The sequence below is a fragment of the Balaenoptera acutorostrata genome, chromosome 12 (assembly GCF_949987535.1).
Source record: "Balaenoptera acutorostrata chromosome 12, mBalAcu1.1, whole genome shotgun sequence".
NCBI lineage: Eukaryota > Metazoa > Chordata > Mammalia > Artiodactyla > Balaenopteridae > Balaenoptera > Balaenoptera acutorostrata.
In genome coordinates this window covers 89,871,184-89,943,024 of record NC_080075.1, presented here as the reverse complement: position 1 = coordinate 89,943,024, position 71,841 = coordinate 89,871,184, and the positions used below count along the sequence as shown (strand labels likewise).

The following is a 71,841-nucleotide window of genomic DNA, read 5'->3' as shown; positions in this document are numbered from 1 at the left end:
ATATATTTTGGTTGATTTAGTAAGTGCACTGGGAAGGCTCTAGGGACACAGGCAGTAGAGAAGTCAGTTCCCGTTTCTTGGTGCTTTCCTGGTCCTGGAGTCATGATCCTATACCAGGTCACGTGACTAAACTGGTCCCTGTCTCTCAGCAAGTCTAATAGCAGCTGCTTATTAAGTGCCTCCTCTGCCTAATGCACTTTACATGAGTTCTTCTGTTTAATCGTCACCACCTTGGGAGGCAAGTGGGAATAAAATCATCCCCATTTTACAGATGAGCAAACTCTGGCTTGAAATGATGCATTTGCCCAAAGTCTCAACATAAGGAATTTCCTGAGGCATTTGAACAAGAAAACTACCTCACTTCCACTTTAGTTTGCAGATCACAGCATCTCATACAATCCTCAGGGTGGCCTCATGAAGCAGTGACTATTATCCCTGTGCACAGATGGGGAGAAGGCACTGAGGGACCCCTTGTAGATGGTAGAGCTGGAATTGACACCCAGGTCTTTTCACTTCAAAACCCAGAATTGTGCCACATCAGTGAGCTCCCCGCTGGGTTACACGTGCTCCTTAAATGGGGTTTTGTGGATGGGAAATGCCCTTTTAAAGGCACTAGGCACCAAGAAAGAAGAGCCACAAACACCCTATCTAGGATAGGGCCTTTTTGAACTGTCAGCACCACCAAGAAGAGTGGGGAGCTTGGGGACGTGAGCTCTGACATGTGGTCAACACTCCATGAAGTGCTTTACCTGTGATCTCCCTTAATTCTTCAATTAGAATTTTATATTTTAACTTCTCTCCTATGAATTTTGTTTATACCTATGAAATCAATTCAGCAAACTTTATACACAGGAATATGTGTCAGGCAAATTGCTGCTGTCCTGGTAAACCCAAAGTTGAAACACAGCCATTGCATTCTCCCAATCTTGCTCTGATTTTTCATCCCCTTCCACACAACTCTACCACCAGTGTGCACAAGTGCACATGCGTGCACACACACACACACGCTCATTCATCACAGTGCCCTTGTTTTACATGTAGGTTCATCTTGCAAACTTGACCTCATCTCTTTCTCTAAGGCTGTACTTTGTACACCAGCCATCTGCAAGCCCAGTTCCCCACTGTCAAACTTTTTTCTTTTCCAAAAATCCAATCCCTAGAGAATACTTGTCAAGTCCAGATCAAGAGTACATTCATAATATGTATAAAATAGATAACTAATAAGAAACTGCTGTATAAAAAAATAAATAAAATTAAATTTAAAAATTTAAAAAGAAAAAGAAGAGTACATGCAGAAGACGTGTCAACTATTTCTGCCAGATTAAGAAACGGGAATGTGGGGCTTCCCTGGTGGCGCAGTGGTTGAGAATCTGCCTGCCAATGCAGGGGACACGGGTTCGAGCCCTGGTCTGGGAAGATCCCACATGCTGTGGAGCAACTGGGCCCGTGAGCCACAACTACTGAGCCAGCGCGTCTGGAGCCTGTGCTCCGCAACAAGAGAGGCCACGATAGTGAGAGGCTCGCGCACCGTGATGAAGAGTGGCCCCCGCTTGCCGCAGCTAGAGGAAGCCCTTGCACAGAAACGAAGACCCAACACAGCCAAAAATAAATAAATAAATAAATTTAAAAAAAACAAAAAAAGAAACGGGAATGTCCTGCGGATGCCAAAGCAAAACACCCCCATCCCCAAACAAATGGATTGCATCAAGATGGGCGCCATCGTGCGCTGGTTAAGTAATATCTTATTCTCAAGAGGCGTGATGATGAGCCCTGAATCCTACTAATCAACAGAATACATCTGAACAAATGATAACTAGAAAGCAGATTGAGGGTGTACAAAATCATGGAAAATAACACACATCAACTTATAAAATGATTGATCAAAGCATCCTCATGAAACTTCAAAATAGAAAACAGAGAGATTGGGAGATAGAATGTCGTCTAGACCTGGGGTCCCCAACCCCCAGGTTACGGACCGGTGGCGGTCCACATCCTGTTAGGAACCAGGACTCACAGGAGGAGGTGAGCGGCGGGCGGGCGAGTGAGCGAAGCGTCATCTGCCTCTCCCGTCGCGCCCCATCGCTGGCATTACTGCCTGAACCATCACCCCGACCCCCGCCCGTGGAAAAACTGTCTTCCACGAAACCAGTCCCTGGGGCCAAAAAGGTTGGGGACCGCTGGTTTAGACTCACAGAAGGGAGAAGGCTTTCCTCTTGGCCTCCCTCACTCTTCAAAAATAGAGGTCAGTTTTATTTATGTAGTTTAGTAATAGGCAAGGTAAAGAGATACATATTTCAATATGAGCACTTAGAGGATGGCGGCTGTGACTGAAGCCTTGGCTCCCCTCTCTCTTGCACAGTGTTGATTATGCAGCTGGAGCCCGTAATGCCCATGATAGACAAGGGGGCGGCCCTGTGGTAGATCAGAGTCAGCCCAAGCAACACAGATAGGTCCTCTCAGAGGCACCGGGGCAGACACGCCCTCTGCCTAAGGATGCTGAAAAGGCATCTCAACAGAGGAAGCATTTGTCCAAGGCAAAGGCAGCGGCTTTTTCAAGGGCATAAAGCATACCTTCTGTAAAAATATTAACCTTTCAGGGGAACAGAGAAGTTTGACAAGGCTGTACACCAAGGTGCCAGAGGAGGGGAGGGCAGATGAGGAATGCAAAATGGATGAGAGGAAGGGTCTCAGTGTGTGGAGGGCTTGGGGGTGTGTCCTTCCTAAAAGGCACTAAGAAGTTTGGACTTCATTCTGGACGCAGTGGTGCTTAAGGGGCCACACACACCTTGGAAAGACTGAGAAAAACATGCCGAACTCTCCTCCAGGGGAAAAAATAGCATACAGACACTCTTGCCAAATTTTATATATAACTTCAAGGGGTTTGCAGTCCCTCTGAAGCCCATCCAGGGACCCCTATTCTATAAAAATATGCTATAGATAACATAAGACCAAAAACAATTACTAGCAGGAAACAGACATATCTAAAGAGGAATATTATTTATTCATAACTGTGTACAAAATTCCATTACTGATATACATTTATTAATAAATATTATGATTTGTAATATTATTAGTTCCCACATAAAATGAGACTAAGGAATGATTCTATTCCTAATTATCTGAAGGGAAGCTCAAAAAACTTGATTTTTACCCAATCTTCTTTGTGCCATGATTACAGCTGCGCAAAAATCACAAACCCTGAAAATTGTATGTTTTCTGTGAATACAAAGCAGTGAAAATAGTTGTTATGTGAGGATGGTGAGATTATGGGAGATGTTGAAATTTTTATTTATGATGTGAATTATTAACTATATACATATTAAAAATTTTGTTTTCTCCTTACTCAGAGTGGTCTGCTTTCCTTGATAAAAATTGTGGGAAAACAAAATGAAATATACCTCCTCACACCTTGCCTTCTGTCTTCTCCTCTTCTGTTGAATCTGTCTAGAAAACAATCACAGTATCTCAGAGTTCAAAGTGACATTTGAGGTCATCTTATCCAAACACAACAACCCAGGATATACTTAGGACGCAATAGTCCAGTGATGGTTAACTCATTTCAAAATAGGACTCTCCATCGTTGAATGAAGCTTATAGTGAGCTGAAATTTGTACCCTCCACTGCCCAAAAATAAGATTTAGCTCTTCCCTTTGGAGCCACAAAGAGCATGGGTATTCCCTGAATTTTTCTTAAAATAATAATCTATCAGCTCTTTATAAATAGCTATCAAAATACCTCTACCGCACCATCTAAGAGCTCCCGATCCAGCATATGCCAGGTTTAATTCAAAGCACCAGCCACAACATTCCTCCCTCTTGTCAGGCTATCAGTTTCCACCATATTGATTTTATTATACTAATTATCAAAATGGGTATAAGGAGGCAGGTACTCCCCAGGCAAATATGCTTATCTTATTTACAGCTTGAAATTTCAAGAGGAGAACCTCCAAGCACATTTGACAAACAGCATTGTGTGTTGATATAAATCAAAAGGTCCAGTGGTTCTTTCAATCCATGAGCAATTTTATTGGCATATTCTGAAATAGCTGGTCTTCTCTGCTTCCATTAGGCAAATCACAAAAGCTGGAAGCACTTAAGAGGTCAGATTCGACGTGAGCCATTCATAACGTCACAGGCTATGCCAGGACAGTCAGCCCACGAGGGTTGGTCAAGATACCACAAGCCTCTGACTGGGACAGTGGGTGGCCATGTGCAACAGTGGGTCGAGCAGTCAGTAAAGGCACATCTGTAGCCCAGATGTCCCAGGCTCTGTCCCAGTAAGGGTACAGCTCCCCTTTGATGGCTGCCGGGACGCACTGTGTGACAGACCTCCTCTCCTCTCACTCCGTGGCCAAGCGCATCACCTTGGGGCCTCCGAGCCCAGCTCTAGCCGCTCTGTGTCCACTTTCTCCCTCTTCTAGGTGCCTCTTGGAGGAATCCTACCTCGCACTTGACTGCCCGCTGACATTGCAGGATGGCAGAGAATGCAGACGGGGCAGGGGGTCAAGATGTCCCATGACAGGTTAGGTCCCAGGACTGAGTTGGGTCAGTCGGAGCCAGAGGCCCCCAGGGTGAGCTCAGACCTTCATGCAGGTGGATCAGAGAACATCAGATCAAAGAAAACAAACGTGTCCTCTCGGATAAGAGTAAGAGGGTAAAGCACAAACCCAAAGTCAGGGAAATCTGGAAACGAAACTCAAGATGAGATCCCAAGTTAAAAAGGCAAGAGCAATCAGCAGTCTTGCCATGAAGAGGGCTGATATATCTGAATCTGATTCTTATGGGGTACAGACCGTGTGGTCCTTGGAAGGGATGGCCTGGACCAGAGAAGGGATCAGAATGACTGGATGTGTTCCTGGCACATGGCAGTGTGACAAGATCTGGCTTCGTAACCTGTCTCAACTGGGTTAGAGCTATGTCGGCACCCTTTGCTGGCCGTGTGTGTTTGGGCAAATCACCCCGGGGAGACACAATGTTATCATCTCCACGTGAAGATGATCCTGCCTTTGTTGTGGTTTTATGAAGATCAGGTAACATACACGAGCTCCTCCTACAGCATCTGGCACATAGTGGGATGCTTGCATTTTGTCCATGTCATTGGCATCGTCTGAGGGCTTCCCGTGACCAAGCTCAGCCTGTCTCCCGAACGTGCTTTAACCCATTTCCCTCCCAAGGGCAGAGTTTTCAGCTGCATCACCCCAGATTTCAGGATTTCTCTGGAGACTCCTAATTACAAATTGTCTGTCCCTTCGTCCCATCAGTAAACTTGTTTGCCCGGGTTTCCTGATTGTTTGTTCAGAAAACAACTTGTTCATATTCAAGGAGCCCAGAGGACTTTGTACAGCAGAGGCCTTCAGAGCCTCCAGGACCTGCTAGTATAGACAGTGCAACACCACTGGGGACTGTTGGCAGGCACTGATGCAGAGGGGAGAATCTGTGTAATAGTGGGAAAGAGAGAGAGGAGTCTCGGTTGAACTGAGGGCTGGGAGTGAAGACGATGTAGCTGAGACATATGGCAGAGCGTATCGGCTCCCCAGTGTGGTCAGAGGTAGAGCCAGGGAAAGACAGAGGTCTTTGCTAGAAACCTTGTGAGTCTAGACACAAGCAAAAACTAATTAGAATCCCGGTTAACCAAGGCTGGTGCTGGGTTGGGACAGCGGTCATTCTTTTGCGTTGGGCCAGTTCCAGCGCCTGCCTGCCACACCCTCCTTCTGGTGGCTTGTGCACAGCTGGCTACTGGCATATCTGCACAAACGTTGGACTTCTTTGCACGAGGACTTGATACCAAGACAGCAATAAGGCTCCTTCAGACAGCTCCATGGCAACAGGCATTGACAGTGTGAGGCGAGCAGGTGAGAGGGACACGGTACATGGTCTTCTAGTAGCTGGAGTGGTTTGGTCAGCAATTGGGGCCACTCCAGGGGGCTGAGGCTGCAGTCACAGGCTGATGGAGCTGAAGATGCCAGGGACGAGAATGATTCGGAGGAGGAGGAGGATTGGTGAGGAAGAGCACAGGCTGTCTCAGTGTCACAGAGGGAGGGTCCTTGCCCATCCAGCAGTCACGGGCTCTGGAAAATTTCAGGATTATTTGTTCCACACAGACTAGACTCGAGCCAGTAAGGAGGCTTAAGATGATCCAGTTAATGACATGCAAACAGCATTGTCCATTCAAGCCCACCCGGAACATACATCTCTCCCTTGACAAAGGAGGGAAACTGAGGCACAACATATAGTGAGGACATCGTCCAAACTAAACCCCTGCTCTGCAGTTTCCAGGAGGCCTCAGTGCCCTCCCTGCCCCTGCCCCCCCGGGGAGGGCTGGAGCATGTGCCCATTTAATCAGTGTCTTTCAGAATGCTTAATAGATTTTCTTTCTCTGCTTTCAGAAGACATTATTTCTAGGCTGTGAAAAATCATAGGTAATTTGCATTTAAATATACAGTATTCTTTAGCAACAACATCAAACATCCTGTTCATTCAGGCTAAGACGCCAATCAGTTTTCCCGTTTCTGAATCCACTGGGTCACGCAGCACCCGTTGAAGATTTAGAGGGAAAAACCCCTCCCTCTCCAGCCCAGGGTAAAGCAGTGAGAGGGCGTCCTAGGGCAGGTCATGTGACCTGTTGTTGAGAGCCATTAACCCAAAGCAAGGAAATCATCAAAAATTTAAATAATTTTAAGTGTTCAAAAGAGAGTGAGTGAGAAATGGATAAAATGATAAACTGGCCTGGATTTTAAAGTAAGATAAAGAAACATAAGCCCTGACACAAATTTTCTCTGAATAATGATTTTTTTTTTTTTTGTCCCTTCTCTCCTGACACAACGGAACACAGTAGATGTTTTTCTTGCCCAGCCGAGTCCCTCCGCCGTTCATTATAACGATCCCACCCCGTCTCCACCACTTTCAGGACTCGGCTTCAACTCTGCTCTTCCCTTACACCTCCCATCTCATTCCTTCCCTTGGTTCCTTTGCCCTGACCCTACGAACTTATTCAGATTTCTCCAATCCATGGGTTATTTTTTTTTTAAAAAAAAGGATCTCAGGGGCTTCCCTGGTGGCGCAGTGGTTGAGAATCCACCTGCCAATGCAGGGGACATGGGTTCGAGCCCTGGTCTGGGAAGATCCCACGTGCCGCGGAGCGACTGGGCCCGTGAGCCACAACTACTGAGCCTGAGCGTCTGGAGCCTGTGCTCCGCAACAAGAGAGCCCGCGATAGTGAGAGGCCCGCGCACCGCGATGAAGAGTGGCCCCCGTTCGCCGCAACTAGAGAAAGCCCTCGCACAGAAACGAAGACCCAACACAGCCATAAATAAATAAGTAAATAAATTAAAAAAAAAAAAAAAAAAAGGCGCTCAACCACCTTCCATTCTGCCTTGGTCACCCTCTCCCTCCTTCCTTCTCATTCTAGAAAGATGGTCAGAGGAGGGAAGATCAGGAGCAGCCCAGGCAGCGAGGCCGGAGCGGAGAGCCCAGGCCCCGGGGGCAGGCGGGGCCCCAAAGCCAGCTTCGCCTGCTCTGCGGACAGCTTGTCCTGGTGACCGAGGCCCAGCTGCTCCTCTCGGGGCTTCGTCCACATCTGCAGAGACAGCCAGGTGTGGGGCACGTGGCTGGAAGAAACAGCTGTGAAGAGGGGAGCAGACGCAGTCAGGCCCCGTCAAGGAGGGAAGGAAGTCTGCGTCTACGCGTCTCCTTGCTGAGATAGCACCATGCCCCTCCCTACCCATCTGGTCACAGGTTGGATTTGGCAGGTGCTTTTCAAGCCTGGAGCCAGGGCCGGGGGCTGTGGAACTGGGAAGCAGGGGTTCTCGTGGGGAGACAGACAGACATCCGGCCGGCAAGCCCAGCCCCGCGCTGGGCGGAGCAGGGGGGCAGCCTGAGCCGGGCCTCGGCTCAGTCCCAGGCCACGTGGAGGCTTAGCCAGGAGGAGTAAGGTGAGCAGGGAAGAGAGGAAGCCCCGCCCAAGAGGGAGGGAGGGGACTTCACAGGAGCTGGGGGGACACGCACCGGCTCGCCCCAAACATCCCCATCGCACTCGGCCTGTTCGCTCAGCCCCATTGCCCCACGCCCAGCTGGGCGACACTCTCCTCCCTGTTACGCTGAGTATTTCATACAGCCTCATCTTCTCAAGGCCCTGGGTTAAGCCGACTCTAACACAAGGAGGAAAGGTTAACAAGCACAGACGTGGAAATTCCTCATAGACCTCGCCACACACGCCGTGAGTCAGGAGACAGCAACCAAAACGCACTGAGAGCCGCGCTGCTGAGGCGGCCAGAGCACAGCCAGAGGCAGCCCAGTGGCCGGGCACCTCGGAGCTGGAAATGGAATGCAAAGCGCAAGTGCCTCCAGACACAAGGTGAAGAAGCCAAGCTTCTCTCTGATGACCGTGAGCCACGCTTGAAGAAAAAAGAAAGATCTTAAAGTGAAAAAATAGTATTGAATCTTTAGGAATCAATAAATTTAAAACAAAGCATGGGGGGACTTCCCCAGTGGTCCAGTGGGTAAGACTCTGTGCTCCCCAATGCAGGGGGTCTGGGTTCGATCCTTGGTCAGGGAACTAGACCCCGCGTGCCGCAACTAAGACCTGGCACAGCCTAAATAAATAAATAAATATTTTTTTAAATAAATAAAACAAAACATGGGATGTCTGGTTATCCATTAGATCACTCGGGATTCACATGGAAAGGAAAAAAGTTATTAAAGAACAGAACTTGAGACCTGTCAGGATACAACCTAAAATTATGACAATAAACAAGAATCTGATAAATTTCATCCAGTCAGCCGAGAACCGAATAAGGTATTTCCCAAACCACCTATCATTTGCCCAAAAATATAGGAAACATCATTCCCATTTATCATTTGACTTCACATTGCATCGGGTAATATAATGAATGGGAATTTCTTAGCCAATAAGATGTCCTATATTTCTCAGCAATGCTTTCACATACTGCAAACTAATTAATTCAAAATCTGTTTTGTCTGGTCCCTTGTGTTCTCAGTTAATGAGATTTCATGCAGTCCATCCTGGTAACAGCTTCACGTCCCTTCTTCATTTCCTCCAATGCTTAGAGCCAAAGGGCTTCCAACTAAAAAAATAAAATAGAAAATATTCCTCATTTTTGATAAAATGTTGGATCTACATAATCAAATTTCATCAGAAAGATTCTGAGAAGGGGCCAACCACAAACCATTTCAATTTCAAATATTAAAATATTCAATATTTTAAAATTAAAATATTCTTTTAATTTCTCCATCACAAGTTTTGGAGTTATCAGACCAGGTCTCTGAATTTTAGTGTAGAAGCCCTGGTCTCAGGATGAAGAGGGAGAGAATCGCAGAACTCACCCGGGTTGAATGGACTTCAGAACCATGAAGTCCAATAGGCTGAATTTCCAGAACATGAAAGTGGCCAGTCCAGACCGGAAGTGGTACCCAAAACCAGGCAAGAAATGAATGATGGTTCTGGAGCTCACATTCTGGGGATGCCAGCGCACACTTCTGACTTCTGCTTGATTTGGAAAGGTTTCCTGGAAAGGCTGGAATTTTGGTGGAAAAGGCAATGAGGAAAGATAAGAATTGGAAGGTAGACAACTGCTTTTTCAGACTTAACTAAATCTTTTAACTTTTTCTCCAAATTTGTATTCTTTGACCTTTTCAACAAGCCCAAGAAAGCGACATGCCGGCACAATCCCACATGTGCATGGTGGGTTCCGTCTGCCTAGAAGGAATAGAACACAATACAATCATGATCACAGGGCCACACAGGCAAAGACAGCCATCAGAGCTGGTGTTAACCTGTGTACAATTACAGCTGCCATCTACGGAGCTCATTTTGGAAATATTGGACTAGTCAAGCTCTTTCCTAATAATTCTCAAAATAAATTTGGAAAGTAGATAGTACTATCAGCTTTAGCAATCTAAAGTTAATCTAAATCCTCTTTTAACAGATGTGGAACATGACACTCAGACAGGTTAAGTCATTTGCTAATTTCCCACCAGCTCGAGAAAGACAGAAATGAGGTTCCGTATGGATCTTCCTGAATTCATTTGTTTCCTCTCTCTCTCTCTCTCTCTCTCTCTCTCTCCAATTCTGCTTCTCCTACAAAGTCCAGATCTTTCAAGCTTGTGGGTTTCAGCCTGGCCCCAAGGCAGTGAGAATTCACACTACCATCAAGACGTCTTTCGCAATTTTACTACGGTTGGTGTGGAAACTTTAAGATCCCTGGAGTACTGAAAATCACAGCTCAGAAGAATATAAATGAGAGACAGAGAGAAAGAGAGACAGAGACAGAGAGAGACAGAGACAGAGAAAGAAGGGGGGGGGACTTAGATACGCAGAGAGATGAGTTCATTGATATTTTAACAAAAAGAAAGCTAAAGGTGCCTCTCCCTCTGAAAGTTTCATGTCACCTCAGTTCCTGGATCTGTCTCGTATGCCTTCCCTTTGAGGCTCCTGGTCTGTCCTTCCAGGAATCAGATGTCCCCATGGCCCAGGACAGCTGCCCCTGGCTGTAGTTGGCACTGCCTGAAGCGGGTCAGCTGGGCAGGTGGGTGGGCACTCCACATGTCCTCAGCCCCTGCCAGCCCTGGGAGCTCCTCATGGGGACACAGATGCCCTGACCACCTTCTACTACATTAGCTCCTTTCACAGGGGACCAGATGGCTACTGGTGAGCATTTGCCTACCTGCTCCCATGGGGGCCGAGACTAACCCAGGTTACTTCCACCAGCTTCTCTTTTTTGCCACCCTCCCTGCCTTCTGTTGTGCGCTGGCCGGTGGGAGTTCCTGGGAAGCCACACAGGCAACGTCCTCTGTGCTCGTCATGCCAACCTTCATCAGAGCACGTGCACTGGGGGCTCTTGGAGACGGGAGAGAAGCGGTAAGCTCTCAGAATGTCCTCCCTGGAGCCATTCTGGGGCAGGCTCACTTCCAGCGGTTTGCATGTTGTTCACCACAGAAACCGTAAGTTGGGCAAAGCAGAGAGCTATGGGGCTGAGCGGGAGCAGAGAACTCAGATCCCTCCGGCTCTCGTTTCTTACTTACGATGACCCCAAGTAACCTCGACAGAGCACAGCTTGAAGTGGCAGATCTAACCAAGCTTCTCCATTTTACTTCTGAGAAAATAAGCCTCTGAAGAAGGAAGACTAGCCCAGGAGACACAGTGACTTTGGCTCAGCCTTGCCTCTCCATTGGCCTCTCGAGTCCCAATCCCTGTTCTTCCAGCCATCCTTCCTCATCCAAAAGAGATTTCGTAGAAGGCGGCGGTCCACCAGGTCACCTACTGCCCACTCAGGCACATCCTTCTTCACCCCACTTGCCTCTCACCAAGCTGTTTCTAGTGTGTGTAAATGTGCATTTAGGTGGAGACCATGGTCCATTTGCTACGGTACATTTAGGTAAGTGACAAATTCCAGAATGGCAGTGCATTAGTTACAAGCAATTAGGAGAAAATTATCACTGCAAAGTGCTCATATCCCCTGCACTGGGCCAGAAGCCAACATGTAGCATTTACTAAGTATTACCTCATTGGGCTCAGTAGATGGTAAAGAGGTTTAAATCCAATTCAATAAAATATTTGATGTTAAGACTAAATCTTTAGGACTATAAATTCCAGTTAGTAGACCAGAAAGAGGTTACTCTGTATTTCCATATATCACTCACCTCCTCTCTCCACTGTTGTCGACAGCAATAGGTGTTGGAAAACCTTGGTGTTTTGAAGATACATCAACTTGTGTTCAAGCCCCAGCTTTGCTACTTTTAAGATGTGTGATCTCAAGATCATCCGTTCTCCTATGTATAAAATAGAGACAATAATACATACTTTGCCAGGTTGTTGGATTTAAAATGGGTAAAGTTTATAGAATCTACCTGGCATATAACAACTGCTCGATAAATGGTAGCTATTACTACTATATTAGCAGCCTTTACATGTTAGTGGTACTGCTTAATATTTATTAAAGCAAATATGTATCATTACAGCTAATAAGTATTTAGTGCTATGTACATCCCAAGCATTTTTGTACATCTTAGGTAAATTTCAAAGAAGTGCAAAATGTAACTCTTGCCATCAAAATAACTCAAAAGACAGCTGAAGAGAAACATTAACATATATTCTAACACTAAAATATTTCAAATAGATTATAAAATAGAAGCAAATAGTAAAATCACAAATTAGAAGAAAATTAGGATATTAAATTTTTTTAAAATTTATCTTGGAAATGAGAAAAACTTTCAAAGCAAAACAAGAAAGGCAGAAGCACACAGATGTTTATAGCAGCTTTATTCATAATTGCAAAAACTTGGAAGCAACCAAGATGTCCTGCAGTAAGTGAGTGGAGAAGTAAACTGTGGTGCATCCACACAATGAAATATTCAACACTAAAGAGATATAATCTATCAAGCCATGAAACTACATGAAGGAAACTTAAACGATATTACCAAGTGAAAGAAGCCAATATGAAAAGACTACCTACTGTATGATTCCAACTGTATGACGTTCTAGAAAAGACAAAACTGTGGAGACAGAAAAAAAGATCAGGAGTTGTCAGGAGTCGGGGTAGAAGGGGGTGGGGAGATGAAGAGGTAGAACACAGGATTTTTATGGCAGTGAAACTATTCCGATTGATACTGTGACGGTGTATATGTGTCATCATACATTTGTCCAAACCCATGGAATGTATAACTCCAAGAACGGAGCCTGATGTAAACTATGGACTTGATGTGATCATGAGGGTCGACGGAGGCCCCTTGGTTGTCACAAATGGACCACTCTGGCGGGGGATGCTGATGATGGCGGAGGCTGTGCCTGTGTGGAGGCAGGAGGATTATGTGAGCAGCCTCTGTGCCCACCTCTCAATATCACTGTGAACCAAAAACTTCTCTGAAAATATAATGTCTTTAAGAAAAAAAACAAAGACAGAAGCTATTAAGGAACAGATTTCAAGACACTAAAATCTTAACACATTTTCAGAAAAAAAAAATAGCATAAGACAATACATATAACCTAGGACTAGCACCTAAATATATAAAGAAATCTTACAAATCAATATTCTAAAAAGACAAAGACCCAACAGAGTACTCAGCAGTGTATGCGGACAGAAAAAGAAAGACAAAAGACAGAAATATAAATTGATCCTCAGAATCACTTATATTTAAAAAAATACAAATTAAAACAATGTGATAAGATTGTTTACCTATGCAACTTGAAAAACAAAATGAGGGAATATTAAACATTGTTGGGTGACTAAATTGATGCAACTTTTTTGGATGCCAAATGAATTGATTTTGAGCAAATTAAAAGTGAATTAAATGAATGTATTCTTTGACTCAGTGGTTACTTTGTTATGCATTTATTCCACAGATATACTCACAGAGTTGCACAAATATAGGTAGGTATACACGTATATTCACCTGTACACATACACATGCATACACACTCATGTTCATTTGCAGCATCAATTAATATAGCTAATGACTGGAGGCAACTGCCCATCAATCAAGAATCCATTAAATAAATTATGATTTATGTATACAATAAAACACTATACAGATGTGAAAACGAACCAAGTAGATATCAATGTTCTCATGTGAAAAAATTACAAGATGTATTTTTCACCTTGTGAAAAACAAGGTGTAAAAAACTATGCATCGTAAGCTGCCATGGGTTTTAGCAAAACAAACATAAAACAGAATACATACCCCTGTGTAGCTATTTTATGCATGGAAAAAGAAAAGGGCTTTGACGAGAGCTCTTAACTAGCGAGGCTGTTTTCAGAGAGATTACTCCTGTAACTGGGAAGAGGCTACAGTGGCTTCGTTTTCCCGTGGAAAACACGGGAAAGAGGACAAGGGGACAGAGAGTGAGAGACAGACACGGGGTCACTTCAGAGGAGGAACGTCAGGGACCATAATCACGGACATCCCGGACCGCACGGGCAAAGCATACCGGACTCCAAGGACGGAGGGGCCATTGACCACGTGGACCTGAGTCGACCTGAGAGGAGGTGAGGATGAGATTCAGCTATGTCAGGGCTGCGGGTGAAAGAGGCTGGCAGCACAAAGGAAATTCAAATCTGCAGCTACGGTTCAGGAATAAGATGTATTTTTGTCTGCAAAAAGAAAGAAAGGAACCTTAGAACCCCAGAGGAGGGGTGGAGCTTCCCGTGGGCCCCTCGAGAGGTGAATTGAAGTAGGGGCTGGAAAGGAACCCCCGGCAGGTCCGGCCCCAGTGTGGGTTGCAGACTTACGTGCAGGGGGCTCTACTTCTTTGTGGGGCGCCGTGAGCGGATTCCAGCGTCCAGGGGAGGAGAGCGGGCCAGCGGGGAGCAGGAGAGGAGGTATGCTTGTGGCCCCTCCTTAACCTAACTTACCCTTGACGGGAGTGAGCGCTCACGACACAGCTTGGGGTCATCCCAGCAGGGGTGATTGGAACCGTCAGGGGAGCAGGTGAACTCATGAGAAGGGAGAGGGGGTCCCAGGGCCAGGCACCTCACCTACATCAGCACCTACTGTTTCCTAGTTTAAAACTAGAAATCATTGGTGAGATCAGCGTACACAGAGGCCCTGAGTTCTCACCTCTGTGTAAGTCAGCATCCCGGCCAGCTCACACAGTGGACGTTTCCGGCGGCAACACTGCCTCAAGGGGAGGCTGGGTGATCAGATCAGAGCGTGCAGTTTGATGACACGGATTAGAGCACGCGTTCCCCATATGGGCTGAAATCTCAGCTCATAAAATTACACCCGTCAGAGGGGAGGGCTAGGAGGGAATGTACAGATCTTGCACTGCGAGGCGGCAGAGTGAGAGCTTAAAGCCAGACGATGGAACCAGCCTGCGCGGGTTTGAATTCCGGCTCTGCCAGGCACTAGCTTGCGGCCCTGAGCAAGCTGCTTCACGTTCCTGTGGCTTCCTTTCCCCATCCGTAAAATGCGGATAATAGTATGACCTTCCTCAGGGGGCTGCCTGCAGAATTAAACAAGTTAATGTCTGTAGAGTGCTTTAACCACGACCGGCCGGAAATAAGAGCTAAAGAAATATTACTTAAATAAATGAAACGTTAACTCCTCCCTTTAGAGATGAGAGAAGGGCAGGCTAAAGCAGTAGCGTGATGTCCCCAAGTTTGTTCAGATGCTCAGTGTTCCTCCCGGCCCTGGACCCTGGCCTCCAGATTCTCCATCCACCACCCACGTGGCCCGGGAGCCAACAGGGCCGCACAGAGGGCCTGCAGGTTCCGGAAAGGCCCCCATTGTCCCACCCCACACTGTCACAGCCGGACCTGGCACCGTGTCCCCTTCTGGAGGGGTCTGACCAGGCCACACAGAGGAAGCCACTGAGGTCTCTGGAGTTCCAGCACTTCCCATCATATCAAATACCATTTAACTTTCCATTTCCTTAAGGGAGGGAGGGAGGAAGGGAGGGAAGGAGGATGGGAGGGAACGAGGATGGGAGGGAGGGAGGGAAAGAAAGACGATATAGCTCGTACTCCCCTACTTCACAGTTTTGCTGTGACAATAAAAAGGGATAAGATATTTTACACGGTAAAGAGGGCTACATAAATGTCAAATAGGGAAAAAATGGGATCCATAGTGCTGCCTTCCAGTGGGCACTTATGAATCCGATTAATTAAAAAGACTCGCGTGACTTTGCCCCATTTGACTTCACTCTAGATAATTCATATATGCGGACCCAGAGAACCTGAGCTCTTCTGGGAAATGTGATAAAAACGCGTGGTCTCTGCCAGGAAGGCTTCAATCTGCGGAGAGAGACGGCCGTTTCCTGCTGAGGCTTTTCCTCAAACGCTCGTCACTGGTGCTCATCCCATTGGGCTTCACCGTCCTGCGCAAACGCTCAGCACATTTACGATACAGAATTGGCTCCTTTACGGAGAGGCTGGACATAATCTGTGCCTGAATCACTTTTGATTTCCCGCTACTCCAGGGGCCCTTCTCCACCTGCTGAGGGCGGTTCCCTCCACGTGCCTGTCTGTCAGTACCAAAGCCTCAGATCTGCTGAACTTACCGGTCCTTGCCCTCCACAGCCCTCGGAGTTGTAGACGCAGCCCTCGGAGTTGTAGACTCATCTGCTGCCCAGCTGAAGCAGCTCCCATGGCCTCCTTCCTACTCCTCATACACATCAAGAATCCTCCCGTCACCTCAGGGCCTTGGCACGTGCAGTCGTGTCTGTCTGGAGCAACATCGCTCCTGATAAGCACACGGCTGGCCTTCTCACTTCTCCCAGGTGTTCAAATATCTCTTTAGCGGAGCAATCTCCCCACACCACCCAAGTTAAAACTTCAACCCTCTCCCCAGCCAGGTTCTCCCTATCTACTTCACACATTTTAATTTTGTCTGTGGCACGAACACCACCAGGGCACTAACATCGTATGTATTTATTTGTTTTTTATCTGTGTCTCTCCTCCAGAGAGGAGGGGTAGTGTCTGTGTTTATCTAAGACCTGCGTGCTCACAACAGCTACCGGAGGAACTGACACTTAGAAGATACTCTGTCAATGGGTAACAAGTCTCTAACTATGGAAGAGGAGGTTTTCCCCTAGAAAGTCAAGGAGAGCAGGGCACAGAACAAGGGTCTACAGTCAGAAGGTGGAGTCCAGGCTCTACTGCTTATTACCTGGGGGCATTCAGTGAAGTCGTGTAACCTCTCCTCCTTCATCTATAAAGTGATATAAAGTCTCACCCAATCCTACATAGGATGGACTGAGATGACTTATAAAGGGACCATTTGTAACTAACAAAGAGCTATACAAATACGAAGCTATACAAATCTGGGTATATTTGTTTTTCAGTTTTCATCTTTTGGTTTTGATTTAATTATATATTTAGATTGAACGGTCACTGGGACTGGCTTTGCTTTCACCTGAGGCCTCCAAGTACAGTGCTTAGGGGCCCTCGCTGGTTCCAGGGTCAGGCAAACATAGCATGATTCCTGGCTCCACCGTTAACTAGCCCTGTGACCTCGGGCTGGTTAAGTCACTTCTAAATAGATATAAGATTATAACAGTATTATGATTCATAGATTTAATGTGAACAATATGTGCAATAATGCATGTGAGACTCTTAGCAGATGTTTAGGGTTAATATTTTTATTGACTAAAGTCGTTTCTCTTTCTAAGGGAGATAATTCTCTGTTGGAAACATTTGGTTTTTAAATACAAATGGAAAGAGGCCTTCCTGAAAGTTTTTCATTTTTGAAACATGATCTCTTGTGCTGGGTGATGGGGTAAATGCTTAAGCTCACGTCACCTAGATAGCAAAAGTATAGCTCTTAACTCTTAATTTTTGTCTATTAATAAAATTAAATAATAAGCTGCCATTGTTATTGACTTTATATGCATATATATATTTACCATTGCCATGCTTAAACTCGTGGGCAAATCAGCTCTGTGTTTTGGCAGTCTCTCCTGTGGAAAATAGTGTTTATGTTTATAATCTTCCAGAGCTGGAAAGGCTCAGTTTGCCAGCTCTGGAAATGACTCAGCAGTGAATATTAATAGGTGTGTTTCCCTTTAGGCCCACAGATTTGTGAAAGTCAGAATGTGCTCAACAAGACAGAAGGAGGAAGAAGGGAATTAACCTTAACTTGGTGCCTTTTCTGGGCCAGGACCGGCAGCTCCTCTTTCTTGTATCATCTCATTTCATTCTCACATCAGATCTTTGAGAGAAATGATGATGTCCTTGATGGAGAAATGAGAAAATAAAGTCACACTGAAGTTAAGTCACTTGTCCACAGAGCTAATAAAAGCCAAAACCCAAATCCTGACAAGCGGGAGCTTTGTTCCTCGGTTTGACAAATACTTATTTTGCATCTATTATATGCCAGGCACTGTTCTAGGCACTGGGATTAAAGCAATAAGAAAAAGAAAGCCTCTGCCTTCATAGAGGGCATATTCTAGTGCAGAAGTACGGATAAACACGCACATACTACAGACAGAGATATAGCTATAAGTGTGGACGTGGACATAGATAGAGATATGGTTATGAGTACAGATATATAGTTATGGGTATGGATATAAATGTGATAGGTGTAGACAAACACACAGGCACGGACACAGACATGGAGAGAGACAGGTAGTCATGAGTTAGCGCTAAGCGGAAGAGGATGATGAAAGGTATTTCAGATCAAGTAATGTGGAAGGCCTTTTAGGAGAAATACCAAAAAGAGACTTAAAGGAAGACCCCTGAGTGTGATGAACAAGGTGACTTTTAAGGATCACACTGGGTGCTGCACAAAGAGCAGACTATAGGGGGCAGCAGAGTGTCAGCAGAAACACCAGGGTCGAGGTTACCGCCGCAGTTCTTAGGAGGAAAACAGAGGTTCCACTGAGCGGGAGTGACAGCTGCATCCTCGTTAGTCACACTGTAAGTCACACTAGACTCCCCTAAGGAACTTAAAGGTAATTTTTTACAGAAGACTAATTTACCTAGACGTTTTGTGGGAACCAGCACATAATGTAACACATTGCATACCAACACCAGGCTTTCCCAAGTTATTAAAACAGTAACAAAATGGTATAAAAACAACACACCCTGTGTTACAATCCTGTTAAAAATTATAAGGGATTTAGGGTCATAGGTGAATTCCATTCATTATGCAATTATGAAACTATGGCCACTGGAAGTGGAGGACCCTTGGTCCTCTTCCAGCCTGATGGTTTTGCTTTGCAAACAGAGAGTAACTTTCCCACTGTCACAGATCCACCCAGCTGGGAATGACACCTACGTCCGCTTACAGCCAGAAGTGCTTTCACTCATTACTTCACTTATATTTATGCACATAAAAGTAGAAGATGATACATCTTTTCATTAAAAGAGTGGCCACCATCAGATCTGTGGTTACCAGAGGCGGGGGAGGGGGGAGGGGAATAGGATAAAAGTGGTAAAAAGGTACAAACTCCCAGCTGTAAGATATGTAAGTACTAGGGATGTGACGTACAACACGATAAATATAATTAACACTTCTGTACGCTATAAATGAAAGTTGTCCAGAGAGCAAATCCTAGGAGTTCTCATCACAAGGAAAAACATTTTTCTATTTATTTAATTTTATATCTATAAGAGATGATGGATGGGACTTCCCTGGTGGCGCAGGGGTTAAGAATTTGCCTGCCAATGCAGGGGACACGGGTTCGAGCCCTGGTCCGGGAAGATCCCACATGCCGCGGAGCAACTAAGCCTGTGCATCACAACTACTGAGCCTGTGCTCTAGAGCCCGCGAGCCACAACTACAGAAGCCCATGAGCCACAACTGCTGAAGCCCATGGGCCTAGAGCCCGTGCTCCACAGCAAGAGAAGCCACCGCAATGAGAAGCCCGCGCACCGCAATGAAGAGTAGCCCCCGCTCGCCGCAACTAGAGAAAAGCCCACGCACAGCAATGAAGACCCAACGCAGCCAAAACATAAATAATAAATTAATTAATTTTTTAAAAAGAGAGATAATGGATGTTCACTAAACTTCTTGTGATAATCATTTCATGATGTATTAAGTCAAATCATTATGCTGTATACTTTAAACATACACAGCGCTGTGTGTCAATTATATCTCAATAAAAATGGAAGGGAAAAAAAAGAATGACCACAGTTTTTATACATGCATCTCCACAATCCCCAACACTAAGCCTAACACTCACTTTTAATGAAGCTCTCCTCGGGTAGAAATAGACCAGAACTTCTAGTCAGACTATTCAGAGATAAGGGGAAAACTCCTTATTGAAAGTTCTGACTAGAGAAAATGTTGAAAAATCTTTTATGGCTTCAAAAAGCACTCATTGGTAAATGGCCTTGCTTTGTTTTTGTTTTTGTTTTTTAAAAACTTCAGAATAGAAAATTTGGGTGTGTGTGTTTGTGGTTTTTTTCACTTAAAACTCGGAAAATAATCTTTCCTACCTCAAAGATGAGCACAAAATGCATTATGTTTGTAAGAGCTTACAGACCGGGTTCAGCCAGAAGTGAAATATGAGAGCTCCCTCAAATGCTTTATTATTCTAGAGAAACGGGACACACCCTCAATTATGGCAAAATAAGTACAACCACTAATGTCATGCATGTTAATAAAAATTTTGGAGACTTCACAGGAAAGTTTATAGTGTGTTTTTTAAACCATGGTATTTTGGTGATTGATCAGTAATTACCAGCTCTTGGACCATGCTGAATCCATTAGCCATACCCTACATAAGCACTGCTTTTTGCATCTAGAGTAATACAAGGAGGGGAGTTGGGATGGGGAGGGTTTAAGAGCAAGTAAACGAGGACACATAAAAGCCCCAGAATATTTCTTAATGCCAGACCTCAAATCATAAACGTCAGAGGGAGGAAAATATATGCATACATATATATGTACAAAAACATATATGTAGGTATGTGTCTGTAATATTTATGGCATCAGATATGCTGACCAAATCTGTTGCATTATAAAGAGCTCTAGAAAAAGAACTGGGCAACATTTCTATTTTTGCATCTGCTACTAGCAAATTCTCCAACCCTGGGCAGGGCAGGTCTCTCTCTGGGCCTCATTTTCCAGAACTATTAAAGAAAGAGATGGAGTTCTCTGATCACTAAGGTCTTCTTTTGAAAATGTTTCTGACCCCAGGGCTGTGTTTAGAATTCTTGAAGCAAAAAATTAGCCACTTTTCAATACTTGCTACTTTGACCTAGAAATGTTCCACGGTTTGTCCTTTGTTCTCCCATTAGAGCAGATATTTAAATAAAAATGAAAGGAAAAAAAAAAAAAAAAAGAAAGGAACCACCGTTGTTTTTCCAATCACAGTTTGTGTGTAATGAGGGGAGTGATTATCTCGGCAAAAAGTACAGCTCCACCCTCAATGTTTAAAATTAGCACTTCTCCTCCCTCTAGTGGAAATGCGATGTACTTGCGCTAAACGAAATTGATTTGTTTTCATCAAACAAAACAGAGAAAAAGAACTGGCATGACTGAGTCCTAATATGGGATCAAACCAAACACAATTTGCTACAGTGTCGTCCCACACAAATGTCTTAAATATTTTATTTGTTTTAAAAAAATTCAAGATTAAAAATGAAAGCCTGCAAAGTAGATTTAGACCCACCCAGGGTCTGCAAATGAAATACACAGGTCCAAATTAGATATTCTGTATTTAATTTATGCCCCAAGAATGTTAAAATCAGTTCACTTATGAAAATTACTGAGTCAAAGCAGTCACTGAACAGGACAAGTGAAGCAAGCCCTAAGGCAGGAGAGCTAAAGACAGGGCTTTTGGGCAAGAAATGTCCATTTTGGGGCTTCCCTGGTGGCGCAGTGGTTGAGAATCTGCCTGCCAATGCAGGGGACACGGGTTCGAGCCCTGGTCTGGGAAGATCCCACGTGCCGCGGAGCAACTCTGCCCGTGAGCCACAACTACTGAGCCTGCGCGTCTGGAGCCTGTGCTCCGCAACAAGAGAGGTCACGATAGTGAGAGGCCCGCGCACCGTGATGAAGAGTGACCCCTGCTCGCCGCAACTGGAGAAAGCCCTCGCACAGAAACGAAGACCCAATACAGCCATAAATAAATGATAAATAAATAAATAAATAAAAGAAATGTCCATTTCAATCCAGTTTACGTGTAGGTACTTATTTTATGTGCCTCCTGATTCCATCTCTCTGAAACCTTTCTTGACTCCCTAGGCAAAGTAAATTGTACCCTGATTTGTCATAAACACCTCCTCCAGCCACAGAAAGTACGTCGACAATGGTGTGTGTGCACGTCCACCTCCTCATCCTGACGGTGAGCTCCTTACAGGGAGCTTCTCACCCTCCTTGTGTTTCTCTTCCGGACAGTTGGAGAAGAATCGAGTGACACCGCTGGAGAGACTGTGACTTCAGAGGCACTCACATTCAATTGTCTCAAAATCACTGCACTGAAAAGTTATTTTTTCTTTAAGATAAAATCAGATAACACTGTGCTGGCTCCACTCAGCCTGCTAGCCAATCCAACCAGAGCCCTGGTTGGTCCTCTTTCCCAAGTAAGAGTTGTAATAAGGTCTACACCCTAAAGAGTCAACAAGGTAAAGGACGATCACTAAGGAGGTCGGCTGGGTGTCTACAGCAGTAATTCAGAAGATGAGAGCTTCACTCAATGAGATCTAAATCTACGCACCAATCATGTGTAGCTAATCTTCCACACCAGTCATGAGCCACTGTCAAGCATCACCAGAATCTGAGGGGAGCATCCTACCTGGAAGGTGCAAATAAAACAAACAAAGCAACCTAAATGTCCATCAACAGATGAATGGGTAAAGAAGATGTGGTCTATATAGACAATGGAATATTACTCAGCCATAAGAAAGAATGAAATAATGTCATTTGCAGCAACATGGATGGTCCTAGGGATGACCATTACTAAGGAAAGTAAGTCAGAGAAAGACGAATACCATATGATATCACTTATATGTGGAATCTTTAAAAAATGATACAATGAACTTATTTACAAAACAGAAATAGACTCAAAGACATTGAAGACAAATTTATTGGTACTGAAGGGGAAGGGGGGAAGGATAAATCAGGAGTTTGGGATTAACAGATACACACTACTATATATAAAATAGATAACCAACAAGGATCTACTGTATAGCACAGGGAACTATACTCAATATCTGTAATAACCTATAGTGGAAAATAATCTGAAAAAGAATATATATATACACACACATATACATATATATGACTGAATCACTTTGCTGTACACCCAAAACATTGTAAATCAACTAACCTTTAATTTTAAAAATTCCGAAAAAACAAATAAATAAAAATTCACCTTAGAGGAAATGGAGATTTTGCATGAGGAACTTTAAACAAAGCCATCACTAAAGTCTCAGAATAGTAAGTAAAGACACTGCATCCAATAAAAAAGAAAAGATATTATTTTAAAAAGAATATTTAGGTAACAAGAGAAAGAAAGGAGGAAAGAAAAAATGGGAGAGAGCAGAAGCTTTTAGAACTTAGAAACTTGAGAGCAGAAATGAAAGTCTTCATAAAAGAGTTGAAAAACAAGTTGAAAACACAAAGTTGAAAAAATATAAAATGTAGTAAAGGTATAAAACGGAAATATGTGAGAGAAAAGACAAGAAAATTAGAAAACCAGTCAATACGTCCAACATCTGAATAGCAGACAATACAGAAAGAGAGAAAAGAAAAAGTGAGGAGTGGAATTCATCAAAGAAACAAGCCAAGAAAATTTCCAATAATTCAAGGACTTGAGTTACCAGACTGAAAGGACCCATCAAGGGCCCAACAAAAATGGATGAAAACAGACCCACATCAAAGTACACTGTTGTGAAATTCAGAACCCAGTGGGCAGATGGAAGATTCTACTTGCTTTCTAAGGGGAAAACAATGAAGTGTGAGATGGTGAGGTGCGCGTCCCCCAGTTTCCTGTCTCCAGGCTTTAACACAGAGCCACAACTCAGTGAGGGGGACACGGAGAGCATCCATCTCCGTTTTGAGCTCCTCTGAACCAACCTGGAACAAGGTCAGGTTAAACCAGACTGGGCAGAATGATTAAGCAGAGGAGGTTTTAATATCTACTTTCTTGACTGTTCTCAGTTCCCGGACATTTGACCGCAGAGTATGTGGCCCCGGGGGGCGGAGGTGGGGTGGGTCCAGTGCCCATGAAACTAGAGCTGGAGGGGCACTGTGGGTGGGCCTGCGTGGAAGACAGACACTCAAAAGAGATCCCAGTACCAAGGAGACCCAAGCCGAGGCCAAGTTCGACAGAAACAGCCACAAGAAACAAATTTCAATTGCCTACGTGGGCGGGGCAATCCACGTCCATTTAGAGAGAGGATAATGTGACCATAGACCCATCCTCCCCTCAGCCCCAAGGTTGCCTAAATGACACTTTTGGCCCCGGGCAGATGCCATTCTGGGGAGAGGCCAGCATGGCCTTTGAAGACTGAGAAATCTGAGATCCTGATCTTCTCTCTAAAAAAGAGCATGCATTACCTAAAGGGCCTGTTAAAAGATCAAATGATATTAAGGTTTAAACCTGATAGGACTAAATATTTTTGTGTCTACTGACCAGTTAGGTTGCTCATGAGAAAGACCAGATTATTTATAGGCAATATAAAGGGACAGTGTTTCTTCCTAGTTGTAGATTGCAGCTGTAGGCTGAATGAATTTCATGAAATTCCTATGCTTTTAAAGTGAGAGAAAAAGAAAAAAAAAACCTTCCTGGGGGGAAAAAAAAAGGCCAACATCGATTTCTCCTCTCCCTGTTCATACTAAGAAAATAAGTATATGAACAAAGCTGCATTTACAGAAGCCTGAAGATTAAATGAGTTTGCTAGTGGATATATGTGCCCATGTGAGGCATAGTTTAGTGCCTGACCTCTGCGTTCAAACTTCAAAGAAAAGGAACAGCTTGAATGTGAAACAAACCAAAGGCATAAAAGACCCTGTCTCCCAGCATACCTGAAGCCGTACGTCTGCTCTACTTGGAGTTTCCATTCTGAATCAGCCAAACTTGTGTTGGTTAAAAGGGTTTTAGCTATATCCTCAGTTGTTGCTGAAATTTAAATCACTGGCTATCACTGAGAAAAAGTACTTTTGATAATTTACACCTTCTCAGGTGCATTCTGCTTAGCATTTCATTAAAAGGATTTACCCAAATGTATTTAATTAGTACATATTATACCTAAGCACACATTATGCATACACGCACACCTCGGAGATATTGCAGACTCAAAAAAATGAGTATCACAATAAAGCCAGTCACATAAATTGTTCGGTTTCCCAGTACATATAAAAGTATGTTTACACTATACTGTAGTTTGTTAAGCGTGCAATAGAATTCTGTCTGAAAAAGCAATATACAGACCTTAATTTTAAAGAGCTTTATTGCTAAAAATGCTAACCCTCATCTGAGCCTTCAGCGAGTCTAATTTTTTGCTGGTGGAAGGTTCTACCTCCACGTTGGTGGTGCTGACCGATCAGGGTGGTGTTTGCTGAAGGCTGGGGTGGCTGCAGAAATTTCTTAAAATGAGACAAGAATGAAGTTTGCTGCATGGATTGACTCTTCCTTTCATGAACCATTTCTCTGTAGCATGCAATTCTGTTCAGTAGCATTAGACCCACAATAGAACTTCTTTCAAGATTGGAGTCAATGCTCTCCAAAGCTGCCGCTGCTTTATCAGCTAAGTTCATGTAATATTCTAAATCCTTTGTTGTAGTTTCAACAGTCTTCACAGTATGTTCACCAGGAGTAGAGTCCATCTCAAAAAAACACTTTCTTTGCCCACCAATAGAAGTAGCTCTTCATCCATCCAGGTTCTACCATGAGATTGTAGCAATTCAGTCCCATCCTCAGGCCCCACTTCTAATTCTAGTTCTCTTGCTGTTTCCACCACATCCTAAGATCCTTCCTCCCCTGAAGTCCTAAACCCCTCAAAGTCATCCATGCGGGTTGGAACCAACTTCTTCCAAACCCCTGTGAATGTGGATATTTTGGCCTCTTCCCATTACTCATGAATGTTCTTAATGGCATCTAGAATGGTGAGTTCTTTCCAGAAGGTTTTCAGTTTACTTTGCCCATATCCATCAGAGAAATCACTGTCTATGGCAGCTATAGCCTTATGAAATGTATTCCTTAAATAATAAGACTTGTGCTCTCTTCGGCAGCACATATACTAAAATTGGAACGATACAGAGATTAGCATGGCCCCTGCGCAAGGATGACATGCAAATTCGTGAAGTGCTCCATATTTTTGGTGTGGCACAGATATACAATGGAATATTACTCAGCCATAAAAAGAAACGAAATTGAGTTATTTGTAGTGAGGTGGATGGACCTAGAGTCTGTCATACAGAGTGAAGTAAGTCAGAAAGAGAAAAACAAACACCGTATGCTAACACATTTATGCGGAATCTAAAAAAAAAAAATGGTCATGAAGAACCTAGGGGCAAGACAGGAATAAAGACGCAGACCTACTAGAGAATGGACTTGAGGATACGGGGAGGGGGAAGGGTAAGCTGGGACAAAGTGAGAGAGTGGCATGGACATATATACACTACCAAACGTAAAGTAGATAGCTAGTGGGAAGCAGCTGCATAGCACAGGGAGATCAGCTCGGTGCTTTGTGACCACCTAGAGGGGTGGGATAGGGAGGGTGGGAGGGAGACACGAGAGGGAGGAGATATGGGGACATATGTATATGTATAACTGATTCACTTTGTTATAAAGCAGAAACTAACACACCATTGTAAAGCAATTATACCTCAAAAAGATGTTAATAAATAAATAAATAAATAATAAAACTTGAAAGTCTCCTTGATCCATGGGCTGCAGAATAGATGTTGTGTTAGCAGGCATGACAACAACATTCACCTCATTGCACAGCTCCATCAGAGCTCTTTGGATAACCAGATTTACTGTCAATGAGCAGAAATTTTGTTTTATTTTATTTTATTTTTTTGGCTGAGCCACGTGGCTTATGGGATCGTAGTTCCCCGACCAGGGACTGAACCTGGGCCCACAGCAGTGAAAGCACTGTGTCTTAACCACTGGACTGCCAGGGAATTCCCAGCAGTAGTATTTGGAAAGATTTTTTTTTTTCCTGAGCAGTAGATCTCAACAGTAGGCTTAAAATATTCAGTAAACAGATGATCTGTTATCTAGGCTTTGTTGTTCCATTTACAGAGCACAGGCAGAGTAGATTTAGCATAATTCTTAAGGGCCCTGGGATTTTCAGAATGGTAAATGAATATTGGCTTCAACTTCAAGTCACCAACTGCATTAGCCCCTAAAAAGAGTCAGCCTGCCCTTTGGAGTTTTGAAGCCAGGCATTGACTTCTCCTCTCCAGCGATGAAAGTCCTAGATGGCATCTTCTTTCAATATAAGGCTGTTTCATCTACATTGAAGATCTGTTGTTTCATATAGCCGCTGTCATGAATTATCTTAGTTAGATCTTCTGGATAACTTGCTGCAGCTTCTACATCAGCACTTGCTGCTTCACTTTGCACTTTTATGTTATGGAGACGGCTTCTTCCCTTAAACCTCATGAACCAACCTCTGCTAGCTCCAAAATGTTCTTCTGCACCTTCCTCACCTCTCTCAGCCTTCATGGAATTGAAGAGAGTTAGGGCCTTGCTCTGGATTAGGCTTTGGTTCAAGGGAAGGTTGTGGCTGGTTTGATCTTCCATCCAGACCACTCACACTGTCTCCATATCGGCAAGACAGCTGTTTTGCTTTCTTATCCTTCATGTGTTCACTGGAGTAGCACTTTTAATTTCCTTCAAGAACTTTTCTGTTTTTGCATTCACAACTTGGCTGTTTGGTACAAGAGGCCTAGATTTTGACCTATTTTGGCCTTTTGACATGGCTTCCTCACTAAGCTTAATCCTTTCTAAATTTTGATTTAAAGTGAGAGACATGCAACTCTTCCTTTCACTTGAACACTTAAGAGGCCATTGCAAGGTTATTAACTGGCCTGATTTCAATAATTTTGTGTCTCAGGCAATAGGGAGGCCCAAGGTACGGGAGAGAGATGAGGGAAAGGCCAGTGAGTGGAGTAATCACATCAGACACAACATTTACTGATTAAGTTCACTGTCTTATGTGGGTGTGGTTTGTGGCATCCCAAAACAATGACAATAATAAACTCAAAGATCACTGATTACAGATCACCAAAACAAATATAATAATAATGAAAAAGTTCAACGTACTGTGAGAATTACCAAAACATGACACAGAGACACAAAGTGAGCAAATTCTGTTGGAAAAATGGTGCCGATGGATTTGCTCAACGCAGGGTTGCCTCCGACTTTCAATTTGTAAATAACTGTACTGTGAAGCTCAGTAAGGCAAAGGGCAACAAAACAAGGTGTTATCTGTCTGTACATTATGAAGCACATTATGCAGATATGATAAAACATTTCTATGTGCATCACTGATCATTTCCTCGGTATATATTCCAAAAAGATACCAGGGTCTAAACATTTTTAAGATGCTTCACAATTGCTTCTAGAAAAGAGAGACATTTCACAGAGAGAAGAGTCAGCAAAAAGGGGGATTCTACTGTAGAAAATGGAACAAACAAAATGAGCAAAAAACCCAGACACCTGCCACTGAAAGGGGAAGCAAATGGAGAAGGTGGATATTGAGCTTTGTGCACAGAAGCTGTGTCCCCAGGTGGACACGCCCTCTAGGATGGAACTCCAGACACTTCCATACCCATTCCTTATTGACTTTTCCTAAGTGAAGGTCGTCCCCAATCTCCATCTGCATAGTGCCACCCTCATCACTCGGTCCCCAAATGCCTCACCACCATCGCTGAGTACCAAGCAGGTTAAAAGGAGAGGGGGACACCCTCCCCCTGACATTCCTGATGTCCCTACTGCTCACAGGAAGAACCTGTAGGTGGTCACTTGGCCACTCCAGCTGTAAGGGAGCCTTGGAAATGAACTCATAATTCTTGGCAGCCACGTGTCGGGCTCAAAGTTCTATGGCTGTGGAAAAGATGAAGAATAAATATTTGGGACACTAAAGGTCTATTACAGGAACAGAAACACACCTGGTAATGAAACAAAGCCAAGCAAATGATGCCTTGTCGTCGGTTTCTGGGTAGGAGGCGCTATCTGTTCTCATACTCAGTAATCTTATCCCTATTACAGTGTATAGAAGCAAGTGTACGAAGAATTATTTCTTATTGGATTAGGGAAGAAAATCCCTTTAATACCTGCAATGAGGAAGGAACTGCACTTTCTTGAAATGACATTTAAAACAAAACAAAAATGCCCTCCTCTTCCTCTGAAAGCACTTTGACCACAAATTCACACCTTTTCACTTCTTTAACCCCAAATCCCCTCCTGTACAAAAGCCTCATTGGGGAGCCCCTTCAGAAAAACCAACACACACTGTGACAACAGCATAGGTTAGAAAATCACAGCAAGTTTATTCATTGGCAAGAGACATAAAGAAAGCATTAAATGTTTGTGTTTCTAGGCTGCCAGCATAAACTTTTCAAAATGTTTAAAGTGAATAACACCAATAGCATAATTAGATATCACATCTTAAAGAACCCAAATGCAATTTATCAGCTTTAAAAAATATTTTCAACTGAAATTACATCTTTACATATGTACATATATTATGTATAAACTACCTATAGTTGTTTTGAAAAATAATATAACAGAGTCAATATAAACTTTATTATAATTTAAGAGTCCATGTGATAAACCTGTTAATGCCATAAATTTAATTATTTGGGGGAAATGTCTTCTTGAGACATTCCCCTAAAATAATTCACAGATTCAATCTATCTTAGAACTGGAAGGAATTTTAAGTAATCACCTGGTTCAGTCAACGCCTTAAGACAAATGAAGAATCGCTATCACTTTTTAGATCAAATTACATGATGTTCAATGACTCATCCAAGGCCCCATAACTATTGTTTCCTCTTTTCTCAGCTTTTTTTTTTTCTAGTCAAACAGATCTCAATGCTGATTTCATGTGTAATCATAAGACATTCAAGTGCAAGATAATTCACTGAGAAATCCCATTCCAAGATCCACTGTGCTTCCTCAGTAAGACAAATTAAATCTGTCTGATGAAAACACACAACAAGCATTGCGTCCAGCTTCTTGGCTTCAATTCTGATCAGTAAAGCACAGCCCCTACACCGAGGACAAACAAGACGTAAACAGCAGTATAAGTACGTTGCTGGATTCGCTAACTTTAATGCATCTACTTCAGTGCAAAACACTCATTCTATCCAAAGCCATGTTTTCAGAGGAAAGAAGAGGAAAGTAAATAAGCAGAACAGAATCCAAGGACTGTTGTTGGTGTGTTTGTATTCAGAGCATCTTGGGTTGGCCTCTCAGGGGCTGTAAGCCTCAGACACAAGTCAGATGCCTTCTTGGTCAGTGTCCCCCACGCACAAGATGGGTCTGTGGGAGGGTCTTCCAACAGCCGGGACACACGGACACGTTCTTCGGGAGTGGTCGGCTCTAAGAATCAGGGCTGAGCTCACAAAGACGGAGTGTGGCTGGACTGGGAGGAAACCAGCTCCGAGCACATCCTCAAGATCTCACCCGGGAGCCGGCAGTGCAGGCGTGGGAGAGGCTGGAGGAGCTTCTGTTGATCTGGAAGGTCTTCTTGGTTGCTTCTGTCCACCTCATGCTTTCTAGGGGAGACACACCTTGGAAGGATTTGGTAGGGGTGCAGTTAAAAATCTGTTCCAAGAAAACGTTTGTTATACTTGGCAGAAAGCGATCACCGTCTCTCACTGGAATGTGCCCCATCTCAGTCCCGATGGGTCCATCGGGTAGAAGTGAGAACAGTGGTTTAGGTAAAATCGAAATGTCCCACCTTCTGCCACACGACAAGCTCATGCAGCTGAAATCTGGGAAAACTGCATAACCAGTCGTGGGCTTAGATGTATCAAACAACATCAAATCTAGTAAAATGTGTCTCCTGGCCCAGAGGAACTACAATTAATTACAATTATTTTGGATCTCGCTTAACACCATCTGGAGGACCTTTTCTCTTGAAGGGCTGGCATCAACCACGTGGCAGCCAGGGTTCTCCATCCGCTGGTAGGACACTTCTACCCTGGAGACAGGCAGAATGAAAAGTGTTGGCCCATTTGTTAACTCGGCTCTTTACGCAAATGTTATTTTCCTACCATAATACAGACAGCTTGAAGCCAGGTCCCCATCTGGTTTATCGCACTTCCGCCCCCCAGGCAACTCGCTTTGCATACAGGAGACATTCGATACATTTAGTTTAACAAATGAGAAATTAATAATAATGTTTAATAGCTTGCATTTACTCAAAACCTTTTATCTGCCAAGCATTAGCGTCCTGCATGGTCTTCTCATTTCATATTCAGAGTAACTTCAGGAGGAGAATCAATGTCACCCACCCCCATTTTGCAGAGAAAGGAGCAAAGGCTCAAAGAGATTAACCAAGTTGCCCAATGGCAAATTTCTCAAGAGTCTGCGCCCTGAAGGATTTCACACAAGCCAGAGGTCCTTGGCATATACATTGTTTTCACTTAGGAGTCTTCTACAATTGCACTAGAATTCTCTCTCTCTTTCCAGTGTTAGCTAGCCTTGGTGTGTACAGAATAGCTGGGGTTGACTTGAAACAGGAGGGAATTGGGCAGGGCACAGCCTCTGAAAGAATGACATAGCCCGAGGACATGACATAAACTGAGTAGAACCAAATGGGCCCAAGATGGCGGACAAGTCAACTTCCACTAGACCTCAGTATACGCTCACTGTGACAAATCAGCAAGCTAAATGACACACCCACAGGCGCCATGACAGTTCCAAAGTCTACCATAAGGATCAAAAAGTGGGTGGTGGCCCAGTTCCTGGAAATCCCCGCCCCCTCCTGAAATAGGTGGAATAATCCTCCCACTCAGCCTATGAAATTACCCAGCCCTATAAAAACTGACAACCCCATATCCTGGTGCCTTTCTCACCTTCTGAGATGGCCCACAGTTTGACTGTGGAGTGCACTTCTCTCTAAATAAATCCACTTCTTACCCATCACTTTGTCTCTCACTGAATTCTTTCTGTGATGAGACATCAAGAACCTGAGCTTCATTAACTACTGAAACCAGGTGTGTGATCTCAGTTGGAAAACTGTGGGTTTTGGCTGGGTTCGCGTCCCGGCCTCTTGGGTTCAAATCCCAATCTGCGGCGCACGGTTTCAGATTATATGACCAAAGCTCTAGAGCTTTGTGGTTAAAACAAGCACCCGGACTCAGCCATATAAAAGAACGAAACAATGCCATTTGCAGCGACATGGATGGACCTAGAGATTGTCACACTGAGTGCAGTAAGTCAGACAGAGAGAGACAAATACCATATGATATCGCTTCTATGTGGAATCTAAAAATAATGGTACAAATGAACCTACTTACAAAACAGAAATAGACTCACAGATGTAGAAAAGAAACTTAGAGTTACCAGTGGGTAAGGGGTGGGAGGGATAAACTGGGAGATTGGGATTGACATATATACACTACTATATATAAAACAGATAATTAATAAGAGCCTACTGTATAGCACAGGGAACTCTACTCAATGCTCTGTAATGACCTATATGGGAACAGAATCTAAAAAAAGAGTGGATATATGTATATGTATAACTGATTCAGTTTGCTGTACAGCAGAAACTAAGACAACATTGTAAATCAACCATACTCCAATAAAAATTATTAAAAAAAAAAAAAGTGCTCAGAGTAGATGGTGAGAAATGGAATATTTCCTGCCATTATCAGTAAACAAAGGATGTCACAGCCATCAGCGATTGCAGCCACCACGGATGGTGAGCTGGTGAGCCCTGAGGGAACTCAGGAAGGAAACAAAGAATACCGGCCATCTAGCAGCCATCGGACTGCAGCCACTCCCTAAGGTGAGCCCTGAGGAAACTCAGGGTGTGAAAACACAGGACACTGGCCCCAGACAGCTGAGGTGCGTTTCAAAGGAATGATTTCGGTGAGCCCAGACCCTTGCATCTTCCCAATACACAGAAAAATGCTAAATTCCTTAACTTGACTTACCTGGTTTTCTTTCATTAACGATAATCTTTTGACGTTCAGACTACCTGTCCTTTGTAGCAAAACTCTTATGTGTTCTAGCTCTCCTGTCACCTCCTCCGAGCAGTTCTCTCAGGGTTACTTCATATGCTGCCTCCCGGGCCTGAAGTCCTAAAAATTCCCGCCAAATAACAGAACTCTCAACTTTTAGGCTGTGAATATTTTTTTAGTCGACAATGGTCTGGGGCCATAGCTCTGCCTCACCACCTACCAGCTAGGAGAACATGCCACATTTCTTTCCCATCTGTGCCTCCGTTTCCTCATCTGCGAAGTGAGGACGGAAATAATGCCTTCCCTGCAAGTTTGTCGTGAAGTTTAACTGAATTAATACCAACCAGTCAATTCTTTGACATGGTTTCTCTGCACACAGCTGAGTGGTTAATTATTTATAACAGCATTAAGTTAGGATAACAGTGCTATCATTGTTTATTTATATAAACAATTCTGTTTTGGCTTTTCAAACCAGTCCTACAGAAGTGATTTAGTCAGCCTGAGAAGCAGTAAGATGGTCCAGACACTCCTGCTATTGTGTTCACAGCTTTCTAATGAAAATGAAAGCACTGCCTTAAAATCAGAAAGGTCTTGAGTTTAATCCCAATTCTACTACTCAGTAGATATGCAAGGTGTAGACAAATCACTTAATCCTTTGAGCCTCAGTTTTATAAACTGTGAAGTACAGCTAACATTGTCCTTGCAAGGGTTACAGAGCCTCAGAAGTAAAATGCCTGACACACGGTGAGCCCCTCACAGGTAAAAGTCACTGCGAGGCCGTCAGACGGTGCTCGTGACCATTCTGTTACGATGACCCAGAAAGGTGTATTGTCTCACTCAGGTTCACGGCCGGTGCCGGCACAGCCAGGGCTAGAAAGACTAGGAAGGAGGTCTGATCCCCAGTCAGATATCCTGTGGCTACAAACCCACCACGCAGTGGCCCCATGGAACAATCCCACTGAAAGCAGTGAATCTAACTTGGAGGACACTGCCTCTCAGGTTGGAAAACGGGAACCGTGTCATGTCCTGCACTTTACCAGAGTCAGTGCTGTTTCTGGATCGTCGCCACAGTCAGGGACCCCTGCCCCTCACATGGCATCGGGACACCTACTTTTGACGAAATATGCTGTTGGCCTCCAGCTCAGCCTCCTCCTTGGTCCTCTCCATGCCCCGGCCCTCGATCCTCTGCATCCTGTCCTCGGGACTCACGGTAAGCAGCAGGACCAGGTCGGGTTTGAGCAGGTCCCTGGGCCACTGGTATATAGGGTGACGGGCAGGGGGCAGGTGCTGGAGGCCCCCACTTACCTCGGTGGCTATGGTGTAGGTAGCCGTGCTGTGCCAGTACCTGAGAAGGAAAGGGGTAGTGAGCTCCCCGTCCGCAGAGGAAGTCAAGGGAGCACCTGAAAACCAGCTGCTGCGGACGCTGAACCCAGGGATGGCTCTGCTGAACTTGTCCTAGTACCGTACACATTAAAGAGGTAAAACTAAATCTTATTTTTTAAAGTATTTATAAAATGTAAAACTAAGTTAAAATCAACAACCACAAAAAGAATCTAGTGCACACCACCCAGAGCTCCATTTACTCAGTTAAAACTGCATGTATTGTGAGACTACTCTGTTGCCTTGGCCCTGCAGGATGCTTTCTTTTGTGATGGAAGGTTGGCATGGGATGGTAGATTTGTTCGGTAGTCCACTGGTATTTAATGCTGTATCTTGGCCAAACAAAAATCTGCAGGCCCATTCAGTTCCTACATGTTTTAAAACTGAACTTGCTGACAAGACATGGAAACAACCTAAATGTCCAACAACAGAGGAGTAGATAAAGAAGATGTGGTACATATGTACAATGGAATACTACTCAGCCATAAAAAAGAATGAAATAATGCCATTTGCAGCAACATGGATGCAAATAGAGATTATCATACTAAGCGAAGTAACTCAGAAAGAGAAAGACAAATACCATACAACATCACTTATATGTGGAATCTAAAATATGACACAAATGAACCTATCTACAAAACAGAAACAGACTCACAGACACAGAGAACTGACTGGTGGTTGCCAAGGGGGCGGAGTGGGGGAGGGATGGAGTGGGAGTTTGGGATTAGCAGATGCAAACTATTATATATAGGGTGGATAAACAACAAGATCCTACTGTATAGCACAGGGAACTATATTCAATATCCTGTGGTAAACCATAATGGAAAAGAATATAAAAAAAGAATGTAAATACATATGTATATAACTGCATCACTTTGCTGTACAGCAAACATTAACACAACATTGTAAATCGACTTCGATTTTAAAAATAAATAAATAAAAAATAAAAAAATTGGACTTGCTGATGAAATTCACATTCTAGGAACCCTGGATAGGAGGCCTTTGTCTTTCCCAGCTCTCCAGTCATCTAATTGCATCTGCATGGATCAGGAAGAGAAATAAACCCAGATAAAATCTCTGAAACTCTGTGAATGTCCTCCCTGAGTGAAGGCGGTCACTCTTGACCGGCTGATCTTAAAAAAAATGCTTTGAGGAGAGGAAAAGAATATCACAACCATCAAAGAAAATCAAATCAGCCCGCTCTTTCAAAAAGCCCAATGGCTTTCTACCACCTGCCAGAAAACATTCAGCCTCCATCTAAGACACAGATACCTTCACAATGTGGACCCAGGCACACTCTTTCATGGGGGTCTGTCTTCACACTTTTCCTCCAGCTGGAGTGAGGGTCTCAGGCAGCAAAGTGCCTCCTCTTCCTTCTGCACGCCACGCAGAGGAAGCCCCCAGCAGAATTCACTGTTTCCTCCTCTGGGCTCTCAATGCCCTTCATACTCAGCTCTACTGAAGGACTTATTCTAAATTAGAGCCAGTTGTGTACAAGTTTATCTCTTTCATCTCCTCCATTAGATAATTCATTTTTTAGTCATCTCTGGATTCCAAAATCTGAAACCAGCATCTGGCACACAATAGGTATGCAACTAATTATGTTTTTTGGATGTAGGAATGAATGAATTAGAATTATTTCATTGATTGGCATAGTTTATTATACTCTTGCCCTGTTCGTGTCATATTCCAATTTTAAGTGACGAAATGCAAAACTCCAAATCCAGTATCAAAGGACTATCACCTACAAAAACATTTATGAAACAATTATAAACATCCCAATGTTGAGAGGCACCCATGGCCCCACCCTTGTCTGTATTTTCAATTTACTGCCTGTACTGTTTTAAAATTCTTAATCACTTTAGATTTGAACTGCTTTTCACAGTGAAAAGGACATACTGGTCCTTTATCTACAAAATAAATGCAGAGTGTTATCCAAGCTGTGTATTGTTTTACTCTCTGCCACCTACTTGCTTTGTGTACATTGGTAAGTCTCAAATTCCTCTTCTGGAAAATGAAAATCATGAAAGCTTTGTTTTCCTCCCATAGCTTTTACAAAAATAGTCAAGTCCTTTTTAAAAATGTATCACACTTGAATTGGGAGATTGGGATTGACATATATACACTAATATGTATAAAATGGATAACTAATAGGAACCTGCTGTATAAAAAAAAAATAAAATTCAAAAAAGAAATGTATCACACTGTCATTATAAGGCAATATTTAATTCTTATTGGACACTAAAGCTGCATGATTTCAAATTATGATAATACAATACAGAAAATACTGAAAAGAACAAAGGTAAAAAATTAATTTGGGGGCTGATCAATTCTAATATCATTCATTCTTCAAAGCCCTTTTCCACCTCCAAAAGCGTGGCCAGTGTAGCTGCTAGCGCCTTGAATTCTGCCTGGGGCCATTCCTATGTATCACCTACCAGACTTTTAATCACTTACAAACTTGTACTTTCACCTTCTCCACCAGATACGTCTTGTCTCCCAAGCTGAATAAACCCAAGCAGAATAAACCCAAGCAGGTCCAGGTTTTCTTCTTCTTGGCAACAAAACTACAATTTGCGCTGCATTTTACACATGCTCCGTGTTCACTGAACTAAATACTTAGCTATGAATACAGAGGCTGATATCATCTAAATGTAAAAAGCCTTCTTTATTGTAGAAAAACCATCAGCAAGAAGATTTTTAAAGGTAATGAGGGTGATTAAGTTGCCAACCTTAACCGCAGTCACAATCAAAAATTACTCCGTCTCCCTTCTTTTTTCAGCCAGATGATGGTGTTGTCTAAAATGGATTTCCTTAAAATCTTTAAACATGAACAAAACCCACCCAGACAACAAATAACTGCTCTTTTCTTCTCATCTGACAAGGTGATCTAGCATTATCTCTTTAAAGAAACAAAATTGCAGACAATTCACAGACATAAAGAAGAAAAATCGGGGAAGAATGGGAGCCCTGTTTTGCAAAGCCAGAGTTCTCTCACTGACAACACTGCTGCTCGTTTTAAATAATCATACCCTCTGGCCATCAATTTCAGACTCATTATTTAGTATTCTCCATTCCTGCCATCAGGGAAACCACATTAGTTCAAATCAAATGCAATCTGTTGACACATTATACATCACTTATATAATAATGCCTTATATATTTATAGCAATTTGCTGTTTTCAAAGCATGTCCACCTGCATCAACTCACTGGATATTCATCACAAGTCTTTTAATTTTTATTCTGTATTGGAGTATAGTTGATTAACAACGTTGTGTTAGTTTCAGGTGTACAGCATGGTGATTCAGTTATACATATACATGTATCTGTTCTTTTTCAAATTCTGGTCAGCAGGGAAGGGATAAAGAATATCATCATTGAACAGATTAGGAAACAGGATGCAGAGAATAAGTGTCTACCTACATGCAGAAGCCAGTACTGCCCCAGGATTTTTGGACATCTTAGGAAATAATGTGCCTTATGAAGTCACACTTTATTAGGAAAAGCCTAGTCTATCTCCTTGAAATAAAGAGAGACTAACAAATATATATATATATATAAATATGGTAAATCCAGGGACTTTAACAATAGGGTGAAAACATCCCACAGGTGAAGAAGTCCCACAAAGGAAAGCAATGTCTTACCCTTGTCTAGGATTCCTTGTAACTTGCCAACTTTGAAATCACTATCTTGCCATCCCCAAAGTTAAGAGTACCCACTGGCATTATAGCTTAGATGACAGCAAAGGCCTTCTAACTAATTTTTACGGTTTTCATCTTCCCCACCACCACACACTTTTTCTTAGTTCCAGTCACCTTTCCCCAGGCTTCCCACGCCTCAGACCACTCTGCTTCTTCATCCCATAAATATCAAGCCCCTTGCTTTGGGGAAGGCAGATTTGAGATGTATTCTGCCGTCTCCTTGCTTGGCGGCCTTGTGAATGAACCCTTTCTCTGCTGCAAACGAGAATCTCAGTGTTTGGCTTGGGGAACGTCGAACCTGGTTTGGTAACACACATGGGCACTAAAGTTGTGTAAAAGAATGGTCACGGCAACAGGGACGATTCTCACAGGTGGCGTGAAGGAAGGCAGATGCAAATAGCAGTCAATGTCTATCTGCCTGTAGAGACAGTTCAGGAACAAGCAGAACTAATCTACAGCGACGGAGTCAGGGTCGTGGTTCCCACTGGCGGAAGGATGGGTCGTGACTGGGAGGGAAGGATTTACAGGGTGGAGTAAGGTTCTAAGTCACGATCTGGGTGCAGGTGGTACTTGAACGTGTTCACTTTTTAAAATTCCTCGAGATTTCCATTTATAATGAGTGCTCTTCCCTGAACACTTGTCAGACTTCAATGCAACTCCTCATCTTTCCACAAATAAGTAAAACTGCAGCAAGAACAAGATGTACACTGGAGTAACATCAAGGACGAATCCAGCTGCAACTGAAGCCCTTGAGTACTCCCCACCAACTGCATTTCTCTCTCTTTCCCAGGGGACAGCACTCTCCTAAATTTGGTGTTCAACATCTTTCCATCCCTTTTTTTGGTATTATGTTTTGTATTATTTTGCATGTGTTCTACTGAACATCTTTCTGCAAGTTGATTTCTTTCCTTTGAAATTATAGTTTTGTAACTTAGGCACACTGATGCATCCTACGAGAGCATATGGCTGTTTGGTGCTCCATGTTATAAATATATGCCAGTATTACTTTACCCTTTCTTCTGCTGATGCCTTTGGTTTTTCAAGTTTTTCAGTATTATGAACAAAGCTGAAACAAACTCTGTATTTCTTCAGGAAGTGGAAGCAATCTTCTCAAATTGCTCCCCAAGTCACCCTACAGGTGCCCACTCCCACCAGCACCACGTGAGTTTCTATCAATCTACATCATCTCCAACTCTGGGCTTTCAGACTTTTCTAATGAGTTCTCACTAACCTGATGAGAGTAAAACGGGCTCTCATCGTCGTTTGAATTTCCATTCCTAGTAGGACTTGCTTGCCGTTCCCTTTGTCCATTTTTGTAGCACTTTTAAGCTATTTCTTATATATGAAATTTCAAAATATAACTCAGCTTCAGTCACTCCATTATCTGAAACTTCCCAAAGGCCCCCCTCTGCACTCAGAATAAAATCCACATTCTTTATCACAGCCACAGACCCTGATGACCTGTCTCTGCCTTTTTTTTTTTTTAAAGGAATTCCTTTATTTTTATTTTTTATTTATTTATTTTATTTTTGACTGTGTTGGGTCTTCGTTTCTGTGCAAGGGCTTTCTCTAGTTGCGGCAAGCGGGGGCCACTCTTCATCACAGTGCGCGGGCCTCTCACCGTCGCGGCCTCTCCTGTTGTGGAGCACAGGCTCCAGACGCGCAGGCTCAGTAATTGTGGCTCACGGGCCTAGTTGCTCCGCGGCACATGGGATATTCCCAGACCAGGGCTCGAACCCGTGTTCCCTGCATTGGCAGGCAGATTCTCAACCACTGCGCCACCAGGGAAGCCTGTCTCTGCCTTTTTATCCATCCAGAAAGCAGCCCCTCATCCACATGTTTTCCTCAACAATGGCCTGTTTCTAGCCCTGGAATGTGTTCACATCTTCCCGTCTCTACACTTTGCTCTTGCTGACCCCTCTCCCACAAAGCTTTACTCCAGGATTTTCAGGTGTGTCTCTCTTTGGTCATTCAGAGCTCAGACCAATGGTACCCCCTCACGCAGGCCTTCCTAAATCACATCTAGTGGGGGGTTAGCCATCCTCCACTACACAACCTTGATCTCTTTATAGTATTTATCACTCTCTGATATTACCTTATGTATCTATATGCTTGATTATTACCTTCTCCTTCAACAGAATGCTTGCTCCATGAAGCAGGGCACTGCCTAGCTCATTCACCACCGAATCCTCTAAATTGAGAACTGTCTTTGGCAAATGGTAGATGCCCAATATGTGTTTGTTGAATAAGCCAATAAACAAATGAACCACTGAAAGCTTGATTTGTGAAGCAGAGACTTTTGTTAATATCCCCCATATGCTATTTCTAGCTCTGTCACTTTGGCAAGTTACCTAACTTTTCTAAGACCCGTGTTTCTCATCAGTAATTTTAGTATCCGTGTAGTAGTTGTTCCAGATGTTAGTATAGTATGTATAATGTCTTTAGCAAAATGCCAGCCAATGGTGTGATTAATAAATCATAGACATTATTCCTGTTATTATCATAATACACTTTGTCTTAAACACTATTGTGTACTTGCATGTATATGTACACACACACACACACACACACACACACACACACCCACACACACACTACTCATAGGTTAGGAAGAAAATGTCGAATTCAATGCATCTTTATACCCACCTGTCTACAATCACAGGCGATTTGGTAGATTCTTTAGCTATTTCAGAAGCCACGATATAATTGCCCAAAGAGTAAAAAGCTCTTCTAATGATAGTTGGTTCATCATCAAAGACTTTCCTCCACTGGCTGATGCAAGAGGGTGGTGACTTCAAGAGAACAGCCTTGAGTGAATCTGAAACTGACTGGGTCACAGTGGTTTTACCTGCAGGTCGGATACAAAATGCAGCACATCTTAACCATGGCCACCGTATCACTCCCAAAAGTTAACATTAATGTCCGAGCAAAGACATTCTTTCCACCTGTAACCAGAAAGAGTTGATTAAATAGTACAATTCTTTACAAAACGTTGCCAACCCTTGGGAATTCAGGATTCCTGTTCGGTGTGAGAATGCTTGAAAGAAAAAAGCAAATGGTCATCTCGTTTACAAACTAGTGATAAACTCTGCTATCAGCTTCCAGGAACTCCCTCCTCCCATCACGCCTCACCTGACACAGGAAGGAGACTCACAGGGAACCACGTGACCCTGGGGTTCTCCCAGATCCACGCTGCCCTTGGGTATTCCCTGTGGCCCTTGCAGCCACCCTTTTCCTGCTGTCGTGTGTTGGACTAAGTGTGGGCACGCCCTCTGTACTCTGACGCCTATTTGGCAGCTCCAAAGGCTTCTGCCCTCCACTCCCTAGTTCGTCCACACTTTGTTTCCACAGGGGCCTCTGCACTGCCTGCAGTTCCTGGACACACCTGGCCGGTTCAAGTCCCCAACTCCACCCTGCCGTTTCTTCTGTCTGGAGGTTCTCTCCCGCCTTCCTCACCCAACCAACTCCTGTCCTACTGAAAGCTCAGTCCAGGATCCATCCTTCCAAGGTCTCCCGGACCGTGACTGCCCCTCATCTCCCACACTGAGGCTGTACCCAGTGCCCTCCCATGTTCACCGGAGCACCTGAGGCTCCCCCCACTTTACGGGGATGGATAACGGAAGTTATCCATCTTTGTGTCCCAGGCCAGCCTTGCTCCGTGCCTGGCACACGACAGAGGCTCACAGGAGGCTTATGAATTGAACCCTGTATAAAGTTTTGTGTGTCAAGAATTGTCTATTCCTACGACCCATTGCCTGTAACTGGAAGGTAATATTCTCTTACCTGTGGCATCCAGGCCTTCAATGACAATAACGGGGAACTTGCCCTTCTGGACCTGCTCTGGGCACTGGTCAACCAGGTCCAGCACAGCCCGGGCTTCAGGAATGAAGGATGTACACTGTAAAACAATGTCCGTGCATCAGCAGCAAAGCAACGGGGCCTCGGCAGAAGCTCTATCTAATTGCTGAGAAGAAGACTGCACACACACACTAATAAGGCATAAGCTATGTTTGGCACCAGGCCAAAATGTGAAGTATCGTGAACCCGAGAAAGGGCTGGATTGCTTTATTTCGTACTGCATAGCTGAGGCTCAAAAAGGCCATAACTGTCGGCATCACCCAGCCTGCAACTCTCATGGACCAGCTTCCCCCAGAGAAGGAAGGACAGAAAATATGCATAACTGCAGAGCAGTGTCACGTAGCGACAGTAGAACCATGGGCCCTGTGTGTCACAAATGTGGGAAATCAGCCACGCTGTAGGCTCCAAAGAAAGCAATCAGCATCCTGTCCTTTCCTAAGCTCTTGGGGGCTCAGAAGAGGGGCAGGAACTGCAATCACCAAGCTGGTAGGGCAGGGTCTCCGGGGGATTCCAGGTTTTGAACTGTGCATGACCTCATGTGAACTCACAGCACCTCTACAGAGAGGCGCAGACATGTATCTTCTTCTAACGTGCTTACTCTGAGCAAGGCAATAGTCTAAGTGCTTTCACAGTACTAACTTGGCCACTGTTGAAGATAACCCTGTGTGTTACTGTTATTAACCCCATCTACGGATCAGGGAAACCAAGGCAAAGAAGAATGTTTAATAAACTTACTGCAAGTGACACAGGTAATAAATGCCAGAGTTTGGATTCAAACCCAGGTCTTGCAATCTTAAGCACTCGGAGATGCTATCCCAAGGCTCATACAAGGTATCTAGGACCCATAGCCCAGCCTAGGGACCTGCCCAGGCCGCGCTCAGGCAGAATCTTCGCTGTCCCGCACCGAGCACCTCCCGGTCCTAACACGGCAAGGCAGGTATTTTACAGATGAAAAGGCACCAAGCAACACGGAGTAGCCGAGTGTCTGGGTGGCAGCCAGTAAGCAAGCAGGCACCGCTTAATCTAAGTTTCTTAAACCCCCAAGCTCATGCCCTTGCTCTACACCCCGACCTCCCAGAAGAGGGTCATCACTTCCAAGAAGGCATTGTTTTCCCCGTACCCAGCGCCACCCGCCCGCCCCCTCCTCGGGCACCGCCAGCGCGGGAGCCGCGCCGCTCCTGTTGGGATGTCAGTTTCCCCCATGGGGTTGGGGGTCCCTGGCGAGCAAGAATCTGGAAAGAGCCACGGTGTCTAAACAGAGGCTGGCCCACCGGCCACCTTCACCACCATATTTGCGTTCGGGAGTAAAGCAACTCCCCGGCAAAGGGAGGTCTGCACAGGCCAGCCCCGCGGAGAGCGCACGGTGGTGTCCGCTTCCCTGGCCTGGGGGATCCACCCTGAGCGCTGGCAAGGGACCCAACTCTTACCGCCTCCAGAACGGCGCGGGCGGCCTCCCGGTGGGGGAAGACCCCGGCGCTGGGCAGGTCCGGCACCACCGGGTGCAGCGCGGGCTCCGGCACGGGCACGACGCGCTCGCGGCCCAGCTGCCGCCACCCCTGGCCGTCCCGCCGTTCCCACGGGAGCTGCCACAGCCGGCAGAGCGGGTCGCCGGAGAACTCGGCCAGGCTCGGGCGCGGGGCCTCCGGGCAGGCGTCCAGCAGCGCCAGCAGCGCGCTCCGGGTGTCGGGGCTGTCGCGGGGGTCGCGGAGCAGGAAGCCGTGCTGCAGGCCCCCCGCCCCGCCGCCCGGGCGGTAGCACAGCAGCCGGCGCAGCTGGCACCTCCGGAAGGGGCCGCGCCGCAGCTGGTGCAGCAAGCGCTGGTGCAGCCGGGCCGCGCGCACCCGGGCCGCGCAGCCCGCGCCCCCGGCCTCCGGCACGCTCAGAGAGTAGCTGCGGCCCGGGGGGCCCAGGAGCGCGGCCACGCCGGGGTCGGGGCGCGCGTCCGGGGCCTCGTCGCCCACTGCGAAGTGAGCCAGTGTGCAGCCGGGCAGCTCCAGCGCGAAGCAGCGCGGCGGCGCCATGGCCCGACCGCAGGCCCCGCGCCGCAGCCCCGAGAAGCGCGCGAGCAGCAGTGGGGCGGGCGGGCGGCGGCCGAAGACCATGGGCGCCTCCCGGTCCCGCCCCGCGCGTCGAAAGCGAAACCCGGGACTCGGCGGGCGGCGCCGCGGGGAAAAGCGAAAGCGAAGCGGCGGCGGCTGCGGGAAGCGGGCGGGGCCCTGGATGGGGCGCCCTCCCCGGCCTCGGCCTCCGCCTCCGCCTCCGCCTCTGCCTCCGCCTCGCCGCGAGATCGCGCCGGGAGCCGGCGGCCGCCGGGAGGGGACGCCCGCAGGGGCCGGGCCGCACGCTGCCGCCGATGGGGACCCGCGCTGCGATCGATGGGGAGCGGGCAGGGGGCGCCAGGCCCCGTTTGAATAATTCCTCGGTGCTTGTGTGTGTGTGTGTGTATCTCCCCTGTGTGTGTGTGTGTGTGTCTCCCCTGCGCCACCACGCTCACCGGCTCTTGCTCGCTCTCGGGTACCGCCGACTCCTCATCTGGGCTCGCCTTGCGGGCCCCGCAGACGCGGCCGCTCGCGACCCCAGCCCTGCGCCCCGAGCGCCCTCCCCGCCCGCGCCCGGACTCCAGGCCTGGGAGCCGCTGGAGCGTTTTCACCCCGCTTTGCACACGCTTTCCCCTCTTTTGCAATTAACCCCTCCTTTAGCTGACTCTCAAACTGAGAAGTATCCCCAGACTGGCACCTCTAAGTTGCCTTCCAAATGCCAAATTAAAGTCGTGCACGCAGCTCCAATGAGACAGCAGCGTGATGGCCTGGAAGCGCCTTATCCGCCAGCGGCCGGCGTCGGATGTGTTGCTGCCTTTGTATAGTGAAGCAGCATTGACAAGATTATTTGGATGTTTTATTTTGTTTTTACTCATTGACTGGTATCTTTGAAAATGATTGTCCAGCAGACCCAAAAGTTAGAATTGAAACAAAGATGGAAAACATTAGATGAACAGAAAGCATGTAGTTACGATTTAATCAATTATTAATTATGTGCATTTAGCGTGGGATTAAGTTTAATTCTGAAAGAAAACCCCTTTTTGATAGACATGAACTATTACAGATATGTGGTTGAAGTATGGTTAACAGGCAAGGAATAATTCTGAGATTAAGATTTTTTTAGCTCTTTGAGAACAGGATCATTTTTATTCTCTATGAGCAATTTGACTTTTGGACATTTAGGGAGCAGAGATGTTGTCACCTGTGTGGAACATAAGAAAATAGGAAAAGAACAAAGTCCTTTTTGTTCTTTAGGACAGGATTGCATCCTCCCATGAGCCTTTCTTGACCTTTTTTCCATGACCCCACCCCACCCCCAATCATATCCACTCTTAATTTAAATTTTCCTCTCCATTTTCACTCACCCTCCTGCCTACCAGGAGACTGTGAAATTAGTGACACTGCAGGATCTGGTCTCGGTCAATGTTAACTGGGAGTCGAAGATTGACGATACAATGTCTTCATTCATAAAGAGAAAAAAAACCTCTGTCATATTTTTGAGCTCCAATTTCAAATTCTTAGGACAGAGAATCTGATGGACCCAGCTTGGGTGCATGTTTAGATTGCATAAACTTGCCTGTAGTAACCTACCCAGTGGGTGTGGAGGAAAGAAGCTGGGCCTGGAAAGACACTTGAAAGAGGTCCTTGAATGAATGAATAGCACGACTTTATTCATTTAAAAAGCCAGAGTCTTCAGCACTAACAACATCAACCAGGAAAACATGAAATATTCTAATCATTCTGCTCATAGGGAAAAAAAAGCAGAAAGGGAGAATTAACTAATATAAATGTTGTAATTAATAAATAATAAAATGAAAAAATAACATTTATTTTGAAAAAGAGATTGGTTTTTGAAAACGTACTTAAACAGATATGCTTCTAGGTAGACCATTCAAGTGGATAAAAAGAAAATGAAGTCAGCATAATAGTAATACAAAAGAGGAAAGAACCACCGGTTACAAAGGACACAAAAAGAGAATATTGCATACAATTCTACATCAATAAATCCAAACATCACAAAATAAATAATGAACTTGGAAAATAAGATTTATCAAAATAAAACCAGGAAAGAGTGATGATTCTATAATCCAAATCCCAGGAAGGTAGTTGATGAAGGTTCCGAGAAGCACTGGACAAGTTTTATAAGTAATTGCTTTATCAAGAAACAGGTAAACCCCCATTACATAAGCCATCAGTTTCTGGTTCATAAAAGTTCTTTTGGGCATGTCTGTGGGCTTCTGATTTTTTTTTTTCCACTGAACTTTTTTGATACAGAAAAGTTATTTCTTGCATAAATATTATTAACCTGTAACAAGCTTATTATTTTTCAACAAATAAGTGCTTCTGCATTTAATTACTAACATAGGAAAAACTAATAGATAAAAGAAAAGCTCGTTAGCATCGCAAGATGGGTAATTTTGGAAACTGCTGCTCTAGACCAGGGCCTGGCAAACTCCGGCCTGTGAGCCGGATCCCGCCACTGTCCGTTTTTGCACATCGCTGTATGGGCACGTCTGCAGTCTGCTGCTTTCCCACCGCTCGGCAAAGCAAGGGAGCTGCCAGGGACGTGGGCCCAGAGCCCGAACTCTCACAGGCGACAAAGTCTGCTGACTCAGGACCGCCCTGTCCCTCACCAAGCACAACAGAAAAGGGCCCAACCTCACCACCTCTCTTTGATGAGGGTACCAGGCCATCACTGGACCTCGCCAAGTGTCCCCCCGTGACCAGAGGGGTTGAGCCCCGTGACTCTCCTCCACCCCGCCCCCAGGAGACATCACTGAACAGTTTCAGTTCCACGCCACCCCACACGCACACGTACTGCCTGACGGGGAACGCGCCCCTGACAGTGGGCCCTACACCCCACCCCTCGCACCGAGGCCAAGATCCCGTCAAACCAGCACATCCAACCCCACCGAGGAGCCGAGGGGCTCCAGCCGGGAGTCTGGGGTCCAGGGAGGCCCCTCCACATCCCCTCTGGCCCCACCTGCGGCCCAGGGCCTCTCCCCACTGGGGGGCCCCCAGTCTGCCCTGAGTCCAACCGTCTCTGCCCGCCTGCGTTAGCCCAGCGGGCTAAGGGATCCCTTCCATGGCCAGGCTCTGGCCTCTAGAGACCAGCTGGCACTGCCTAAAACCGCTCTGGGGGCCAGACCTCTGGGTTGTGGGCTTCTGATTTGAAGGGTACACTATCATATTGTGGAGCTGATTTTCTCACTAAGAAATATAGTTTATACAGCTCCCTGTGAGAAGAGAGTTAACACAGCAGGTGCAGATGCTTACTCCTGGCATCTCTCCTGGGGAGCCTGCAACCATGATTCATCGTGGCCAAATCCTAGAAATAGGCCCTCAAAAGCTTCTTTATGTCAGTCATTGATGGTTCTGTGTTTGCCCCGGGAACAATGGACACGCCGCAGCAACTTGTCAGGGTTGCTTCGCACAAACATCAAGATTGGTGATGGGCACCTCATTCACAGATGGGGTCCTGAGATCAGGTGACCAAGACTGGTCACAGCAGGATGTGCCTACGTGTCCAGCCCACCACGTGATGGCAGACCTGAGACCCAAGCGGGCTTCCCTGACCAGCTCTCTCCCGCCTGCACCCGGGGTGGGAGTGCTGCTAGAAAGAAAGCACGTCTATCTATGCAACCCAGATGGTGAAGGACTCAGCAGCTGTGCCCGTCTCTCCAGACTCCTCTGATGTTCATCTTTTTCCTGTTATCCTTGCTCTGCATCTCTTCCCTGGAATAAAGCCCACCATGAGTGTGACCTGTTCCTGTCCCAGGAGTCCTTATAGCCAATTAGCAAACATGTGGGTGGTCTTAAGACTCCTAAAACACAACCCAATACACACACACACACACACACACACACACGGAAATTAAATTAAAAGTTCAAGGAACCCTTATTTTGAAGTGCTTTGATATTCCATTGTATTTATTTAAATACACACACTCACACACACAATTACAACTCTGTAAATTAGTGAAATGGCACTCATTGGATGAATTAAATGACAACCAGTAAATGAGTGAACAGGAAAGACAAAGAGTTAAAGAAGGTATTTGCAAAACATATAACTAAGAAAGTACATCTATACAATGAATTCCTACACATCAATCATAAAAATGCAGAAAATCCAATACAAAAAGGGGCAAGGGATTTGCATAGGCACATCACAAAAGAGAATATCCAAATAGCTAATAAATATATAAAAAAGATGCTTAACGTCATTAGTCATCAGGAAACTGGAAAGTAAAACCACAAGACACCACTCCACACCCACTGAGATGGCTAAAGTTAAACCAGACAAAACAAACATCTTATGTTGACAATACCAAGTGAGAAGAAAGATGTGGAGCAATTGGAGCAACACTTATATTATTCTGGTTGGCGTGTAAATTGGGCCAGCACTCTGGAAAACTCTATGGCGTTATGTACTAAAGGGGAATATATATGTATATTTTTTATGAACCAGTGATCCCGTTGCTGGGTGTATACCCAACACAGATGCATACTTACGTTGACCAAAAGACATGTACAAGAAAATTCATAGCGTAATAGCAAAATAGTCCAAATGCTCATTATAATTGAAAGATTAAATGGATTGTGGTATATTCCAACAATAAAATCCTAGATGGCTGTGAAAATGAACAAAGTACTGGTAGACACTACAAAATGGATAAATCTACAAATATAACATTGAGTGAAAGAAGCTTTACAGAAAACAGTACCTAAGGTGTGATTACATCCACAGGAACTTCAAAAGCAGGCAAACCTAGAGGATGGTTTTAGAAAACAGGACATGGTTATCTTTGGGGCAGAGGTAGGGTTTAGGGCCTGGGGGAAGGTACTGGACACGTGAAGGTCTGAGCAAAGTTCTATTTCTTGATCAAGATGATTGTTACACATGTGTGCTCATTCGGTCCAAAATTTGTTCTGCTGTATGTGTATGAATTGTGCACTTTTCTTTATGCACAAGATGCTTCAGGAAAAGACTTACCAAAGCAATAATATGAAGATTGCAAGTAACTGAACCGATTCTACAATCTGCTAATGTGTGGCAGCCACTGTTTGATGTTGCTGCAGGATGGTCCACATCAGGGAGCAGGGAGTACCCTGGGGATGTACAAGTCTTTAAAGAAAAAAGTCCCTGGCTAATGAAAAATGGTAGTGACGTTTGGCTGTTACCTGGCTGCATTTAGATGTCTTTAGAGATGGCTGACTCCCGAGAAGTAGAGAGTAAGAAGGGGCTGACTTGACCTCCCTCCAGCCCACACCCATCTTGAGCAGTTGGGAGAAGAAATCCCTCCCTGGACTTTGTCAGCCATGACTTTGAATAAGAAAGACTACTTCTCTTGAGCCTTACTCTTGGATGCGTGGAGAAAGACAGGTTTTGAGTGAATAAGCATATGTTCAAAGGATATCAAAGTGACGTTGACTTTTGTGAGCTCTTTGCCAGAAGGGACTTGGACTTATTTATTTTATTTATATTTTATTCATATTTATTAATATTTTATCTGATACATAGGAGCTTCTCAATAAACCATTGTTGAGGAAAAGAAGAAAGGAGGGAAAGAAAGAATCCCTGAATGAATGAGTGAATAAGTGAATGAATAAACAAATGAATGAATATAAAAGAAACTGGCCTGGATAGAACAGACTTCAGAAGTAATGATAAAATAATGTAATAGTAATTATCAATTATTGAGCAGTATTGCAAGTGTTTAAGTCCCGGTTCAAATCCTCACTCCCTGTGTGACATAAGTTTCCCCAGCTGTAAAATAAGTTAGTGCCTGCAAAATATAGCCCAGCGCCTGGTACATAATGTTATATACGTGCTAGATATTTCTAATTGATTACGTCGAGCTCTACTTTCAGTGCTTAATAAACTTCATGCCATTTAATCCTTAAAATGCCCTGGGTGAAATAGACATTAAAACCCATATTTCCCAGGTGTGTTAGCAAAATCAGACAGGTAAAGAAAGTTACCCCGAATTAAACAATACAGGCTGAACTAAGATTCAAACCTTAAAATGTTTGGCTTCGAAAGTCTGTGTGGTTACCCTTTATGACATATTTGTCATAATCAAATTTGATATTTGATTTGAAATGGAAACTGATTTGGTTTTCATTTCTTCATACACATGTGATCTAGAAAAAAAAAAAAAAAAGTATTTCTTAATTGAGCCAGGCCATGGTAAGGTTTTAAAATACTTTTGACTAAGATTTCAAGAACTTGGATCATATTTGTAATTGCAGGCTTGGTAATCATTAAGCATACACTGGCTATTGTGCTGAATTTGCTTTCAGTTTCCTTCTCAGTGAAATGAAAGTCATCTTTGTTTCTGTTCAAAATGTAACACGAGTAGAATAACAAAAGCTGACCCTAACTGAATGATTTTCCAGGCACTGTTTTAAGTGATTCACATAAATTAGAATTTTCACCCTTCACAAATATCCCTTGAGATACCTGGTCTTACAGATGGGAACTGAAGGTCCAGAGAAATAAAGTGACTTAGTCACCTAGCTAGTAAGTGACAAGCTAGGCTTGTGGTTTCATAAACTTAACCACTAGGACTATCCCAACTTCCTCCAAGTCTCATGAAAACATAAAACCACACACTCAAGATCAAACCCAATTCCCATTAAAGAGGGCTACAGGAAAGAAAATTTCAGTATAAAGTTCAACACTTTCTAGCAAAACTGTGAGAACAGATAAATAAAAAACCACAGTAATTCTTGCCAACTAAGAAGAATCTTGGTTATTAGAGAAATGCAGATCAAAGCTACAGTGAGGTACCACCTCACACCAGTCAGAATGGCCATCATCAAGTCTACAAATAATAAGTGCTGGAGAGGGTGTGAAGAAAAGGGAACCCTCCTGCACTGTTGGTGGGAATGTAAATTGTTACAGCTACTATGGAGAACAGTATGGAGGTTCCTTAAGAAAACTAGAGTATAGAACGTGTATATTATATACTGAACGTTGTGTAAACTTTATATATATTCGTACTTACTTGTACTTGCATAAAGAAACACTGGATGGTGTAGCCACTATGGAAAACAGTATGGAGGTTCCTCAAAAAACTAAAAATAGATATGATCTAGCATATGACCATATGATCTAGCAATTCCACTCCTGGGCATATATCCGGAGAAAACCCTAATTCAGAAAGACACATGCACCCCAATGTTCACAGCAGCACTATTTACAAGAGCCAAGACATGGAAGCAACCTAAATGTCCATCAACAGATGAATGGAAAAAGGAGGGGGTTGGGATGAACTGAGAGATTGGGATTGACATATATACACTACTGATACTATGTATAAAATAGATAACTAATGAGAACCTACTGTACAGCACAGGGAACTCTACTCAGTGCTCTGTGATGACCTAAATGGAAAGGAAATCCAAAACAGAGGGGCTATATGTATACATATAGCTGATTCACCTGGCTGTACAGTAGAAACTAGCACAACATTGTAAAGCAACTATACTCTCATAAAATTTTTAAAAAATAAATAAAAAATAAAATAAATAAATGAATTTCTAAGACACACACAAAAAAGATGTGGTATATACATACAATGGAATACTACTCAGCCATAAAAAAGAATGAAATAATGCCATTTGCAGCAACATGGATGGACCTATATATTATCATACTAAGTGAAATAAGTCAGACAAAGATAAATATCATATGATATCACTTATATGTATAATCTAAAATATGATACAAATGAACTTGTTTACAAAACAGAAATAGACTCACAGACATAGAAGAAAAAACTTATGGCTTTCAAAGGGGGAAAGGCAGGGAGGGATAGATTGGAGTTTGGGATTAACAAATACACACTACTATATGTAAAATAGACAATCAACAAGGATCTACTGTATAGCACAGGGAACTATATTCAATATCTTGTAATAACCTATAATGGAAAAGAATCTGAAAAAGAGCAGATAGATATGTATAAGTGAATCACTTTGCGGACACCTAAAACTAACACCACGTTGTAAATCAACTAGACTTCAATTTTTTAAAAAAGGAAGCATCTTAGAAAAGCATCTGATTTTCCTATCGTCTATAAAAATGGTATAGAAATGCATAGACATGCAGGGAAATATAATGTCTAAATTTTAACATGTAAAAATGCATACATTAAGGTAAATTACTAAAGAAAGATCCAGGCATCAGTGTCATTACGTGCCCATGCGTTTTGGCTGTGATCTGAAAGGGGATGCTGAGGTTCACGGAGTAGGGTCTCATCCTACAAGGGTCATTCATTCTTTTCGCTATCTGGCTCTCCTAACAAACTCTTGCTGAGTGCCCCCGGGTGAAGGCTGCTGGAGTAGAAGCTTCTACATCTTATGTCACGCACGAGCAATACAACAGCTACAGAGGTGGCTACGTCTCTCTCTAGTTCTACTGCTATCTGCTAGATCGAGACAGAGATTAGAGATCAATATCTTCTCCATCTGTATCCAGTTAGGAGGCTATTATGTATACCCCTATTATTTATAGACAGAGGGGAAGCAGCGGGGCAGAGGAAAGCAGATGTCAGCCCTAGTTCTGAGCCTTCAGTCTTGGCCCTGTTCCAACTTTCATTTTCACGAAAAGAGAAATCGAAACTTGTGCTCAGCTGAGAGTTAGTCAAGGAAGGCGTGTCCCTCCTCCCCGTGTGACAGGTTGCCGGGCGCATATAAAGTGAGGCTGCAGCTGCAGGGCTGCCTCAGGGCACCTGGCCACCATGTGGATGCTGGTACCTGTGTCATTTACTCTCAAGCTGCTGAGCGCCTTCCTGCAGCCCCTGGGCTCCCTGTGGAGCAGCCTGCGGGCCCTGTTGCCCCGGCTCAGGGCAGCATTCTGGCTGGCAGGGGGCAAGAAGAGCCAGCAGCAGCGGGGCAGGAGAAAACCGAGGGAGACCAGCAGGGAAGACGAAGAGGACCGCGATCTGCCCATCACCCCCACCAGCGTTAACTATCACTTCACCCGCCAGTGCAATTACAAGTGTGGCTTCTGCTTCCACACGGCCAAAACGTCCTTCGTGCTGCCGCTGGCGGAGGCCAAGAGAGGCTTGCTGCTGCTGAAGGAAGCGGGTGAGTCCGGACCCAGGACGAGGTCAGGGGCTCAGCTGGCACGTGGCCGGCTGAGAGGAGGGGGCCGGCAGCGCGCATGGGCTGGACGGTTCCCCCAGAGCCTTAGCGGTTCCCACCTTAGCGGTTCTGGGGGATGCCCTCCCGCCAGAGGATGTGGAGGTGAATTTGAGGATGGGTGTCTAGGCCTTCCCAACCCGCAGAGTCGGCTGGCCTGGGGGTAAGTGGAGCAAACCCAGCCTCCTGCCGCTGCTAAGCGAGCCGGGCCTGCACCTGCCGAGTCCCTGTCCGCCCAGCCCGCGGAACGAGGCAGGTCAGGAAGGTCGTGCTGCGCTCTGTCCTAAGCACTCGGGGTTTCTCAGAAACAGTTAATGAGGAAGGTTGCAAACAAATACAAACACTTTGACTTAAGAAACCCAATAGTTGAATCTTTTATTTTGGATTATTTACGTGTTCTTACTATGAAACTTTAGAGAAACTATTTACAACTCCAATAAGGCAATGACTTTGCCCTGGAGACTTTCTCACTCAGTGTCACCACGTCAGTAACTCGAAGGCATCTCAGAGAGACCCCAGCCTGTCCAGTTCTAAGGTGACATCTTCCGCTCCAGATCTGTCCTCCTTCTCTCCTTGTCCTCCTGTCTTCCCTAGAGCAACTTCAGCTACATGGCCAACTTTTTTCTCAACTTGCTTACCTTTTTTACAGACGTGTAACATGCATTTGCACAGACCTGCACACACCCAGGTAAACAGCGCACAAATCTAGACAGAAAACAGCAGGGCACCCAAAGCGCATGCTCCCTTCAGCCCCTGCCCTTCCCGCCCAGGACAACCACTAGCTCTTATTCTAACACACACACTAGTTTTGCCGGATTTTGTGCTTGATGCGGTGAGATCGTAGGCTTGCACTTTATTGGATCTGACTTATTTTGCTTTCCATACACCTGTCCAGTCATCCACAGCTCACCCAATGCCTGACCCACCTTGCCGTTCCCAGTGGGGTCTGGTTCAGGGTCTCATTATTTCTCACCAGGACTGCTGCAATTCATCTCATTGTCGCTGGGTCCCCTCTGAAAGCGCATTATCTTACTAAAATATATATTTTGATGGCTAACTCCCGCACTTAGCTCTCTTGCATGGCTTCCAAGCCCGAACTTGTCAGCACAGGCTTCAAGCTCAGTGTTCCCATCCTTCACCCCACTTCCTGGAGGGCCCCAAGCTGTGGACACATCAGGTGACACAGTTCTCCCCCAACACCTGCATCATGGAGCCTGTGATTGCACTGTTCTCTCTTCCTGGAATGCCTGTCACCTCAGTCTCTGTTGGTGAACTTTCAAAGCTCCTTAGAATTATTCCTGGTCCTCGTCATGCAGAACGAATGCCCTCTCGCCTTCCTTTGTGATCCCATGGCATTTGTTACAAATGCATATATTATACCATGTTTTATTTACTTTATTTTTTTAATTGAATGAAAGATTCTTTAAATCCTATAATGCTTTGCAGTTTTCAAAAGTTTCACACACATGATTTCATATAATCCTAATTATAACCCTTTTTCTCCCTAGCCCTATCTTGCCCCTCCCCCCTTCCCTCTCCCCACTGGTAACCACTAGTTTGTTCTCTATATCTGTGAGTTTGATTCTTTTTTGTTTTATTCACTAGTTTGTTGTATTATTTTAGATTCCACACATAAATGATATTATACAATATTTGTCTGACTTATTTCACTTAGTCTAATGCCCTCCAAGTCCATCCATGTTGCTGCAAATGGCAAAATTTCATTCTTTTTTATGGCTGAGTAGTATTCCTTTGTGTATATATACCACATCTTCTTTATCCATTCATCTGTTGATGGACACTTTTTTAAAAATGTAAAAGCTTTTGCACAGCAAAGGAAACCATTGGCAAAATGAAAAGACAACCTATTGAGTGGGAGAAGATATTTGCAAATGATATGACCGATAGAGGGTTAATAGCCAACATACATAAACAGCTGAGACAACTGAACATCAAAAAACAAACAACCCAGTTAAAAAATGGGCAGAAGGACTGAATAGAAATTTTCCAAAGAGGAAATGCAGATGGCCAACGGGCACTTGGAAAGATGCTCAACATCGCTAATCATCCGGGAAATGCAAATCAAAACCACAATGAGGTATCACTTCACACCAGTCAGAATGGCCATCATCAAAAAGACCACAAATAACAAATGCTGGAGAAGGTGTGGAGACAAGGGAACCCTCGTACACTGTTGGTGGGAATGTAAATTGGTACAGACACTGTGGAGAACAGTATGGAGGTTCTTTAAAAAACTAAAAATAGAATTACCATATGACCCAACAATTCCACTTCTGGATATATATCAGAAAGAAGTAAAAACACTAATTTAAAGAGATGCATGCACCCCAATGTTCATAGCAGCATTATTTACATTGCCAAGGTATGGAAGCAACCTAAGTGCCTATTGTAGCATATTTAAAATTGTGCTCTTGTGTTTTGTTTTGTTGTTTTGTTTTGAATATCTGGGTCCCCAAAGAGTTTGAGTTCCAAGGTTGAAACCTAGCATTCTGCTTATCTTTCTGCCTAACAAAATATCTAGAAGGTAATAGGAATCTAATGAATGTTTTTGAATGGATGAATTAGTGCATGAATGAACAAATGAAGAGAGCTCTGGGGTTATGGAACGAACTTAGACTCTTGATTCACAAGGCCAGGGTTTGAATTCCTGCTCCAGCACTTAAACAATGTGTCAAGACATTTAACTTTCTGAATATCAGTTTAATATTCTTTAAAATAGAGACAATAATGATAACTCATATATCAACCTTAAAAAGTTGTTACAAGGCACAAATAAACAAATGCTCATATGTTTTTTAATAGAGTATAAACTATTACAGTTATAATTAATACTTTTATATCATGACCTCTCAGTTTTAAGTAAATAAAACCAAAGTTAGTTAAAATGGTTAAGGTATAGTATGGGTGATGTGTCCTATAAGTAAAATTTCTGGCAAAGAGAGGAAAATCTATTTTGGTGACTATTAAAATTTTAAATTTATTTTTAAATTTAAACAATAATGTACATTACATTTAAAATTAAAATTACTGCTCTGGCTGAAGATGCTTCTAAAATGTATTATTTACTTCTTTGGCTTTTTTTTTTTTGACTGAGTTGGGTCTTCGTTGCTGCGCGCGGGCTTTCTCTAGTTGCAGCGAGGGGGGCTGCTCTTCATCGCGGTGTGCGGGCCTCTCACTATCGCGGCTTCTCTTGTTGCGGAGCACAGGCTCCAGACGCGCAGGCTCAGTAGTTGTGGCGCATGGGTTCAGTTGCTCCGCGGCATGTGGGATCTTCCCAGACCAGGGCTCGGACCCATGTCCCCTGAACTGGCAGGTAGATTGTTAACCACTGCGTCACCAGGGAAGCCCACTTCTTTGGCTTTTAAACAGAGCAGACTGAATAGAACTCAACCGTTATGGGCATCAGCTATTGATCTGTGCTGTGACAGGATGGCTTGAATGTTGGCACCATTGTGAATTAATTGCTCCTCGTCTAAGCTCTTAACAACATCTTTACATCCTGTTCCTTCAGTTTTCTCATTCTTTCATCCCCTCTAACCTGCTCCTCAAACTCATCACGGGCTACACCACAGGCCAATACACTGTTTCACTTTCTCTAGTTATCTGCCCCTATTTAACCACACTTTTAGGGAATCGTATTTTTATTGGATAATAATGCTCATCATACAAGCCACCTCCTAGCCTGTTAGCTTATAAACAGTGAGGTGCTATAATTTACCACTGCCCCATTGTAGAAACATCTGAGAGTAAAAGAGGGTGCTAGAAAAAACTAACTGATGAGATGTGGTCCTCCATAAACCGGGACTGTCCTGGGAAAGCTAGGATGGAGGGCGACCTGCACACTCAGAAAGATCAAAGGCTTTGGAGCTTGGGCGCACGTCCTAGCTCCAGTTTTCTCTCATCTCATTCCATTACATTGAGAAAATACTACTTTTGCCATTAAAATAATAATGGATGTTGGTGAAGTGGAAAAATAGAAGGAAAAGCCATGCTCTCTGTCTGTCCCAGGTATGGAAAAGATCAACTTCTCCGGCGGAGAGCCATTCATCCATGACCGGGGCGAATACCTTGGCCAGCTGGTGAAGTTCTGCAAACGGGAGCTGCAACTGCCCAGCGTGAGCGTAGTAAGCAACGGGAGCCTGATCCGGGAGAGGTGGTTCCAGAACTACGGTGAGAGCCTCGCCTGGCACGTGACTGCTGCCTCTGTCGTTGTCTGTTGCTGTATTTCCTTCCCTCCCAGGCTTTTGGCCAGGCCTGCTGGGGCTCCAAAGGGAGGAAGAAACAAGTGGGCTTGTTCTAATCTCTTTTCAAGCTGGTAGAGCTCTAAGTAAACCAGTATGGCAAGGCAGATTACAGAACAGACTAGCCCCAGAACTCTTCCGTACATTATCAGTGCAGCTAGTTTTAGCTGAGCCGCTAGTGGGGAAAATTAACACAGTGTACAGTTTTGCAAGCCCTGACCTTGTTGTTTGCTATTCGTGTTTAATTTTTAAAGTATTTTCGGAAATAACTCTATTTTAGTAGTCTCGTGTACAAATTAAGGGATTAGACTAAAACAGTCGTTCTCACCTTTGGCTGCATATTTGGCTACTGAGGAAATTTATAAAATATCTGTACTGGGACTGGACTCCAGACTAATTATATCAGAGCCTCGTGGTATGTGGACAGGCCAACTTGGGGTGCTCCAAGGGATTCCACTATACAACCCAGGGTTACAAATCCCTGGTCCTAAGACTGGGAAGCTAAGTTTTACATAGATGTTAATATTCAGAGAGCAGTACCTAGAATTTAGGAGGCACTTGAAAAATGTTAGCTATTATTACTGCTATCATTTTGGGCGACAGTTCTAACTGAACTCTTAGAGTAAAATGTTCCGTGCTTTGCTTTGTGTAAGTTGTTTGAGCCTTGAAATCATCCGAAGGGTAGTTGCATTTGCGATCTGTTGAGGACATTCACAGGAGATCTCTGATGAAATCCTCCTTCCAAGGTGATGAAGAAATGGATGTGCATCTACAGGGTGTGGATGTGGGTAGAACAGCCCACCTGAGGAAGGTTAACAAGAAGACCACAGGGCAATGAGTCAACATCAAAATGACCGTGAAGGGAGTCACTCAGTGAAAGAGGGGGTCAGAAGTTCAAAACTAAGCTTTGGGAACCAGATTCAGAGACATAAGACAGGGTTAGGGAGCTGTGTGACCAGAGAAGAACTGGTTGGGTTTGCTGTCTGTGTCCCCAGGGCAGCTCGCTCCCTCCAGGATGGGCTCCACATGCTGTCAGTATGGTGTAAAGAGTAGGGACCAGAAGGATTGCTGCACCTTTGGGTCAAAAGCTCAAACGTTGTATGGGAGAGGTGGTGCAAGTTAGTGAATTTGGAAGTGCGTGAGAAAAAGGATCATTAGTGGTAGGGAGACAAAAAGAAAGTGTAAGGACTATTAATAGTGGACACGTGGACAGACAATTATGAACGTCCGTTGATCTTTGTCCTATATGGGAGTTCAAGGTTAATGTCGCCATATGCTCAAATTATTAAAGATACATCGTAAATCTACATTCTATGTTAAATCTACCCCCCCAGAAATATTTGAAAACAGTTTGAAATATTTTTAGATGTCTGGAGGAACAAACAAAACGTTTATGTCTACCTATGTGGTCCATAAGGCTCCAATTCTCCATCTCTGGCTTAAAGGCCTGTGTCTGCATCCTTGGATGGAAAAGCCTAATGGTGATGGTTTTCCCTCAGGGGAATATTTGGACATCCTCGCCATCTCCTGCGACAGCTTCGACGAGCAGGTCAATGTCCTTATTGGCCGTGGTCAAGGAAACAAGAACCACGTGGAAAATCTCCAAAAACTGAGGACGTGGTGCAAGAATTACAGAGTGGCCTTCAAGATAAATTCCGTCATCAATCGATTCAACATGGACGAGGACATGAAGGAACAGATTAAAGCCCTGAACCCCATCCGCTGGAAGGTATGCGCCGTGTCGCTTTTGCTGCTTGTAATTAAGAGAACGGTCAGGAGAGACTTGCTTCAGAAAAACCAGAAATGATAGGGATACAGAGAACTATGGGCTCAGAGAGCCAGTTGGGAAAGCAGGCCCTTGGTCCTTCTTTCAGCTCTGCTAAACGTTAACTACTCACATTCTCTTTGCCTCAATTTCCCCCTTATAACTGATTTCCTTCTGGGAAATTGTGAAAGTAAATATAAAAGAATATGAGAAGTGCTTGGAGATATTCTGAAGAATATGTTCATAGGAAGTCTAACTCGTATGTGTTTATTAAAATAATAAGACTGATTTGTCTTAAAAACTCTTGGCTTATTTATAAATGGGTATATGTTCCTCATAAATTCTGTTAGTTCATTTTTCTTTTTTTTTTTTTTTTTAGCATCTTTATCGGAGTATAATTGCTTTACAATGGTATGTTAGTTTCTGCTTTATAACAAAGTGAATCAGTTATACATATACATATGTTCCTATATCTCTTCTCTCTTGCGTCTCCCTCCCACCCTCCCTATCCCACCCCTCTAGGTGGTCACAAAGCACCGAGCTGATCTCCCTGTGCTATGCGGCTGTTTCCCACTAGCTATTTATTTTACATTTGGTAGTGTATATATGTCCATGCCACTCTCTCACTTCGTCCCAGCTTACCCTTCCCCCTCCCCATATCCTCAAGTCCATTCTCTAGTAGGTCTGCGTCTTTATTCCTGTCCTGCCCCTAGGTTCTTCATAACCATTTTTTTTTTAGATTCCATATATATGTGTTAGCATACAGTATTTGTTTTTCTCTTTCTGTTAGTTCGTTTTTTATAGAATTATTAGAAGCTATTGGGAGAAAGGCCATCCCCAAGTGGTAGCAAAATTCATTCCCAAGATTCATTCACCCAGATGTGTGCTTTAGGACTTAGCCCCACTATCAGCTACTAAAAAGTCTAAGGTTCAAATACACGTAAGCCAGTTCAAAATGACTTACAGCACCCACCATGCACAGATGCTTACAAAGAATTATAAACTGAAGGTTTCTGCCCCTGGCTGTTCTTCAGAATGATCTCAGGGAACTGTTTCAAATCAGCTTCTTGGGCCTTATCCTATACCCACTATCCTGAAACAGATTAGCAGGAGGGTTTGTGTGAATATGTATTCTTAACAAGCTGCCCCGATGATTGCTATGCAGGTATCCAAAGTCTGTGCCTGAACCCCAGGCTAATGCAACTAAAGAAAGATGTAGAATTCAATTCTAGCAAGTAAAAGAGTTAAAGAAAACTCTTGTAATATAAAGCTATGTGTGCTGGGATGATGTGGCAGGGTGAAACAGGCAAGGTTTATTTCTGCCAAAGAGCCAGGAAGACTTCGTGTAGGAGGAGGTATTTGGCTCCTGCTCGGACAGAGGGACAGAATTTCCACAGGTAGAGAAGACTTAGGGAAGGAATTCCTGTCTAGACACCAAGAAAACCTTTCCTATCAAAGCTGCCTGGGAAGTGCTGTTAATCCCACGTTAGCATTCAGAGAAGGGTTGTGGAGATGGGAAAGGGATTAATGTATTATTTTCCTGAGGTTATCCTGTAACATGTGAAAGTGGGTTATGGGAAACAAGAAATGTTTCTTACTCTAAAAAGTTTTAATTTGTATGTTGAACTTGATGTTTGGTTACATATGTAAGTAAGCTGGAATATCAGCCACTCTCCCAGGTCCAGGAGGAACTGAAAACAGCTACAGAAACAGGGGTGATGGGAGGACCCCAGGCTATGACCCACTGTGTGGAGACGTCAGAGGAGAGCCGGAGGGCTAAGCTCCAAGCTCTTAGATTTCCCTTCTAGAGCCCCCTGCCAGTCCGCACTCATGTACTATACTTATATATTATATATACATATTATATATATTTTTTTCTTATAGCTTTGGTTTGCTCATGGCTCCTTGTCACTTCTTCTCTATCTCTTTTCTCCAGTCTTTCGACTCCTACTCTGGCTTCCACTTGCCTGATTCACTCCAGAATTGCCTTTTCAAAATTCCGACTTTTTTTGGAGTGAGAGGATTAGCTGCTGTCCGCTTAAAAAACAGTTTTCGCATCAGATCACTGAGGTCTGCAGGATGCAAATTGATGTAAACCTGGATCAGGTGTCAACTGTTATGCAATCGCTCACGTGGGTCAGAACCTGGTCCCCCAGACGGCCTCCTCCGCGGGAGGCCCTGGGCTTGCAGGCAACCATTATTTTGTAGTCTGAAAATATTAGGTTATAAGATTGGATCAAATGTAATCCAGACCAGTTTTTAAAAATTTATATTTTGGGAATGTTTGGGCTTCTAGAACCATATCCCTAAATTTCAGGGCATGTTCTCATTTCCCCAGAGCAGTGTCTTTCTAGAATGTTCCCTAGTTGGAGGAGTCTTCTTTGCCCAGGAGGGGTTCAGGGAGAAATGAGATTTGGGGCCAAAAGAGATGGAAAGCTCTTCACAAAGCCAACACCACACTTGTGTTTCAGGTCTTCCAGTGCCTCATAATCGAGGGTGAGAATTCTGGAGAAGATGCTCTGAGAGAAGCAGGACCGTTCGTGATTAGTGATGAAGAGTTTGAAGCCTTCTTGGACCGCCACAAAGACGTGCCCTGCCTGGTGCCCGAATCTAATCAGAAGGTTGTATGAAGCAAACGTTGTTTTCTTCCCCATTACACATTTAGCTCCAAACAGGAAAGCGTCTCCACCAAGGGCCACACACACTGTGGCTTTGGAGGGTTTGCGTGGGGAGATGGGAGGAGTCTCAGGGCTGAGGTGGAAGGTTCACTAGATCCTTAGGTTTCCAGTGTGAAAAATTGGATCCATCCTGTTAGTCCAAATGTACGTATCATGTAGGTTAAACAGTGTCAGCCAAAGCACGTCTGCAGTCTGGAGCTTCCAGGTGTTTGATCAGAGACAGAGTAAATAATCAGTGTGCTCTCAGAAGCTAAAGGAAAAAAGAACTTATTCAAAGCTACATTACTGCCGTGTTAGGGACAGGAGTAAAAAATTGAAGGTAGCCTGATATTCAACATACAGAGAACAGGTAAACTCATGTTCCCTGCTATGGAATGTTATACTGACTATAGAACCTATTTCAAAGAATATTAGGGAACAAGGATAAATTTGCATGATATGATATTAGGTACAAATGAAGAACTATAGGCAAAATTCATTTGACCTTTAATCCTAATGGGCAAAAAAGGTGTGTATGTACACATCCCATGGTCATCTTGGGATAATGGGATTATCAGTCATTTTTGTTTACCTTGATAACTGTTTGGACTTTAAATTTTTCTAAAATTGGTAGTTTTATTATTTTTAAAGTATTTAAAAATCAAAAGCTTTCCCCATCTTCCACCAAAGAATATATATGCAGCAAAATCTCTCCCTCATATGCTTACATCATACTAGAAATTTGAGAACAAGGAGTCATTCCTTATACTTCAGACTTCTGAGTAATGTTGACCAGAGCACAAATAAGAAAACCCCTGAATGGGTTCAGAGCAGCTTTTGAAAAGAAGATGGAGAACAGAGGAGAATACTCATATCTATATACTATTTTGTTTGACTTTTTAAAATTTGTTTTAATTACATAGGTAATGTGAGATCAAAGAAAATATGTCATAAATTACTACTTTTTGAGCACTTCACAGAGGCTTCATGAGCCAGAAATATTACCCCCATTTTAGAAACTCTGAGGCTGAGTCATAAGGTTAACTGACCTCACCTACATGACAGAAAGGGTTAGCTGACCTCACTCATGTCAGAGGTAAAGTGAGCTGATCTCACCTACATGAGAGGCATGGTTAGCTGACCTCATCTGTGTCAGAGGTACAGTTAACTGACCTCATCTATGTCAGAGGTATATTAACTGACATCATCTGTGTCAGAGGTGAACTTAGCTGACCTCACTCATGTCAGAGGCAAGGTTAACTCACCTCCCTTAGAGCCCAGCAAGGGACAAACTGGGGTTTGGATAACTCCAAAGCCTGAGAAGCTTACTAGTCAGTTCATTTCAAACTTCATTGTACAGACAACCCCCCAGGCAGGGTCTTGCTAAAATGCAGATTTTGAGTCAGCAGGGTTGGGGAAGTTATTGAGAGGAGGTGACCACTATTTGACCCAGAGCTGGACTTGGGCAATTGAAGGCTCCTAACCCCTCCCCTGTCTTCAGGACGGACACTCCCACGGTGAGACCATCTGGATGGTACATGTAACTGAACCCAGCTCAGGCTTCTCTATAAACTTTCAAGACTAGCAGAGGGTGCTGAGGTCTTCTCGTCTTGCAGACCACCCAAGATAAGCTTTGTATGGTGGTCCCCTTGCATTGGTGAGGTCAGCTCACTTTACCTCTGACATTGGTGAAGTCAGCGAACCCTGCCTGTCATGTAAGTGAGGTCAGCTAACCCTGATTCTCACTCAGGTGAGGTCAGCTATCTATACCTGACAGAGGTGAGGTCGGTTAACGATATCTCGGACATAGGTGAGCTCAGCTAACTTTACCTCTGATGTAGGCGAGGTCAGCGAACCATGCCTCTTATGTAGATGAGGTCGGTGAACTCTGCCTCTGACATAGGTGGGGTCAGCTCACTTTACCTCTGACGTGGGTAAGGTTTCACCCAGGGAACTCCCAAGTTTGCAAACCAGCAAGCGGGTCTGAGGTGCACCCATGATTCGGCATTTTAACCAGCTCCCAGGTGGTGCTGATGCCTGGCCCACCTCCAGACATTCAGGAACAAGGTCCCGAACTGGTCACGCACAGGAGTTGGCAAACTACAGCCCGTGGGACAAACCCAGAATGCAAGCCAAGAATGGTTGGGAAAAAAATCAAAACAAGAATGACACCTGTGACTCAGGAAAAGTATACGAAATGCAATTTCAAGGTCGATGTGGAAGGTTTCAGTGGAACACAGCCACGCTTGCTCTCTAAGCATTGTCCACAGTGGCTTTTAGTTGTCACAGAGACCGCGTGGTCTATGACGCTGAAAATATTTACTCTCTGGCCCTTTTAAAAAAAAATGTTGGGCTTCCCTGGTGGCGCAGCGGTTGAGAGTCTGCCTGCCAATGCAGGGGACACGGGTTCGAGCCCTGGTCTGGGAAGATCCCACATGCCGCGGAGCAACTGGGCCCGTGAGCCACAGCTACTGAGCCTGCGCGTCTGGAGCCTGTGCTCCGCAACAAGAGAGGCCACGACAGTGAGAGGCCCGCGCACCGCGATGAGGAGTGGCCCCCGCTTGCCGCAGCTAGAGAAAGCCCTCGCACAGAAACGAAGACCCAACACAGCAAAAAATAAATAAATAAATAAATAAATAAATAAAAGATTAAAAAAAATTAACAAATAAATTCCACAAGATATCTAAAAAAAAAAAAAAAATGTTTGCAGACTCCTACCTATATGGGGTACGTAGAGAGGGTATACCTTCCTATGAGAGCATAGGCACACTCTCTATATACCTATAGAAGGCATAACTAGTTACAAGTAACATAAGTAATATTACAATCCTCAGATAAGCTCCCAGGTAATAGCATTAAAGGGATTCTGCTTTATTCACTGAAAAGGGGGTCCATCAGAGGCATGGCAGACACAGGGAATATTGAACAATGAAGCACAGGGTTCCCCAGAGCTGGAGGAAATGGGGAAATTAGCCTGGGGGTTTCCCTGTCAGAGGAGCTTTCAGAGTGGCATGTGACCCTTCCAGCATGGGGCAGAAGCCAGCCTGCTAGAATCTGCTGGAATCCGAATGGACACAAACTGATGGCTCGGAGATGTGTGTTAGGTGGGGATGGGGCACTGGCAGGTGGCTCACCTTGTAAGGGACGCATCTAAAGACGCTCTAGAGATTTAAGAAATGTGGCCTCCAGGAATAAAAAAGCACAAACGCACAAATGCAGTAAGACAGACAGTTGAGCATACATACTGAAAAATACGCTTGAAACTAAATTGGTATGTAATTTCTGCTTTGCAGATGAGAGATTCCTACCTTATTCTGGATGAATATGTGAGTATGTCTAATGCATTATAAAACGATCCCTTAAAAATTCATTAAGCAGCAAGGTCAGGGTTGAGTTATAATCAGCATAACCATTTAGCCCATATTCAGTCTTTTTGGCCAGCATTTCATATTTTTATTGTTACTGACTAATATTATAGAGCCCTCACTTCACTGTGTCCGTCTCTGAGCTAAGGGGTTGGGCAGGCATTGGCTTGAATCTGATCCCAGTGTTTGCACACACCCGCACTTGATGGCCTTTTCCCTGTGGCTATGGATCCATGGAAGTCGCACGGAGCTGACATCACACAAAGCAGAGTCCTTTGTTATTCCATCTTCAGCTGGGTTCTCTGGTCAAGGGGCGCCCAGGGATCTTTGCAGGAAGGACATGTCACACTTGACGTTATTGCCTTTAATACCTCAGATGCTGCCAGCTTGTCCTCTGACAGATAGTGCTTGGCTTTGGGGAGAAGAGATTACAGTTCCTCTCCAAAAGCCACCAATACCTTCCTACCTCACTGCCTTCCAAAGGAAGAGATACTCCATCATTCTCCAAACTGAACAACAGATCACTTCTCCCTTTCCTTGTCTCTTTTTCTTTTCTTTTTCTGTCCCAGTTCATAAACTTTTGCCAATATTTCTAGCACTGGACAAATAATTCCATTCAAAGATCTGTTTTTAAGAAATGAGCTCCAGCAAGAACCATGGCTTTTCCATATTTAAACTGAATTTGGTGTTTCGAGAAATGCTTACTGTGACTTTTGATATTTTATTATTTTCAAGTTGATCAGTGATGATTCACAGTCATTCATTTGTTGTCAATAGGTGCTTTCTTTAAGGAGCAGAGGGGGAAAGGTGGTAACACAAATGTTCAGCTCATGGGTTCAAGGTAGAGAGGAAAAGTCAAACGGAATTTATTTTTGGAGTACCATGACTGGCTGGGGATTTTGACCAATGTTCCTCCACAAACTCTCTGGTTTCTGTACAGTTGGAATAAATAGAGTGGGAACAAAATTTACTTTTGGCAATCTAAGAACATTTTGATTCAACAAGCGTTACTACAAAATGCTGTGTGCCATGGTAGGTCATAGAGGTGTGAAGAGCTGGTTCCTGTCTGTAAGATGCTTAATTTAGGATAAAAACCAAGACCTTTAGCAGGGCATGTGCTACTCTTCTTGATGTGGGACCTGCCCGCCTCTGTAGCACCTTTCTTACCATGCTATCTCCCTTTCTTAAAAGAAGCTTTTATTTCTATTTACACTTTTTTTTTTTAAATTTCTGCACACACAGTTCTCACTCCAGCAATATCATCTACCTGCAATTTCCCAAACTCACCGTACTGTTTCACGCTTCTGGGCTTTTCCGATATTGTTCTCTCTAGCTTACAATTTCAAAACATAACTTAGATGGCAACATTTTTTGGAAGCCTTTCCTGATTACCCCGCCCCCCAGTGGAGGGACAGGCACATGTATATAATTCTGTTTATCATGCCCTTACCTGGTCTCAGGTGTTCACGTGGGTGATGGGAGCTTGTTGAGTACAGAGATGGTGTCCCCAGAGTTCAACGATCCCAGTGAAGCATCTGGTTCACAGCTCCCCACAAACATTTGTTGAAATGATTGGAACATCAAAAGTCATTTTGAGTTGATCCCCCGAATTGAGTTTTACAGGAAGTATCCCAATTTCTGTCATGAATTTCCTAGATGCGCTTCGTGAACTGCAGAAACGGACGGAAGGATCCTTCCACGTCCATCCTGGATGTTGGCGTAGAAGAAGCTATAAAATTCAGCGGCTTTGATGAAAAGATGTTTCTCAAGCGAGGAGGGAAATACGTATGGAGCAAGGCTGACCTGAAGCTGGACTGGTAAAGCTGAAGACTGAACAACCCTCAGCGCATCTGTGGGGACCGCCCTGGCACTCAGCGCGTGCCTGCCCTGCTTCCCGTGGGCACTGCCAGGGGCCCCAGATTCGATTTTCAGTCGCACGTGGGATCTGATTGCCTGTGGTAACTGGACAGATAAATAACTGGGAAAGTTGAAATCCTTAGAACATGCAAGACCATTAACTTTAGTTAATTAGCTTATTATGGATTTAATTTTTGAGCAGTATTTACTGTGACTCCTATATTTCCATTTTGAAGTTATTTTTCCAGTCCTTTCATTTGATAGTTATTTTCCCATCTGGAAAAATTACAAATGATCTCCCCCGATTATTTCTGCTTGCGGTGAGGCTCTTTCCTTTTCGGCCTTTATATCACTGCAATCTTGGACTTTTTACCCAGAAGTTTAGAAATAGTCCATACATGTTTCAAAGAATAAGAAATGACCATCTTACCAGGCTTTGATAAGTACCTAGAAGGAGATAACTCATCTCCCCGGGGCTCTGCATGGCCCTGACCCACGCTGACTATTCCAGGAATGTGAGTGATCTCTGCAGCTCCCCTTTCTCTTCCAAGATTCTTAACAAAACCAAGGTGTGCTTTAAATTTAGTGATGAAGTTTACATGGGGTCAGGGCTTGGGTTGCTGTGTGAATCTGCTGAGTTTGTCAAGCAACAACATATGAGTTTGTTTGCTTGGTTGTCCCCGTGTCCCTGAAAAGTGACACTTTCCTGGACTGGCATGAACTCATCTGCAAAAGCATCAGGCAAAGGTGGAGCAAAGTGTGTGACGAAGAGTGTAGGATGCACCAGGATTTTCTGTAAATGAAGCTGTGGCACAATATAATATTTCCCATTTAACTCTGAATCACTTGAAATAAGAATGTAATCTAGGTCAATATAAGATCCAGAGCCTTCCTTTGCTAGGCTAAGAAAGAGCTTGAGGGAAAATGTCACTTGAATTGGGTCAAGGAACAAAATCTTCTCCTCTTGGAAATAACACATGCAGTTTGTTCATGCAACCTAGACAGTATCCCATTTCCTGGGAAATAATAATTTCCTATCATTGTTTTACAAAAGCAAAATCATGGACAATTTTTTGCTCAAGCAAAGAACTCTTGTAATCCAGCTGCCGTTCCAGTATTGGCCACTAGGTGGCATTTAAATGTTGCCTGATTCCGTTACGCAGCCATGAAGAAATTCCGCTTCAGAATCTTTTTTCAAGACTTGGTGATTTTGAAAGTTTGGTTTATGTGATTTTTTTTTTTTCTCAGAAAAGATATTCCTACTTCAAATTTTAAATCACTGTAATTCAACTGAAATATGTTTGTGTGTCTTCTGCGATAGAATGGTTGTCATATATTTTCCATTTTATTTTATGTTTTTAAGAAAAAAAAAAAGAATTAGAAAGTATTTTTCCTCTATGGGTCTTGATAGTATCTAAGCCATGACGACCTTAATATAATCAGATAACCATAAAACAGGTTTTTTGTTTTTTACTTAACATGAGTTTACTTTGCTGACCATTACATTATTCCACAAAGGGCATGTATGTGAAAGCACAGAAGACATTGTGGTATCCAGTAGATGCTCAATCATTATAATCTGAAACAAAATTTGAATCTGAAGCCCAAATCCTCTGACTTGAAGTGAATTTCTCTCGAGCTGAGGGAAACTGAATTTCTCTTTCCCCAAAGGGAAATATAAAACAAAACACTGCACTTGAGAAAACAAACAAACAAACAAAAATATATATATATGTATATATATAAAGAGAAAAAACAAAAAATAAAATAAAAAATGAACAAAAATCAGAAAAAGAGAAAAACAAATAAGCTATTTTAAACACACTTTCCAGCTGTTTTTACACCACAACCCCCTTTCTTATGCACTGAGAGAATTTTCAAAGCCTTCATGTTTAAAATATTCAAATGTTCATTTTTCTTAAGTGGGAGAAGTCAGGACATTTATCATTAGAGTAAAATTCAAGTTTGGATTATATAACATTTTGCTTTATAGCTTCAGTTTTTAAATATGTGTATCAGTTTTGTGAGACAAATTCCTTTTTATTAGGAAAATAAAAGGTAATCGAAGTGAGGTATCTCAATTTAAGTGTTAAAGGCAAGTATTTTGTGGTGCTTTCAATTATTGCTTAGTTTAGCTTGTAATACTATGAATAGAATTTTGTCTTAAGAAACCTAGAAAGATCAGACATTAGTAACAGCGTACTGGTTTAGAAAGGATGAACCATCTCTGTTATTTAGTGATAAATGCTATGAAAGTTGCCTGTTCTAGGTTTGAAGATGAATGAGATCATTTGGCTGAATCATCTGAAATGTCAGCTCCTATTCTATGACAATCTGGAGTTTGGAGTCTAGTTGTTCGATCAGTAGCGAGAATCATGGTACTAAAACAGGCGGACAAATTCTCCATGAGACTCCATCAGGCAATAATTCATCCCGTAGGCCGCTCTTCTGTTGAAAGGACTGTCTCATTCACTGCGATGAGTTGAAGACTAATCATGCAATAAGATTTTAAGGTTTTTTTCTTGAGTATATTTAGGACATCTTAATTTTAGGGAAATATATGTAAATATGTATATTTTTTCTCCACATATGATGCTCTTGACTATTGGTCTGTTGTAAGATGTTATAATACATTAAAGTATTTTTTGTACATTACCTTCACTTTCAGTGGGTCAATGTAATGAAGTCTCTCCTTGGTGTGTGTTTAAAGTAATTACATGCTTCTACAAACCACCCTCGCTAATGGCAAGTACATTTTAAAAACCAAGAAGGTTATCAATAATTAATAAGCACATTTCAACCAACCCACTCGACAATAAGATAGAGCAGAGGTGAGCCCCTGGGGAAAAAACTCCCTGTGTTCTAAAATGAAAGCCAGCCTCTTGGGGGCCCAGTGTCCAAAACTTGATCCCTTCTGAAGGAATGAATTCCTGCAGACAGGCAGCAGGAATAGCACCAGCCCAGGGTACGAGTGGTTGTAGAACCACCATTCTGAGTGTGACCTGGTCAGCAGTCCAAAGGACAGGCGTCTGGCACCCCGGAGTCCAAGGAGGTGCAGAGCTCCCCCCCCAGCACCCGGTTCTGAGAGGTCCACTCAGTCCCCTCACATGCATCAGGCCGGCCCTGCCGCTGCTTCCCCTGTCAGCCTGTTTCTCCCTCCCACCCGCTTCCTGGCTCTGGGAGCTAAGAGTTCCACATCCCTGGCTCCAATGCCCACCTCACATCCTCCAGACGTGGACTGGTCCTCCTCGGACATGCGGCGTTTCTCAGCCGTGTCCTTGCACTTGATCTCCAGTTACAAGTACTCACTTCTTCAGGAAGGATATGGCCTCACTACCTTTTCCCATTCTGGATACATGCCGACCCTGGGCTCCAGCCCCAAGGACAGAGGTCAAATCCAGGGGCTTGAAGACAGTGAAAGAGACTCAAGGGGCAGCCAAGGTCCTCTGTCATCGTGGCTGGGACACGGACAGACACATCTGGGGTACACAACCCAGTGTCAAGCCACTGCGGGCACACGTCATACCAGTCAGGGGAAAAGGCTGGGAAATTACACAGAAAACCCACATAGCAATTTCAACTCAGATGCCATTGAGCTGGGTTTGAAAGACCAGAAAGACTTTAACCACATTTTTCCCCCATGATTCTAAAAAGAATATGCATTTGGAGAATATTGGAAAAACAGAGTAAAGCAAAATGAAGAAAATAAAAATTACCCATAATTGTTATCACCCAGAGGCAACTGCTAATTCATTTCATGCATATGTCCAGTAATGCATAGTTTTAATAGAATTGAGCTCTTACTTAATTTTATTTTCCACTAATATCTTATGAAGGGTTTTAAAGCCAATTAGCATTCTTACACTTTAATATGAACAGCCAGTTCTTAACAATTCACACAAAAAGATGAGAAGAGATTCAATGGTATTCTAAAAACCACAGTTAATTTGAAAAAAAATCACTGGATTTTGTTTTTTAGTTGTTTACATATTTGATTATGAATGTGAATGCAACTCGTGCTCTGGGAATTCACTTTATCTAGAAAATATACATATAATAATGAAAAGAAAGTTTCCCTGTGCAAGCTCATTCCTGGAGGATCTGGGGAACTGCCCAACAGTAATTTATTTTTTCACTTGGGGCCATCTCGGCTTGTCCTTGCCTGATTCCTTTTTTTAAAGGCTGCACCGGGTCTTAGCTGTGGCACTCTGGGATCTTCCTTGCGGCATATGGGATCTTTCAGTTGCGGCATGCGGACTTCTTAGTTGTGGCATGAGGACTCTTAGTTGAGGCGTGCATGCAGAATCTAGTTCTCTGACCAGGGATCGAACCCGGGCCCCCTGCATTGGGAGCGTGGCGTCTTACCCACTGGACCGCCAGGGAAGTCCCGTCCTTGTCTGATTCTGCTCCTAATTCCCATGTGTGAGTTTTTCCACACCACCAAGCAATTCTCCCACACCAACTGGATGTCCTACAATTCAGCTCAAGTCTGACGCTCTCTACCTGGTGGTAGCATCAGATTCTACAGGCTAAGGACTCTGTCCCACAAGACTGCCCCTCACCACCCCTCCCCCCAACGCAGACGCCAATCACAACTGCAGGTTGTCACCCGTGCTTCTGACTGGCCAGCTGTATTGAAGGTTCCAAGGACCCCCTCCTAGGATTGGATTACTTTGCTAGACCAGCTCACAGAACTCAGAGAAACATTTTACTTATTAGATTACCAGTTTACTGTGAAGGGATATAGCTTAGGAACAGCCGATGGAAGAGGCGCAGGGGGCCAGGTATGGGGAAAGGGCCCGGAGCTTCCAGGCCCTCTCCAGGGGAACAAGTCTCTCCCAGTCGCCACATGTTCACCGACCTGGAGGCTCTCTGAACTCCATCCCTTTGGGTTTTTATGGAGGATTCATTATGTAGCATGACTGGTTAAATCATTAGCCACTGGTGATTGGACTCCCCCTCTGGAGGTCTGGGGGTGGGACTGAAAGTTCTAGCCCCCTAATCACATGGTTGGTGCCCTGGCAGTCACCCCCCGCCAGAGGTGGCCTAGGGGCTTTCCCAAAGTCCCCTCAGTAGCGTAGCAAAAGACATCCGTATTGATGTCATTGAGATAGGCTGGGACCTGGGACCTGGTACCCCCTTACCTAAATGCTTGCACCTGGACAAATGTCTCCTACAGCAATGGAATAAAAAGAAACTATAAGGACTAAAAGTAACTGTGCACTTGCACAGTTGGGGCAAATTATGA

At 44.1% G+C, this 71,841-nt stretch overlaps 2 protein-coding genes and 1 non-coding gene across 5 annotated transcripts; 2 read left to right on the top strand and 1 right to left on the bottom strand.

Moving 5' to 3' along the window:
- The first annotated feature begins 25,618 nt into the window (after positions 1-25,618).
- LOC114235708 (U6 spliceosomal RNA) lies at positions 25,619-25,722 on the top strand. The gene has a single exon (XR_003621818.1). It is a non-coding gene; the product is annotated as a U6 spliceosomal RNA (small nuclear RNA).
- A 3,171-nt stretch (positions 25,723-28,893) lies between these two features.
- Positions 28,894-43,760, bottom strand: CMPK2 (cytidine/uridine monophosphate kinase 2). Of its 3 annotated transcripts, none has more exons than XM_057558700.1 (5): positions 42,923-43,760; positions 41,421-41,535; positions 40,284-40,485; positions 33,667-33,900; positions 28,894-30,565 (listed from the first exon to the last, which is right to left on the bottom strand). In XM_057558700.1, exons 1-5 carry the CDS (start codon positions 43,595-43,597, stop codon positions 30,448-30,450), a joined length of 1,344 nt encoding a protein of 447 aa, XP_057414683.1. In that variant the 5' UTR covers positions 43,598-43,760; the 3' UTR covers positions 28,894-30,447. The 3 variants fall into 3 exon arrangements, with proteins under 3 accessions (XP_057414683.1, XP_057414685.1, XP_057414684.1); XM_057558702.1 differs by having other exon boundaries at positions 33,861-33,900; XM_057558701.1 differs by lacking the exon at positions 33,667-33,900.
- Positions 43,761-52,284: 8,524 nt separating this feature from the next.
- On the top strand, positions 52,285-69,248 carry RSAD2 (radical S-adenosyl methionine domain containing 2). Its single transcript, XM_007195682.3, has 6 exons — positions 52,285-52,633; positions 56,717-56,878; positions 58,449-58,678; positions 61,186-61,335; positions 64,665-64,697; positions 66,393-69,248. The coding sequence occupies exons 1-6, from the start codon at positions 52,285-52,287 to the stop codon at positions 66,555-66,557; spliced, it is 1,089 nt and encodes a 362-aa protein (XP_007195744.1). The 3' UTR covers positions 66,558-69,248.
- The last annotated feature ends 2,593 nt before the right edge of the window (positions 69,249-71,841 follow it).

Coding starts and splice junctions, on each gene's coding strand:
- CMPK2 (XM_057558700.1), bottom strand. CDS start 43,597: ATGGTCTTCGGCCGCCGCCCGCCCGCCCCACTGCTGCTCGCGCGCTTC. Junction 40,486..41,420: donor TGAAGGCCTGGATGCCACAG/GTAAGAGAATAT, acceptor TCCGACCTGCAG/GTAAAACCACTGTGACCCAG. Junction 33,901..40,283: donor TCGCCTGTGATTGTAGACAG/GTGGGTATAAAG, acceptor TTTCCTTCTCAG/GTACTGGCACAGCACGGCTA.
- RSAD2 (XM_007195682.3), top strand. CDS start 52,285: ATGTGGATGCTGGTACCTGTGTCATTTACTCTCAAGCTGCTGAGCGCC. Junction 52,634..56,716: donor GCTGCTGCTGAAGGAAGCGG/GTGAGTCCGGAC, acceptor TGTCTGTCCCAG/GTATGGAAAAGATCAACTTC. Junction 61,336..64,664: donor TGCCCGAATCTAATCAGAAG/GTTGTATGAAGC, acceptor TCTGCTTTGCAG/ATGAGAGATTCCTACCTTAT.